This window comes from Coregonus clupeaformis, chromosome 16 (genome assembly GCF_020615455.1).
Source record: "Coregonus clupeaformis isolate EN_2021a chromosome 16, ASM2061545v1, whole genome shotgun sequence".
Lineage (NCBI taxonomy): Eukaryota > Metazoa > Chordata > Actinopteri > Salmoniformes > Salmonidae > Coregonus > Coregonus clupeaformis.
This window is the reverse complement of record NC_059207.1, coordinates 17,958,113-18,020,705: the sequence shown is the minus strand read 5'-3', so window position 1 is coordinate 18,020,705 and position 62,593 is coordinate 17,958,113. Positions and strand designations below refer to the sequence as shown.

Here is a 62,593-nt window from a genome sequence, read left to right as displayed (position 1 = left end):
AAATGATCACAAGAACGGTGAGCAAAAATCTCAGAACCACACGGGGGGACCTAGTGAATGACCTGCAGAAAGCTGGGACCAAAGTAACAAAGCCTACCATCAGTAACACACTACGCCGCCAGGGACTCAAATCCTGCAGTGCCAGACGTGTCCCCCTGCTTAAGCCAGTACATGTCCAGGCCCGTCTGAAGTTTGCTAGAGTGCATTTGGATGATCCAGAAGAGGATTGGGAGAATGTCATATGGTCAGATGAAACCAAAATATAACTTTTTGGTAAAAACTCAACTCGTCGTGTTTGGAGGACAAAGAATGCTGAGTTGCATCCAAAGAACACCATACCTACTGTGAAGCATGGGGGTGGAAACATCATGCTTTGGGGCTGTTTTTCTGCAAAGGGACCAGGACGACTGATCTGTGTAAAGGAAAGAATGAATGGGGCCATGTATCATGAGATTTTGAGTGAAAACCTCCTTCCATTAGCAAGGGCATTGAAGATGAAATGTGGCTGGGTCTTTCATCATGACAATGATCCCAAACACACCGCCCGGGCAACGAAGGAGTGGCTTCGTAAGAAGCATTTCAAGGTCCTGGAGTGGTCTAGCCAGTCTCCAGATCTCAACCCCATAGAAAATCTTTGGAGGGAGTTGAAAGTCTGTGTTGCCCAGCGACAGCCACAAAACATCACTGCTCTAGAGGAGATCTGCATGGAGGAATGGGCCAAAATACCAGAAACAGTGTGTGAAAACCTTGTGAAGACATACAGAAAACGTGTGACCTGTGTCATTGCCAACAAAGGGTATATAACAAAGTATTGAGAAACTTTTGTTATTGACCAAATACTTATTTTCCACCATAATCTGCAAATAAATTCATTAAAAATCCTACAATGTGATTTTCTGGATTTTTTTTTCTCATTTTGTCTGTCATAGTTGACGTGTACCTATGATGAAAATTACAGGCCTCTCTCATCTTTTTAAGTGGGAGAACTTGCACAATTGGTGGTTGACTAAATACTTTTTTTCCCCACTGTACATGGTCAGGTATGTGCTTGATTCACAAAATAACAAAAGATAGATAGTTCTCGAGTTCTTTCTTTAGTTCGTCACAGGCCTGTAATTATAAACATGCTCAACTGGAATAGTGAGATGTTGTCAAACACAAAGCTTATACCACAATGACGTCCCCTTTCATGGAAAGGTATTTACACTAGAGAAGAATGTTTTTTTGGTTTAATGTTAAAGATACTCAATAAGATAAATTGTTACTTGTCATAATCCTATTCTGTTTGTTTTCGAGACTGTTTAGTCTCGAAGGGGGGAATGTCGTATATAAAGATTATGACTATTCTAGAGGAACAAAGAGGACACTGCTCTCCGGGTGGTCATGACATCCGTCACTTATGCTGAAATCTTGTGATATGAATAAACTTATGATCAAAGGTTCAGTATGAGCGGACTCCTTTGTTTGACAGCAATGAGCACCAGCAGCGACACAATATACCACACCCACTACATCCATTCTATTGTTTTTTGATGAAGAGTCTCTCCCTTCTCACATGTATTTGGGTTATATGATATTCCCTGTGAGAGCCTTCATGCCCAAACACATGCAGTGTGATAAATGTAAATTTTTCAGTCAAGTGCAAGTGTTGGTTCAGGAAAGATTTTATTCGCTTTTTTTAATTAATTTTTTTAGAAGTCCTGCATTATGAGCTATGACGCTAATATTTGTGTAAACTCTTCACAGTTGCTTTCGCTGGCGACGGAAAAGATGGCGGAAGCGGACGCTGATCTGGATCTTCAATCTAATGGCGGTGGATTCAAGGAGATTCGTATCTTGCAGGAGTACGGTTTGTTAATGAGGAGCAGCTGATCGGATTGCCAATATTGAAGAATCCATTTGAGATATCCAAACTGGTGGAGAGAGTGCTGGGTAAAATGAAGGCTGTAAGGATCACGAGAGGCGGGCTTGTTTAATTTTTTGTACTTCTGAGGATCAGATGGAACGTGTGTTACGTCTCACCCGATTTGAGAAGTTTGACGTGTCGTCTGTGTCTCTTCGGAACAGGGCACCCCTCAAAGGGGTAATATCTGGCGTCTCGTGGGTAGTCGATGTTGCAGAGATGAAAAATATTCCTGGAGTTATTGATGCTCGTCTGATGAATCGTGTTGTGAATGAAGAAAAAGTGAAGAGTCTGTCTGTTCTTTAGTTTTTTGATATGGAGTTTCTCCCTACTCAAGTGCAGTTCTTGGTGGAGGAGTTGCATGGAGTATTGTCACAAGCCGTACCACCCTCTCAGGGCCTAGAGCCTGAGAAGGGAGATATGGAGATTTGAAAGAAGGAAGAATTGGAAGTTTTGTTTTTGTCAATGTACTATTTTTTATTTGGGTGGATGTTAGTTTTCCCTATCATGTATGGATATCCTTTTTACCTTGTTTTTTCAACCCCGTCCAGTTGTAGTCATAAAACCCACAGAAGAAGAAGCAGAAAAAGAGGAATAGGTGTTCTGGCTGAAAACAACATTTGCTAGCTATATCTGATTGATAAAGTTGATAAAAATGCCATTAAAGCTGCTGCAATATGTAACTTTAGGCGACCCGACCAAATAGATATGTCATTCTCATTGAAAGCAAGTCTAAGAAGCATTATATTCTATGTGCGCTACTTCTATGCTTCCCGTTCATAAATTTGTTTTTGCGTCTTTTACTTTTGGTTTTGTACACCAGTTTCAAACAGCTGAAAATACAATATTTTTGGTTATGGATTAGATATTTCACAGCGGTTTAGATGGTACAATGGTTCTCTACACTATATTTGCGCGTTTTGTCACAAACTGAAATTAGGCAAACTATTAGAATTTTAGCAAACAGGATTTTGGCGGAACGATTTGTACTAAACGCCACATTTTCCCAAAACGTTCTTGAACAGACTTTGTGAAACATTTGCTCCGTACGGTGGGTGTGCCGGGTGTGGCTTGAAGCAAGGAGGGAAGTATTTAAAGGGCAGTGGTGCATTTTGAACCCACCACCCAACCCTGCCCTGTTTTTCAACTGGTCGTTCAGCACCGTTTTCGTTCAATTAGGGCTGACCCATATTAGTCGACTGGTCGATTGTTTGGTCGTTAGGCTGTTGGTCGACCAAGATTGTTTTAGTCGAGCAGTAACAAATATATATATTTGTGCCCATCTCATTGAACTAATCCATTGCGGAGGCCTAGACTAAAAGCCAATTAATGCTTGATTCGAAAATGTGGTCGTTGGCTCCATTTGGAGGGTGTGACGCAATTGCACAAGCTTTGGGCTGGACCCAAGTTAATAGTTGATACTATGTTTCAAGTTCGTTGCAGACAGGCCTTGTGTAGCCAATGTGATTTATAGGATATTTATTTTTAAATCAGGATATTTTCTACCTGCAGGCTGCAATGTTTTTATTTGTTGGCTTTATGTAGGCGATTTTTACATAGTTGGCAATGGCAATAGAAGTTACTTTTTAAGTTTGTATCCTTTTCATTTAGATTTGGATAGAATTTTAAATAACCACATGACAATGATTTTGAGATATGAAGACGTTATTCTAAATTAAATGAAACTGTTTCACGAAATTGTGCATACGGAAACCATAACTGGCACGCAGATCGGTAGAAATGGTAAGATAAATTGCCATTCAACATTAGAAAGGTTGCCTACTCTTCATGTAGCCTATTACCGGCAACTTCAGGAGAGTAATGGCAGAATCTGCGAAAGCCAGCAGGAGCGGGAGGAAAATAGTTGGGTCAGGTTAAGTTTGTTTTATTCTTCTAGATCTCTGGCGCCCTCTTGAGGCATCAAACCGTAAGATTAAAGCATCAGACAAGCTCAATGCACATAGTTGATTTTATTGAAACACATAGGGTGTGTCTATATATGGAAAAAATAACTTTAAACATTCCGAGCAATCGATTGGTCGAAAGAACAGACGACTTTCGGTCAACCAAGATGACCTACACCATATGAGGCATTTATTTTGTGAAGCAATAGTGCTGTGTGTAACGGATAGGCTGTGTGTAAATAGATAGGCTGTGTCTAACGGATAGGCTGTGTCTAACGGATAGGCTGTGTGTAAATAGATAGGCTGTGTCTAACGGATAGGCTGTGTGTAAATAGATAGGCTGTGTCTAACGGATAGGCTGTATCTAACAGAGCAAAGTACAGAGAGATCCTTGATGGAAACCTGCTCCAGAGCGCTCCGGACCTCAGACAGGGGCGACGGTTCACCTTCCAACAGGACAACGACCCTAAGCACACAGCCAAAACAACGCAGGAGTGGCTTTGGGACAAATCTCTGAATGTCCTTGAGTGGCCCAGCCAGAGCCCGGACTTGAACCCGATATTGTCAAAAGCAACCCACTCGTAACACAGCCATCTGGTGTAGGCAGGCAGTCAATGGCTCAGTGTTCCAAAATTGTACACCTGTTTCTACGTCAAGCAAGGACAATGTTCCATTTGTTATTTTTGTATGTTTTTATGGTGCACCGCAGCATATAATAGATTTCATCTAATTTTTCCCCATAAAAAGGTGACATACAGTACCAGTCAAAAGTTTGGACACACCTACTCAAGGGTTTTTCTTTATTTTTACTATTTTCTACATTGTAGAATAATAGTGAAGACATCAAAACTATGAAATAACACATATGGAATCATGTAGTAACCAAAACAGTGTTAAACAAATCAACATATATTTTATATTTGAGATTCTTCAAATAGCCACCCTTTGCCTTGATGACAGCTTTGCACACTCTTGGCATTCTCTCAACTCATCTTAAAATGATAGACTTTGTCAGTGGGCAAACGTACAAAATCAGCAGGGGATCAAATACATTTTTCCCTCACTGTAGGTGTGTCCAAACTTTTGACTGGTAGTGTATATTAATACATATCTATATGCGCTACACATTATTGTTTGGGGTTGCTAATGTGAAACATGGCCTTTAAACTTTGAACACGTTCTGTCATACTGAACGCAGCCCAGGCAAATGCAATCGATCAACGCACCATGGCATTGATCAACCAATGGTGCGTTAGATACCACCCACATACGTTTGCTTGACACCCCCTCATTATCTTATTGGAGGAAGAAATACAGAAATAAATATATTAAGAAATAATAAAATCAAAAAGTGGGATTAATTATTTATGTGTGCATTCATCCATTTATTTATCTATATGTGTGCATGTATTTATTCATGTATTTATCTATTTATGTGTGCATTTATTTATATATTCATTTCATGTAATTACGTCAGGTTTGGTCCTCCATACAATTGGCATAGCCATATGATCTATGAGAATTCGATAAAAGCCCTGCCACTTGTTGCTATTGTAGTGTATGATGAATTATGACTTTGCTAATGTTTTCAAGTGGAACCTGAGAGGATGTTTATTCAGTTTCAGAGGGATCCGTTTTAGAGTGACACCCCATAGAACAGAGGGAGTCTGTTTGTTGGAGACAGGTGATTGGACAGTAGAGGGAGCCACCCATATTTTTGTAAAGATTATAAGTATGGGCTAGAGACAAAGAACATTAGAACAGACTTATTCTTTTGGGACTGTTCTCCGGATGCTATAGACATCTGTAAACTTATGCTGAAATCTTGTGATATGAATAAAACTTATGATCAAAGCTCAGTATAAGCGGACTCCTTTGTTACAGCATAATTAGCCACATTAGCTCGACACTACACTATATAAAACTGAGTGATGCATGGGGCTGGAGAAATTTAATAAAAAATAATTTGTTGGGTTCTTATATTTGTCCTATTTCAGACATGTACAATTGTAATTTGGAAATGTGTTTTATTGCATATCCCAACTCCCCCTGAGACATTTTCGAAAGTGGGGTCACGGCCAGGGTCACCATTGTCCAGTGCCGTCCAGTGCCGCCAGGGTTAAGTTCCTTGCTCAATGGCACATCAACAGATTTCCCCCCGACTCAGGGATTCGAACTAGCAACCTTTTGGTTACTGGACCAATGCTCTAACCGCTAGGCTATCTGCCGTATATTTGAGAATATAGGCCTATTATCAAATATACAGATGCGGTCAAACTATCGGCACCTGCACAATGGAGTGCAAAGGAGCAGAATGTTAAGTTTTCTATTTTCAAAACTGGTTGAATGGCTATTTCTACCCTGTAGTTACCTGAAACTTACCACAGGTGAGATAAATTACACTGTAAGCGAGAACTTGCCTCTCACAAAACATTTTATTTTTTATAATTTAGTCCAGGCCATTTTTTGACTTTGAAGTGAAAAATGTCCATTTCAGTTTTGATTTTTCTGCTTGGTCCTGTGAAGTTGTAAATTAAACAAAAACACGCGTGAACCCAAAGTTTAATCAATTTCTACTTATTTTAGAAGAAACATTGAATTGTGCAAGGTTGCCAATATACTGTATTTGACCGCAACTGTAGGTGTAGATGACCTAGGGATGTAAGGATTAACAGTTCATGACAACTGTGAAATAAAGTGCTGCCTGTCATTTTATTTGACACATTTCATAGTTGAACATGTTGTGAAATACTGTATATGCATAACTAGTTTAACAACTTTATACAGTGGGGAAAAAAAGTATTTAGTCAGCCACCAATTGTGCAAGTTCTCCCACTTAAAAAGATGAGAGAGGCCTGTAATTTTCATCATAGGTACACGTCAACTATGACAGACAAATTGAGCATTTTTTTCCAGAAAATCACATTGTAGGATTTTTTATGAATTTATTTGCAAATTATGGTGGAAAATAAGTATTTGGTCACCTACAAACAAGCAAGATTTCTGGCTCTCACAGACCTGTAACTTCTTCTTTAAGAGGCTCCTCTGTCCTCCACTCGTTACCTGTATTAATGGCACCTGTTTGAACTTGGTATCAGTATAAAAGACACCTGTCCACAACCTCAAACAGTCACACTCCAAACTCCACTATGGCCAAGACCAAAGAGCTGTCAAAGGACACCAGAAACAAAATTGTAGACCTGCACCAGGCTGGGAAGACTGAATCTGCAATAGGTAAGCAGCTTGGTTTGAAGAAATCAACTGTGGGAGCAATTATTAGGAAATGGAAGACATACAAGACCACTGATAATCTCCCTCGATCTGGGGCTCCACGCAAGATCTCACCCCGTGGGGTCAAAATGATCACAAGAACGGTGAGCAAAAATCCCAGAACCACACGGGGGGACCTAGTGAATGACCTGCAGAAAGCTGGGACCAAAGTAACAAAGCCTACCATCAGTAACACACTACGCCGCCAGGGGACTCAAATCCTGCAGTGCCAGACGTGTCCCCCCTGCTTAAGCCAGTACATGTCCAGGCCCGTCTGAAGTTTGCTAGAGTGCATTTGGATGATCCAGAAGAGGATTGGGAGAATGTCATATGGTCAGATGAAACCAAAATATAACTTTTTTGGTAAAAACTCAACTCGTCGTGTTTGGAGGACAAAGAATGCTGAGTTGCATCCAAAGAACACCATACCTACTGTGAAGCATGGGGGTGGAAACATCATGCTTTGGGGCTGTTTTTCTGCAAAGGGACCAGGACGACTGATCTGTGTAAAGGAAAGAATGAATGGGGCCATGTATCATGAGATTTTGAGTGAAAACCTCCTTCCATTAGCAAGGGCATTGAAGATGAAATGTGGCTGGGTCTTTCATCATGACAATGATCCCAAACACACCGCCCGGGCAACGAAGGAGTGGCTTCGTAAGAAGCATTTCAAGGTCCTGGAGTGGTCTAGCCAGTCTCCAGATCTCAACCCCATAGAAAATCTTTGGAGGGAGTTGAAAGTCTGTGTTGCCCAGCGACAGCCACAAAACATCACTGCTCTAGAGGAGATCTGCATGGAGGAATGGGCCAAAATACCAGAAACAGTGTGTGAAAACCTTGTGAAGACATACAGAAAACGTGTGACCTGTGTCATTGCCAACAAAGGGTATATAACAAAGTATTGAGAAACTTTTGTTATTGACCAAATACTTATTTTCCACCATAATCTGCAAATAAATTCATTAAAAATCCTACAATGTGATTTTCTGGATTTTTTTTTCTCATTTTGTCTGTCATAGTTGACGTGTACCTATGATGAAAATTACAGGCCTCTCTCATCTTTTTAAGTGGGAGAACTTGCACAATTGGTGGTTGACTAAATACTTTTTTTCCCCACTGTACATGGTCAGGTATGTGCTTGATTCACAAAATAACAAAAGATAGATAGTTCTCGAGTTCTTTCTTTAGTTCGTCACAGGCCTGTAATTATAAACATGCTCAACTGGAATAGTGAGATGTTGTCAAACACAAAGCTTATACCACAATGACGTCCCCCTTTCATGGAAAGGTATTTACACTAGAGAAGAATGTTTTTTGGTTTAATGTTAAAGATACTCAATAAGATAAATTGTTACTTGTCATAATCCTATTCTGTTTGTTTTCGAGACTGTTTAGTCTCGAAGGGGGAATGTCGTATATAAAGATTATTACTATTCTAGAGGAACAAAGAGGACACTGCTCTCCGGGTGGTCATGACATCCGTCACTTATGCTGAAATCTTGTGATATGAATAAACTTATGATCAAAGGTTCAGTATGAGCGGACTCCTTTGTTTGACAGCAATGAGCACCAGCAGCGACACAATATACCACACCCACTACATCCATTCTATTGTTTTTTGATGAAGAGTCTCTCCCTTCTCACATGTATTTGGGTTATATGATATTCCCTGTGAGAGCCTTCATGCCCAAACACATGCAGTGTGATAAATGTAAATTTTTCAGTCAAGTGCAAGTGTTGGTTCAGGAAAGATTTTATTCGCTTTTTTTTAATTAATTTTTTTAGAAGTCCTGCATTATGAGCTATGACGCTAATATTTGTGTAAACTCTTCACAGTTGCTTTCGCTGGCGACGGAAAAGATGGCGGAAGCGGACGCTGATCTGGATCTTCAATCTAATGGCGGTGGATTCAAGGAGATTCGTATCTTGCAGGAGTACGGTTTGTTAATGAGGAGCAGCTGATCGGATTGCCAATATTGAAGAATCCATTTGAGATATCCAAACTGGTGGAGAGAGTGCTGGGTAAAATGAAGGCTGTAAGGATCACGAGAGGCGGGCTTGTTTAATTTTTTGTACTTCTGAGGATCAGATGGAACGTGTGTTACGTCTCACCCGATTTGAGAAGTTTGACGTGTCGTCTGTGTCTCTTCGGAACAGGGCACCCCTCAAAGGGGTGCTTGATTCACAAAATAACAAAAGATAGATAGTTCTCGAGTTCTTTCTTTAGTTCGTCACAGGCCTGTAATTATAAACATGCTCAACTGGAATAGTGAGATGTTGTCAAACACAAAGCTTATACCACAATGACGTCCCAAGCTTGGAGGACTGATGTCGTTAGACACTCGCACTGAATAGAGACAGGGTGATTAAGTTAACTTCATTAGATATCCACCTGGAATAGTGATACTAAAAACTACCCGGTAGAAATCGTGTTATTTCATTGCCCCTTAGATGGCATTGAGGAGAGGCAGGAGACTCTCAAAGCTTCTGCTTAGTGTGACGTTGGTATTCATTGTGGGTTGGATGCTTATCAAACACGGTCCTGTTCAGGTGAGCCTGTACGACTATGGCTACAGCCGGCTGGAGTACTCGGACGCCAATCACATCCCGCAGGATGACAGTGACTGCAGTGCCATCCTGCAAGGAGACATGATGGCCATCGAGCACGCAAAGGTCCTGTCAATTACAAGCAGCTTCCTCAACAGCACGCGGATCCCGGACGAGCACTACCTGGAGCTGACCCGGGACTGTCAGAGGTTCAGGTCTACGCGCAAGTACCTGGAGTTCCACCTGAGTCGTGAGGAAGAGGACTTCCCCCTGGCCTTCTCGCTGGTCGTCCACCACAAGGTGCAGAACTTCGAGAGGCTGCTTAGGGCCATCTATGCCCCACAAAACTTTTACTGCATCCATGTGGATATGAAGGCCAAAGCATCCGTCCTTGCTGCCATCATAGCCATCACATCCTGCTTTGAAAATGTGTTCTTGGCCAGCCATCCGGTCAGTGTGGTGTACGCAAGCTGGAGCCGTGTCCAGGCTGATATCAACTGTATGAGTGATCTGTACAGGGCTAGTCCGCAATGGAAGTATTTCATCAACCTCTGTGGCCAGGACTTCCCCATCAAGACCAACCTGGAGATGGTGCGCAGCCTGCGGGCGCTGGCGGGGGGCAACAGCATGGAGTCGGAGGTCATGCCCAGCGGTAAGAAGTCGCGCTGGAAGAAAGTGCACCAGGTTGTTGATGGCAAACTTCAACGAACAGAGCAGGACAAAGCTCCTCCGCCCTTCGGTATACCCATCTTTTCAGGTGGGGCGTACATTGTGGTGAATAGGGGCTTTGTGCGTGCTGTGCTGGAGGACAGCAAGGTGCTGGCTCTCATTCAGTGGGCTAATGACACTTGGAGTCCCGATGAGTTCCTGTGGGCCACCATCCAGAGGCTTCCCGGCGTGCCCGGCTCCATGCGCCCCAGCCCCAAGTTTGACATGACGGACATGCACGCAATCTCCAGGCTGGTGAAGTGGCCGTGGCATGAGGGGGAAGAGGACTCCAGCTCTGCAGTGTATCCTCCGTGCCATGGTATCTATGTTAGATCAGTGTGTGTATACGGGGCCGGAGACCTGCAGTGGATGCTGCAGCAGCACCACCTCTTTGCCAACAAGTTTGACACAGACACAGACCCCATTGCTATCAGATGTCTGGAGGAGCACCTTAGACATAAGGCCCTGGAAGAAATACACTAACGCAAATTACTTTGTGTGCTCTGAACGTTTCGAACCTGTATTTGTTATCTCTGGGAGCCAACTCAAATGGAACTTTTATGGCGCCATCTCTGTTTTATCCATTTAAATGTCATCCTAGATAGAGGTGGTTTTGTTGGGATAAATAACTTTTAAATGTCCTGGTGATTTATGTCCTAATGATTATTTACATTAAAGGGAAATCTTGACTTACCTTCATATTCTGATTGTACTTTCACTTTCAATATTAAATTAACAATGTGATTTGTAAGTATGGAGGTGGTATTGATAGTATTTTGACTGATAATAATACATTCAAGTTTATATCCTCTGTCTCTGGTACAGAGACTGTTGTGAAAAATCCAGTCCATGTTTTATATTACCAATTGATGTTATAATTCCAGTATTCCATGTTTTACTAAATAAATAGTTGAGCTACAGAGCTAGTGAACAACAATGTACAGTCGCTAGTGAAAGTCTACACACCCCTTGCATGCCTTCACATGCTGCTGCCTTAAAATTCAATCTAAAAAGGGACTAAATTGGATTGTTTTCCTATCGATCTACATAACCTACTTCACATTTTGAGTGAAAGAAAAATTATAGAAAATGTTACAAGTTCTCCGAAATACAAAATGAGGACGTATTGATTGCATGTCTTCACACCTCAGAGTTAATACTTGGTGGAAGCACCTTTGGCAGTCATTACAGCTGTGAATAATTTTGAATAAGATTCTACCAACCTTGCACAACTCTTATTGCAACATACAGTATATCCATTGTTTTTGTCAAAATTGGTCAAACTCAGTCAATTTGGTTGGGAATCATTGATGTACAGCAATATTCAAACCTTGTCTCAGATTTTTTAAGCAGATTTAAGTCAGGACGGAGACTGGACAATTCAGGAACACTCAACACCTCTAGAACCATTCTGGTGTGTCTTTGGCATAAAAATGTGTTGAATTGTTCTGCGGGAAAATAAAACTCTATCCCAGGGTTAGGTTTTCAGAAGACTGAGGCGGGTTTCCCTAAAAATCTTTACCTGGGCTTTGCTCCTTTACTTTTTTATTTTGATCTCAACAAACTCAAGTCCCTGCCGGTGACAAGCATACTCATAACATGATGCTGCCACCACAAAACTTGTATCCCTGCAATGTTTTAAGTAATGTTTAACAAACGATATCAGACCATAAGATAACATAACATAAAGAGGGACATTACAATACACTTGACCAACACTCGCAGAGAAAGGGCACATTGTAGACAGTAGGGGCGAGGGTAACAGATATTTACTTTTACATATGTAAATGTAGAGTATGTGAATGCATAGTGGCCAACTTGACTCACACACACACGTGCACGGAAAAATGGACAGACATACCAAAATGAAAGTTTTAAACTTTTGAAGCTATACAGTGTTTGTTTACACAATTGCATTGTTTACAAACAATTAAGCAAACCAATCTTACATTTTGGGTTATGATGAGGCAAGACAGTTAAACTATAAGCTCATCAGGCATTTATAAGTTTTATTCTTCAAGAATCAATGGCTATATATCATTAATTTAAAAGTCCAAAAAGGGTTGTACCAATCCCGGGTTTTGCCCCTTTAAATGATAGACAACCAGAAATGCAACACAGGAGCTTGCCGTCACCCTGCGAGAGTGTCACATTAATGATGTATTGTTGCTACAGCAAAATAATTTAGAAGTACCTTTTTAATGCCCCACAACTGTATGTGGGGACAACCTTATGATTCTGGATAATAACATAGTAATTGACTGATTGACAGGTTTTAAACATGTTTGTTTAAATGAAATCGAATTTCTTTCAAAAACTCTCATAATCCCCATTACTTCCCAAAATATGTCCGTTCCCCTTTAAATACTTATGCGTTATCCGTTGTGTTGAACACTGCCTGGATTCTTGCTGTGCCTCTGTCTTGCGTTGACAGAGTAATAAGGTATCATACATGGTAGAATAGCCTTTCCTCTTCACCACAGGTGTGTGCAGGCAGGAAGAGTGTGGTCTACTCTTAACCACAGGGTCATATGGCCAAACAGGTAGCAGGCACCAACAGAGTTCACTCTTTTATCCACTTTGTGGGAAAGAGAGAGGCGGGGTTGAAAGACAGTATCTTCATTAAACTATAGTATGGGCATACTGTTTTGTGAAAGTGTGAGAATGTAGACCTACGATGAGAGATTTAGAAATGTCTAGAGGGATATGTCATTATTGGTTATAAGAGGGCACGTCAAAGGGACCTGTGTGAGTCAGAGATTGTCGTTTAAAGGAATTCCACACATGCAAATTATTTAGTTTCTTCCTTGTTCCCATTCAGCTCTAAATCTGCCTATAGTGTTAGATAACATTAACATTAGCGCTCTTGTTTTGTGAGCCAGACTCAAAGTACATCTGGCCGAGGGGATATTATATAAGTGCTCCAACCCGAGATGGAAAAGGGATTTGACCAGAACACGGCTCAAAGCAAAACATATTATATTTTACTAAAATCCGTGCCACTCCACTTAGTATGATATGTTACTTTACGTTACATATCAATGTAATAGCAGTTGTACAAAATACAGTACCAGTCAAAAGTTTGGACACACCTACTCATCCCAGGGTTTTTCATTATTTTTACTATTTTCTACATTGTAGAATAATAGTGAAAACACCATAACTATGAAATAACACATATGGAATCATGTAGTAACCAAAAGTGTTACTCCTTCAGTCTGCAGTCCAACTCATCCCAAACCATCTCAATTGGGTTGAGTCGGCTGATTGTGGAGGCCAGGTCATCTGATGCAGCACCCAATCACCATCCTTCTTGGTCAAATAGCCCTTACACAGCCTGGAGGTGTGTTGGGTCATTGTCCTGTTGAAAAACAAATGATAGTCCCACTTAGCGCAAAACAGATGGGATGGCGTATCGCTGCAGAATGCTGTGGTAGCCATGCTGGTTAAGTGTGCCTTGAATTCTAAATAAATCACAGACAGTGTCACCAACAAAGCACCCGCACACCATCACAGCTCCTCCTCCATGCTTCACGTGGGAACCACACATGCGGAGATCATCCGTTCACCTACTCTGCGTCTCACAAAGACACAGCGGTTGGAACCAAAAATCTCACATTTGGACTCATCAGACCAAAGGACAGATTTCCACCGGTCTAATGTCCATTGATTGTGTTTCTTGGCCCAAACAAGTCTCTTTAGTAGTGGTTTATTTGCTGCAATTTGACCATGAAGGCCTGATTCAGGCAGTCTCCTATGAACAGTTGATGTTGAGATGTGTCTGTGACTTGAACTCTGTGAAGCATTTATTTGGGCTGCAATCTGAGGTGCAGTTAACTCTAATGAACTTATCCTCTGCAGCAGAGGTAACTCTGGGTCTTCCTTTCCTGTGGCGGTCCTCATGAGAGCCAGTTTCATCATAGCGCTTGATGGTTTTTGCGACTGCACTTGAAGAAACTTTCAAAGTTCTTGAACATTTCCGGATTGACTGACCTTCATGTCTTAAAGTAATGATGGACTGTCATTTCTCTTTGCTTATTTGAGCTGTTCTTGCCATAATACGGACTTGGTCTTTTACCAAATAGGGCTATCTTCTGTATACCACCCCTACCTTGTCACAACCCAACTGATTGGCTACCACCCCTACCTTGTCACAACCCAACTGATGGGCTCAAACGCATTAAGAAGGAAATACATTTCCACTAATTAACTTTTAACAAGGCACACCTGTTAATTGAAATGCATTCCAGGTGACTACCTCATGAAGCTGGTTGAGAGAATGCCAAGAGTGTGCAAAGCTGTCATCAAGGCAAAGGGTGGCTACTTTGAAGAATCTCAAATATAAACTATATTTTGATTTGTTTAACACTTGTTTGGTTACTACATGATTCCATATGTGTTATTTCATTGTTTTGATGTCTTCACTATTATTCTACAATGTTAAAAAAATAAAAAATAAAGAAAAAACATTGAATGAGTAGGTGTCCAAACTTTTGACTGGTAGTGTATATATATACAGTGGGGAGAACAAGTATTGGATACACTGCTGATTTTGCTGGTTTTCCTACTTAAAAAGCATGTAGAGGTCTGTCATTTTTATCATAGGTACATTTAACTGCCATAAATGTTATTCATGTCATTATTAATGTTATTCATGTCATTATTAATAGGTTTTACATAATATCATTATTATTCGTACAACTTGTATTTTGAAAATTTATTTTGCTTGTATTTATGTGATAGGAACTATCTGTACATTCTATGTTGTGTTGGGACGCTTTTAGTGGTGACAAGTTCCAGACATCGCGGTAAAGTAGCGTGGTAAAGTTTAGTACTCTGAAAGATAAGTTAAATTAACGACGTGTTTATTTACAAGTATTCTTGTTTCTAAGTGGACCCATTTCCCTCTCAGTTGTGTGCAGCCAGCGAGGTATGTTCATTATGTTAATTATTTGTCGCGCATATTTACGTGCAAGGTTTCTGTAACGTGAACGCCAACTTGTTTTTTGTGCATGTGTTGAAATGTATTTAAACAGTTCGACGGTGGATTGATGACGGTGGAGAATTTAGTAGAATAATAAATCCATCAGTAACCAGAACAGCGGCGTCGTGTATTTCCTGGAGGGGAGTGATAGTACACTTCAACTGTGAGAGACGGAATCTAAAACAAAAATCCAGAAAATCACATTGTATGATTTTTTAAGTAATTAATTTGCATTTTATTGCATGACATAAGTATTTGATCACCTACCAACCAGTAAGAATTCCGGCTCTCACAGACCTGTTAGTTTTTCTTTAAGAAGCCCTCCTGTTCTCCACTCATTACCTGTATTAACTGCACCTGTTTGAACTCGTTACCTGTATAAAAGACACCTGTCCACACACTCAATCAAACAGACTCCAACCTCTCCACAATGGCCAAGACCAGAGAGCTGTGTAAGGACATCAGGGATAAAATTGTAGACCTACACAAGGCTGGGATGGGCTACAGGACAATAGGCAAGCAGCTTGGTGAGAAGGCAACAACTGTTGGCGCAATTATTAGAAAATGGAAGAAGTTCAAGATAACAGTGTGTAACAAGATATTAAGAGACATTAATGTAAGTGATTTAGCGATATTGATAATTCTTTATTTCATTGAATAAGTCATTGATTTACTTAAGAAGATGATTTATGTTTGTGCATTTAAGAAAGCTGTTATTTTGAGTGATTCTGCAACATTTCAAAATCTTTATAATGCCTGCCTTTATTCTGAAGGGTTAATTTCAAAGACAATAACTTAACTTGGCATATTCTATTCTCTTGAGTATTTCTTTTGTAAAATGTTTGTTGTAAACTCTACTGTTTATTTAAGACAACTGTCTTGTGTACAGGTTACTTTCAAATAAGTTAATATGTCACATAGAAGTAAAGAGAGTCAGTGTAAAGGATCACTCGTAGAGCCAGTAGAAGAGACAGAGCAGACAGATGAGTCTAGCGTTGTACAAGAAGCAGTACAGTCTGAAGAGCCTCGACGAAGTGGAAGAGCCCGTACATTAACGGAAAAGGGAAAAGAATTTCAGAAAGAAAAAACAAAAGAACTACTAATTCGCTTTGACAGCATTTATGAACGCTGGAAAGTTTTAACTAAGGTGGCTAAGAAATCAGTTACAAAACAAGATCCAAGTAACATCCTACACGAACACAGCAGCACTATTCAAAGAGAGTTATCTGAACTGAATAATGTTTATGAAGAATATCGCAGGATTGACAGCCCAGCTCACGAGATGCGCCGCAAGCTGGATAAATGTATATCAGTCACCAAGATTGTTGTACACAACGCGCAATCTCAAATTCAAGGAACAAAGGAGGAACTGATTTGGCCGGATGCAAGCTCCGTATTCGCATCTACGATTTCCAGTGTGTCATCTCCAGACATTAAGTCTTCTAAGGCCACTTCCATTCGCTCTAATGTATCCTCAGTTAAACGACAAGAAGCCGCTTGTCACGCTCTGGCTCCGGGACTGTGTATTTTGAGCCAGGGTGTGTTCATTTGGTTGTGTTGTATTTGGTTGTGTTTCATTGTTTGGTCGTGTGACTCCCAATCAGTGGTAACGAGTGTCAGCTGTCGGCTCGTTATCTCTGATTGGGAGCCATATTTAAACTGTCAGTGTTCACCTTAGTGTTGTGGGTTTTTGTTCCTTGTCAGTCATTGTAACGGAGGACTTCACGTTTCGTCATTGTTTGTTGTTTTCGTGTTTCGGCTTTAATTTAATAAAGTCATGTTCACCTTCAACGCTGCGCATTGGTCCTCCTCATTAGACGATCGTGACAGAAAAACCCACCAAGATGGGACCAAGCAGCGTGTCCAGGAGCCGTCGCCAGGGAGATCCCTCACAGATCTCCTTCGCCTCCTGGACTGGGTCAAGCCGAGTGAGGAGGAGAAGGGCTTGACACTATGGCAGAAGGGCGAGAGGCTGGCGAGCAATATGGAGACCTGGTCCACGGGTAGGAGAGACGCCCCGAAAATTTTTAGGGGGGGGCTCACGACGTCGGACCAGCAGGAGGCCGCGATAGAGCGGCCCAGTGGGTTGCCGGAGAAGGCCGCGGGTTACGGGGGCCACTGGTCGAAGAGGGGATGGAGGAAGTAGAGGCACGGCGAGAGGTACTGGCGTGTGTTGCCAGTCCGGTCCGGCCCGTTCCAGATCCCGGTGTAGGACCAGTGGTGTGTGTCCCCAGTACAGTCCGGCCCATCCAAGCTTCCCGCACCAAGCCAGTGGTGTGCGTCGTCAGCCCGGCTCTGCCCGTGCCTGCTCTCCGCATCAAGCCTGTGGTGCGTCTCGTCAGCCCGGCTCTGCCCGTTCCTGCTCTCCGCACCAGGTCTGTGGTGCACGTCGCCAGCCCAGGCCGGCCCATTCCTGCTACTCGCACCAAGCCAAGGGTGCGAGTCGTCAGCTGATTCAGCCCATTCCTGCTACTCGCACCGGGCCAAGGGTGCGAGTCGTCAGCAGATTCAGCCCATTCCTGCTACTCGCACTCAAGCCAAGGGTGCGAGTCGTCAGCCGGATTCAGCCCATTCCTGCTACTCGCACCCAAGCCAAGGGTGCGAGTCGTCAGCCGGATTCAGCCCATTCCTGCTACTCGCACCAAGCCAGGGATGCGAGTCTTCAGCCTGGTGAGGCCTGTTCCGGCTCCACGCACCATGCAAAGGGTGCGTATCGTCTGCCAGGTCCGGTCCATTCCTGCCTCACGCGCCAAGCCAGGGGTGCGCGTCGGCAGTCCTGATCCAGCCAACTGGGTCAGATCGGACTGGGGACACTGCGGGGGGTTTGTAGTAGGGTGGTGGTCAAGCCCGGAGCCGGAGCCGCCTCCGAGGAGCAATACCCACCCAGCCCTTCCCTATTTGGGGTGTAGGCACGGTCGGAGTCCGCGCCTTTAGGGGGGGGTACTGTCACGCTCTGGCTCCGGGACTGTGTATTTTGAGCCAGGGTGTGTTCATTTGGTTGTGTTGTATTTGGTTGTGTTTCATTGTTTGGTCGTGTGACTCCCAATCAGTGGTAACGAGTGTCAGCTGTCGGCTCGTTATCTCTGATTGGGAGCCATATTTAAACTGTCAGTGTTCACCTTAGTGTTGTGGGTTTTTGTTCCTTGTCAGTCATTGTAACGGAGGACTTCACGTTTCGTCATTGTTTGTTGTTTTCGTGTTTCGGCTTTAATTTAATAAAGTAATGTTCACCTTCAACGCTGCGCATTGGTCCTCCTCATTAGACGATCGTGACACCGCTGCTGAGTATGCAGCCACAAAGGCTGTGTTGAAGATTATGGCTGAGCAAGAGTGCCACCAAGAGAAACTCCAAAGACTTGAAGTTGAGGACAAGAAGATAGTTGCAGAGCAAGAAGTAGCTGCAGTAACTCGTCGTCTTCAAGGCGAAAGAGAAGAGACTGAACGTAAGATAGAAAAGGAGAGACAAGAAGCTTTGCTCTTAAAGAAACAGCAAGAAGAGAATGCTGCAAGGAAAAGATCTGTAGAAGACTTAAAAAGAGAGCTTGGACGTTTAGAGGAGATAAAAAGACTGAACGCGGCGAAAATGAGTTGTATCCAGACCAAAGGCTTACTCCACATAAGTCTGAGCCGCCTACATTTGAGCAACCAATTGATCAGGTGAATCCTGTGTATCAGCACCCACAACCACTAAGGGATGTGGCTCCAAGAAGTGTGCTTCAAAACGACACAAGAGAGCTTGTGAAAGTCCTGGCTGAGGCTATATCAGCAAATAGGCTTCCCATTCCAGAGCCTACAATTTTTAGTGGGGATCCACTCAAGTTTAACCATTGGAAGTCTTCCTTTCAGACACTGATTGAGAGAAAAAATATTCCAGCTGCAGAGAAAATCTTCTTCCTTCAGAAATATGTGGGAGGAGCAGCTAAAGAAGCAGTAGAAGGTTATTTTCTGATCGATTCAGAAGATTCATATCATGCAGCATGGGACCTGCTCAAGGAACGTTATGGTGAGCCGTTTGTGATTGCCAAGGCCTTCCGAGACAAATTACATGCTTGGCCAAAACTAGCTCCTAAGGAGAGTGCAGACTTAAGAAAATTTGTAGACTTTCTACGTAGTTGTGAATTCGCTATTGCTCACAATGAGAGTCTAAAGGTTCTTAATGATGATATTGAGAATCAAAAACTAGCTGCCAAACTACCCGACTGGTTAAGTAGCAGATGGAACCGAAGGGCCACACAATACCAACTGGAACACAGAAGGTTCCCAAGCTTTAACTATTTTGTGACATTCCTGTCGATGGAAGCTAGTTTTGCGTGCAACCCTATAACATCCTACAACGCATTACGACAAAGTGAACCTGATAAAGCAAAGATCAAGAACCAAACTGTAGGTGCCAAGATCTTCACAACTAACATCAGTGAGAGAAACATAGTCACATGTGTGTTATGTAAGAAATTAGGACACAGTTTACACAAGTGCTTCAAATTCATTGAAAGGACAGTCGCCGAACGAGTCAAGTTCATTCAGAATGAAAGACTGTGCTTCGGATGTTTAAGTCCTGGCCATCAATCCAAGAGCTGCAGTAGCCGGATGGTCTGTGACACCTGCTCAAAACGTCATCCCACATGCCTACACGAAGATCGCTCAAAACAAGAACCAAAAGGGGAAACATCTAAAGACATAAGTTATGGCAAGGAAAGAAAGCTACTGTCAACACAAGAGGTTATCAAGGAAACCACATCCAACAGAGTTGTGCAAGATGGCAATACTACACAGACTTCAGTGATAGTACCTGTCTATGTGTCAACGCAAAGTGATTCAAGTAAGGAAGTTCTTGTCTATGCTCTGCTAGATTCACAAAGTGATTCTTCCTTCATTCTTGAGGAAGTAGCAAACATTCTAGATACGAACGCGGAACAAGTGAAGCTGAAACTATCTACAATGTCGTCAAAAAGGACAATTGTACCCTGTAAAAGACTCAAATACCTACAAATAAGAGGTCTATTCTCCTCTAAGAAGATCACAGTGCCAACAACGTACACTCGTGAATTTATCCCTGCCAATCGGACACACATTCCAACTTCAGAGACCGCTAAAGCATGGCCTCATTTGGAGCATCTTGCAGAACACATTGCACCGCCAAAGGAATGTGAAATTGGTCTGCTAATCGGATACAATTGCCCACAAGCGCTAATGCCCAGAGAAGTCGTATGTGGAGAAGAAAACGAACCCTTTGCTCAGAGAACTGATCTAGGTTGGAGCATAGTGAGTTATGGTGACCCACAAGAGCACTACAGTGATGCAATTGGAGTAAGTCACCGCATCATTGTAAGGAAAGTGATACCTGAACCCAAACCAACAATCAAGCTCAAAGGTGAAGTTCACTATGTTTGCAAGACTCAGATCAAGGAAATGATCAGTCCAAATGATGTAATTAAGGTACTAGAATCTGATTTCAGTGAAAGAGTTGAAGAAGATGCAACCGTCTCTCAGGAAGATCTCCACTTCTTGACTAAGCTGAGAGATGAAATCAAACACAAACAAGATGGTCATTATGAAATGCCCTTACCTTTCAAACAAGACAGACCAAATCTACCCAATAATAAGTCATGTTCTGTTCAGCGTCTAAGAGGCTTGGAACGAAGGCTCAAGAGAGACCAGAAATACTGCTCAGACTACATGAACTTCATGAAAGATATCATTGCTCGTGGTGATGCTGAGAAGGTTCCCGAAAAGGAACTCAACAATCATCCAGCCTGGTATATTCCCCACCACGGGGTATACCACCCTCAAAAGCCTGGGAAGATACGCGTCGTCTTCGATTGCTCAGCAAGATTCCAAGACACGTCATTGAATGACCACCTTCTTACTGGGCCAGAGCTCACAAATACCTTGGTGGGAGTTCTCTGCAGGTTTCGTAAGGGCCCAATTGCTATTATGTGTGATGTGGAGCGAATGTTCCATCAGTTCCATGTAAGACCGGAAGACCAAGACTACCTGAGGTTCTTATGGTGGGAGAATGGTGACCTGATGTCTCCGCCATCAACTTTCCGGATGAAAGTCCATCTGTTTGGGGCAGCCTCCTCACCCGGCTGTGCCAATTTTGGTCTCAAACATCTAGCCGCTAAAGGTCAGGATCAATTTAACCAAAACGCTGTTAAATTCATCCAAAGCAATTTTTATGTTGACGATGGACTGGTGAGTGTAACGTCTGATGCTGAGGCAATTCAACTCATCAAGGAAGCAAGAGGTCTTTTGCAGCACAGGCAAGCTAAGACTACATAAGTTCGTCTCCAACAGCAAGCATGTATTGAAATCAATACCAAAGGAAGAGTGCGCTGAAAGTGTCAAAAACCTTGATATGGCTTTGGGAGAGCCACTCATGGAAAGAGCTCTCGGAGTGCAATGGTGCGTGTCCTCTGATGACTTTCAGCTCAGAGTTACAGTCAAGGAACACCCGTTGACCAGAAGAGGAGTGCTATCAACAGTAGCTTCCATCTACGACCCATTGGGGTTCGTAGCCCCATTCATTCTCCTAGGAAAGCAGATATTGCAACAACTGTGTCGAGACAAGGCCGGTTGGGATGAACCACTCTCAGAGGAGCTCAAGACACAGTGGGAATCTTGGCTACAAGATCTACAAAACTTGTCTAATGTAAGGATCAGAAGGTGCTATATTCCAGCAAACTTCATAGATGTCAAACAGTACGAGCTTCACCACTTCTCAGATGCCAGCGTCACAGGCTATGGGGAGTGTACTTATCTCAGAACAATCAACACCAATGGGGATGTCCATTGTTCGTTAGTCATGGGGAAAGCACGTGTTGCCCCCACCAAAGTGACCACAATACCACGCCTTGAGTTATCTGCAGCAGTGGTAGCAGCAAGGACAAGTGTTGTGCTCAGAAAGGAGCTCGAAATAGATGGTCTTCAATAACATTTTTGGACAGACTCAAAGGTTGTCCTTGGATATATAAACAATGATGCAAGACGATTCCACGTCTTTGTGGCTAACAGAATCCAAAGAATCAAGTCCACTACAGATTCAAATCAATGGAGATTAGCAAGAGTAGCACAGGTGTACCCTAGCACTGATGGAAGAGTCAGAAAGGGTAAAACTGTTAATTAGTGACTCAACCTTAGATAACCAGGGAAAACGCACTACAAAGCCAGTCTATCTTGACAGGCCTGTATACAAGACAGTTTTACTGCTTGAAGCAGAATGAATGTTATGGTTATTTTGTGAGGTGAAATCCCAAAGGATGTGATTTGGTGGGAGTTTAACTGCCATAAATGTTATTCATGTCATTATTAATGTTATTCATGTCATTATTAATAGGTTTTACATAATATCATTATTATTCGTACAACTTGTATTTTGAAAATTTATTTTGCTTGTATTTATGTGATAGGAACTATCTGTACATTCTATGTTGTGTTGGGACGCTTTTAGTGGTGACAAGTTCCAGACATCGCGGTAAAGTAGCGGCGGTAAAGTTTAGTACTCTGAAAGATAAGTTAAATTAACGACGTGTTTATTTACAAGTATTCTTGTTTCTAAGTGGACCCATTTCCCTCTCAGTTGTGTGCAGCCAGCGAGGTATGTTCATTATGTTAATTATTTGTCGCGCATATTTACGTGCAAGGTTTCTGTAACGTGAACGCCAACTTGTTTTTTGTGCATGTGTTGAAATGTATTTAAACAGTTCGACGGTGGATTGATGACGGTGGAGAATTTAGTAGAATAATAAATCCATCAGTAACCAGAACAGCGGCGTCGTGTATTTCCTGGAGGGAGTGATAGTACACTTCAACTGTGAGAGACGGAATCTAAAACAAAAATCCAGAAAATCACATTGTATGATTTTTAAGTAATTAATTTGCATTTTATTGCATGACATAAGTATTTGATCACCTACCAACCAGTAAGAATTCCGGCTCTCACAGACCTGTTAGTTTTTCTTTAAGAAGCCCTCCTGTTCTCCACTCATTACCTGTATTAACTGCACCTGTTTGAACTCGTTACCTGTATAAAAGACACCTGTCCACACACTCAATCAAACAGACTCCAACCTCTCCACAATGGCCAAGACCAGAGAGCTGTGTAAGGACATCAGGGATAAAATTGTAGACCTACACAAGGCTGGGATGGGCTACAGGACAATAGGCAAGCAGCTTGGTGAGAAGGCAACAACTGTTGGCGCAATTATTAGAAAATGGAAGAAGTTCAAGATGACGGTCAATCACCCTCGGTCTGGGGCTCCGTGCAAGATTTCACCTCGTGGGGCATCAATGATCATGAGGAAGGTGAGGGATCAGCCCAGAACTACACGGCAGGACCTGGTCAATGACCTGAAGAGAGCTGGGACCACAGTCTCAAAGAAAACCATTAGTAACACACTACGCCGTCATGGATTAAAATCCTGCAGCGCACACAAGGTCCCCCTGCTCAAGCCAGCGCATGTCCAGGCCCGTCTGAAGTTTGCAAATGACCATCTGGATGATCCAGAGGAGGAATGGGAGAAGGTCATGTGGTCTGATGAGACAAAAATATAGCTTTTTGGTCTAAACTCCACTCGCCGTGTTTGGAGGAAGAAGAAGGATGAGTACAACCCCAAGAACACCATCCCAACCGTGAAGCATGGAGGTGGAAACATCATTCTTTGGGGATGCTTTTCTGCAAAGGGGACAGGATGACTGCACCGTATTGAGGGGAGGATGGATGGGGCCATGTATCGCGAGATCTTGGCCAACAACCTCCTTCCCTCAGTAAGAGCATTGAAGATGGGTCGTGGCTGGGTCTTCCAGCATGACAACGACCCGAAACACACAGCCAGGGCAACTAAGGAGTGGCTCCGTAAGAAGCATTTCAAGGTCCTGGAGTGGCCTAGCCAGTCTCCAGACCTGAACCCAATAGAAAATCTTTGGAGGGAGCTGAAAGTCCGTATTGCCCAGCGACAGCCCCGAAACCTGAAGGATCTGGAGAAGGTCTGTATGGAGGAATGGGACAAAATCCCTGCTGCAGTGTGTGCAAACCTGGTCAAGACCTACAGGAAACGTATGATCTCTGTAATTGTAATTGTAATTACAAAGGTTTCTGTACCAAATATTAAGTTCTGCTTTTCTGATGTATCAAATACTTATGTCATGCAATAAAATGCTAATTAATTACTTAAAAATCATACAATGTGATTTTCTGGATTGAAGTGTACCTATGATAAAAAATTACAGACCTCTACATGCTTTGTAAGTAGGAAAACCTGCAAAATCGGCAGTGTATCAAATACTTGTTCTCCCCACTGTAGTTAAAAAACAAGATTGTCACAACAAACTTATTTGTCAAAAATACATCGAATCTATTTAGAAATTAGTATCCCCTCTTTCTCATGAACAGGACATCAAACAGAACTCAACCACAATTATTAATATACACAAATGCACACACACACACACACACCCTCAGGCCTGGAGGGAAGCAGAAGTAATTCCGCTACCCAAGAATAGCAAAGCACCATTTACTGGCTTAAACAGCCAACCAATCAGCCTGTTAACTACACTTAGTACATTTTTGGAAAAAGATTGTTTGACCAGATACAAATTAACAACAGATTTTCAGCACGTTTAGAGGGAAGGACATTCACCATGTACGGCACTTACACAAATGACTGATGGTTGGCTGAGAGTAATGTATCATAAAAAGATTGTGGGAGCTGTTTTATTACATTTCAGGCCAGCTTTTGACATTATCGATCATAATCTACTGCTGGAAAAACGTACAGTGCATTTGGAAAGTATTCAGACCCCTTAACCTGTTCCACATTTGTTACGTTACAGCCTTATTCTAAAATGGATTATATAAATACAAATCCTCATCAATCTACACAGAATACCCCATAATGACAAAGCGAAAACAGGTTTTTCTAAATAAAAATTTTTTTAAATAAAAAAACAGAAATACCTTATTTACATAAGTATTCAGACCCTTTGCTATGAGACTCGAAATTGAGCTCAGATGCATCCTGTTTACATTGATCATCCTTGAGATGCTTCTACAACTTGATTGGAGTCCACCTGTTGTAAATTCAATTGATTGGACATGATTTTGAAATGCACACACCTGTCTATATAAGGTCTCACAGTTGACAGTGCATGTCAGAGCAAAAACCAAGCCATGAGGTCAAAGGAATTGTCCGTAGAGCTCCGAGACAGGATTGTGTCGAGGCACAGATCTGAGGAAGGGAACGAAAAAAATGTCTGCAGCATTGAAGCTCCCCAAGTACACAGTGGCCTCCATCATTCTTAAATGGAAGATGTTTGGAACCACCAAGACTCTTCCTAGAGTTGGCCGCCCGCCAAACTGAGCAATCGGGGGAGAAGGGCTTTGGACAGAACCGAATATAATAGCATAGTATAACGTTACTGTAAGACAAAAAACACCACCTCATGATTTTGCGAATGGTCACATTTTTCTCTCAGGTGGCCAAAACTCAACAGCGTGCCCCATTAGGAAAAATATGTGCTTTGATTGAAACTAAACACAGCTGGGCTATGCTACAGTTAACATCATCTGCTAAAAAATGTGGTCACTGAACATAATTCAAAAACAACATTGTAGGCTACTTCGAAACTGTAGCCTATAACTTAAGAAGATCTAAATGCATATCCCCATGAAACTGATCACTGGTAAAATTTGAAGAATTGACAGTGAGAAACGTGAAGGGGGTGGTAACGGGACAGGTCGGTTACCTACGGATCTGCAGCCTGGCCTTAAATAAAAGGCTCTTGGGTACACTAGTCCCTCCCTGACAGGCAGACCGGAATTTCCAGTTGAGATAAGGTCAGTGGTTACTACTTTCCCTGCTTGGCCTCCGACCGCAAGGCACTACAGAGGGTAGTGCGTACGGCCCAGTACAACTTCCTGCCATCCAGGACCTCTATACCAGGCGGTGTCAGAGGAAGGCCCTCAAAATTGTCAAAGACTCCAGCCACCCTAGTCATAGACTGTTCTGCCTGCTACCGCACGGCAAGCGGTACCGGAGTGCCAAGTCTAGGTCCAAAAGACTTCTCAACAGCTTTTACCCCCAAGCCATAAGACTCCTGAACAGCTAATCATGGCTACCCGGACTATTTGCACTGCCCCCCCCACCCCATCCTTTTTACGCTGCTGCTACTCTGTTAATTATTTATGCATAGTCACTTTAACTCTACCCACATGTACATATTACTTCAACTATCTCAACTAGCCGGTGCCCCCGCACATTGACTCTGCACCGGTACCCCCCTGTATATATAGCCTCCCTACTGTTATTTTATTTGACTTCTGCTCTTTTTTTCTCAACACTTTTTTGTTAAAATAAATGCACTGTTGGTTAAGGGCTGTAAGTAAGCATTTCACTGTAATGTCTGCACCTGTTGTATTCGGCACATGTGACCAATCAAATTTGATTTGATTTGATTTGATCACATCTGATTTCAGGATTGAAGTTTAACACCCACACAGCAGTCAATACAAAGTGAAAATTCATAAATAAATATTTATAAATTGATAAAACATTCTAAATTGACCTTGTGATACATGTCGTGTAGGAACCTTGGCAGAACTTTGGCATATACACTACCAGTCAAACGTTTGGACACACCTACTCATTCAAGGGTTTTTCTTTATTTTTACATTGTATAATAATAGTGAAGACCTCAAAACTATGAAATAACACATATGGAATCATGTAGTAAACAAAAAAGTGTAAAACAAATCAAAATATATTTTATATTTGAGATTCTTCAAATAGCCACCTTGATGACAGCTTTGCACACTCTTGGCATTCTCTCAACCAGCTTCATGAGGTAGTCACCTGGAATGCATTTCAATTAACAGTTGTGCCTTCTTAAAAGTTAATTTGTGGAATTTCTTTCCTTCTTAATGCGCTTGAGCCAATCAGTTGTGTTGTGACAAGGTAGGGGTGGTATACAGAAGATAGCCCTATTTGGTAAAAGACCAAGTTCATATTATAGCAAGAACAGCTCAAATACGGAAAGAGAAACGACAGTCCATCATTACTTTAAGACATGAAGGTCAGTCAATCAGGAACATTTCACGAATTTTGAAAGTTTCTCCAAGTGCAGTCGCAAAAACCATCAAGCGCTATGATGAAACTGGCTCTCATGAGGACTGCCACAGGAATGGAAGACCCAGAGTTACCTCTGCTGCAGAGGAGAAGTTCATTAGAGTTACCAGCCTCAGAAATTGCTTCACAGAGTTCAAGTAACAGACACATCTCAACATCAACTGTTCAGAGGGGGCTGTGTGAATCAGGCCTCCATGGTCGAATTGCTGCAAAGAAACCACTACTAAAGGACACCAATAAGAAGAAGAGACCTGCTTGGGCCAAGAAACACGAGCAATGGACTTCAGACTGGTGGAAATGTGTCCTTTGGTCTGGAGTCCAAATTGGAGATTTTTGGTTCAAACCGCCTTGTCTTTGTGAGACGCGGTGTGGGTGAATGGATGATCTCCGCATGTGTAGTTCCCACCGTGCAGCATGGAGGAGGAGGTGTTATGGTGTGGGGGTGCTTTGCTAGTGACACTGTCTGTGATTTATTTAGAATTCAAGGCACACTTAACCAACATGGCTACCACAGCATTCTGCAGCGATACGCCATCCCATCTGTTTTGCGCTTAGTGGGACTATCATTTGTTTTTCAACAGGACAATGACCCAACACACCTCCAGGCTGTGTAAGGGCAATTTACCAAGCAGTAGAGTGATGTAGTGCTGCATCAGATGACCTGGCCTCCACAATCCCCTGACCTCAACCCAATTGAGATGGTTTGGGATGAGTCGGATGGCAGAGTGAAGGAAAAGCAGCCAACAAGTGCTCAGCATATGTGGGAACTCGTTCAAGACTGTTGGAAAAGCATTCCAGGTGAAGCTGGTTGAGAGAATGCCAAGAGTGTGCAAAACTGTCATCAACGCAAAGGGTGGCTATTTGAAGAATCTAAAATCTAAAATGATTCCATATGTGTTATTTCATAGTTTTGATGTCTTCACTATTATTATACAATGTAATAAAAAAAATAAAATAAAGACAACCCTTGAATGAGTAGGTGTGTCCAAACTTTTGACTGGTACTGTATATATATACACAGTTGAAATCGGAACTTTACATACACCTTAGCCAAATACATTTAAACTCAGTATGTAGGCATCAGTGAGCTGCTACTAACACACACACACACACACGTGCATGCCCACACACACACGGAGAGAGAGAGACATCATGCAATGGGATTCAAATAGATTTAACTGATCTATTACTGGTCCTGCATCATAAAAAAACAATAGAACACCAACATGTCAAACACAGTCTCACAAATACGTACTTGGTAACAGAGTTCCAAACATACACCTTGACTCGGGACAAACGGCCACCACCAGCAGCCACCACCACACACTATCAGTTATCCTGTAGGTTCAGTATGGATCTGTACTGCACTCCTGTGGTCATACACCATACTGCAGCTCAATGTCACATCAACTATCCTCCTTCCCTAGTCACCAGTCTATTCAATAAAGGTTTTAAAATAATAATCAGATACTGATCCACTAATGGAATTTGAAGAACCTGGTCCTAGATCTGTTCTTGCCAACTCCTATGGTCATTGTCATGCCAACCAAGACAGCACAAACAGATCTGGGACCGGGCTGGTAAATAACTTACCTGGAGAGTAGAAAGTGGGCATAGCCATCAGGAACATACTGGGTCTGCTCTTCAGTCTCATAATGGGCATGGTCTTCAAGAAGATACTGAGCGTTGCCTGTGGGATCGTATGGCAGTTCTGGAGTGTTCTTTACGTTCAGCCTCCCAGTGGGCCTGGCCGCTCTCATTATGGCTATAGTCATCAGACTGGTCTTGGACATTGCCTTCAGTATGGTAGTAGTAGGAAGTAGTAGTATGTCCTTCAGTTTCGTAGTGTTGGCTGAGGCCAGCATCTCTCATATCTGCAGCATGGTTGTGGGTTTGGTTGTAGGCATGGTCTTCAGTCTCATGGAGGTCATCAGATGGATGATCAGTGTGTGTGTGGTGGTCAGTGGTGTTGTCGGCTTGGTCCTGACTCACTGTCCACTGATGAGGAACACTCTCACTGGCTTGCTGGCTCCAAGACTGGGATGTAACATCTTCAAGTCTGGAGGTGGGGAAAATGACTACATGGGTGACAAATACATAGCAAACGTAATAATCACTGACTATCAGTCATTCTCAGTAATGTCCATTAAAGACTGCAAAATCACAGTTTAGAAATCACAGATTAATATTCACACACACGTTGTGTGAGAGAGAGGGGAGCTGGCTCCATTAACTGTGGTGGGGATACAGCTGTAATGAGACAGGTAATGCATATTTAAATGAGGCGTAAACAGATTTATAAACACACACACAGTGCTGAAATCAAAGCCTGGCGCAACACACACAAAGTGATCCCTTGTATCCTCTCCAAAAAGCTCTGTTCATGCTGGAGAGGGGTATGAGGCCACACGGGTCAATATCCACTCTCTACCCCGTTCATCCACCTCATTCTTCCCTCACATAGAACACACCATCTTACTCTCTTGATAGCTTTTAACTCTGCTTCCACAGTCCGTGCTACTTTACAAATACCCAGCAGCTGTTTAGAGGCCCATACACACTCCGAAACCCATAGAAAAGACAGGATGGTCTCAGGGCAAACACAAAGAAGCATAATATATATAAAGAAACATCATAACTCTCATTTATCTAAACAATTAAACAGTGTGCAGTATACTGTATGGTACTTTATAGATATTACTTACCCCAGATAGGATGAGTGCGTTTCTTCAAAATCATCTCCACGACCTCCCATTTTCTGATCGACTGACAGGTCTTCGAGGCCCTGTAAAGGTCTTGGAGGCTGGCTTCTCATTGGATGCTCAGCTGTATAGTCAAGCTGACCTTGCAAGAATCTGTCACTCATTGGCTGTGCTATCAGTCTATCACCCTCCTCAGAGAAATGACCTCCACGCGGATGCTCACTGTTCTCCAGTAGCTAATCGGTAGGCGCAGGGTTTGGTCCATGGGCGTGGCTGTGTATCACCCCACATACTCCTTTCTCCATCTCCTCACCTGTGTCCCAACTGGGAGGGTCCATGCCAAACTCTTCCTCCTCTTCCCCCTTGTCCATGAGGTCGCCAGAGAACGGCAGCCCCAACTCTCGCACAGGAGAGGGACCAACCGATTGGTTCTCGGGAGTGCCCATCAACGAGCTGTCACCGAATGGGGACGGTGAGTTGTCTATAAAGGGGAGGGGAGACTGGGGAGTGGGGTGGTGCTGCTGCTGGTCGTCCCGTTCCCTCAGCAGAGCGCCCCAGCCCTGGCTCCGTGAGGGGGGAGATGGCCTCGTCCGAGTCCTCCAGAGAGATCTGAGAGTGGACATAGACCTCCTCCCTGGCTTTGAGGAAATGTTGTTCTGCTGGGTATCTCAGGGAGGCGCTGCTACTCTTTACTACTTTGGCGTTCATCTGGCCATTTATAGCGGTCCTCATCCCAGTCTGATCTACCAAGGCCTGCCACTCTCACCTCTGATTGGTGGAGGCTTGGCCGATTGGTGTCTGATTGGCCGTGACTGCTTATCTCTGTGGTTACTTGGATTTCAGGGCTGACGAGATAAGAGGCGGCTGTTCCGGAGTACCGTTGGTTGGTTGTGTGTGAGCTTTGACAGGAGCCAATCGTATTTGTGTTTGGATTTCCACCTGCATCTGAGCAGTATGGGCTGTGGATATCTATGTTTGTTCCATCATGCCTATACAGATCATTGTTTTCTTGGGGATGTCTGTGAGAGGCTGCGGCAGATTGGAGTAGCCGCATAAGAGAGCATACTACATGTCTCTAAGGATCTAGACCCCTCCGTCCTGCCTCTATCACGGTGTCTGGTCACATCCCTCTCTCTATAATCATCCATCCTCTCTCTATCGTTCTCTCTGACCGTCCCTGACACAGTGATGTAATCCATCTCCAGGCCCGATGAGGAGTCTCCGTCTGAGTTGGACCTGACATCCTTGCGGCTCCCCAGAGGAAGGCTATCTGGGCTGGGCTTGAGCCTGTTTTTCCCCACCTGAGCTGGAGCTCAGTGACATAGCATCCATAATGCTACTATTTTCCGTATGATAAGGTCCTCCATCCGGATAGGTCACCTTAGTAGTCCATTGGAGGGACAATGCGCCATTTGGTGGTGATTCAGAATCACCTGATTTTACGACAGGGGTGGAGAGCAGGTCCCAACTGTCAAGCTTTGGGACTGCAGAGGGGTGAGTCTGGGTTGTTGTTGGGTCTCTCCATGTTTGGTCAAAGTTCAGCTCAGTGGCTGGCTCCTCCCCTTGACTCAGAGGCAAGATGTCACTCACTGTGGGGGAGGAGCCATGATCCACCAGCATGAATGGGGAATGGCTACTCAGGTCCTCCGCCCAGTCAGGGCCCTCCAATGCCACAGACCCCTCCCCTCTGTTGTCATACTCGCTTTCCACAGAAGGGCCCCCTGGAACTGGAAGCTGCCCATTTCTGGTCCCCTGACCCAGTCCAGAGGTTCCGTCGAATAGGAACACCTGTCTCCCAGCGGAACTCTGGACAGTCAACTGTTCAATGACTGTCATTGCTGACCCGCTACAATCACCGTTGCCTTTCACAATGGACGCCTGATGTTGAGTGGCGCTTCCACTTGACTCTGGCTTTCGCACTGCTATAAAATGGCTGGATTGACCTTGGATCAGCTCAGTAGTGTCTCTTCCAGGGCTGGTCTGGAGGTCAGGGCAGGAGGGCTGACTCCAGACGCCTCCTCCTCCTACGTTATCATACTTGGAGGTAGACGTCACCATGTTGGGGATGGGGACGAGCATAGCCCACTTGTCTGGGTCTTGATCCGGCGGAATTTGATCCTGTGTAATTTGATTCTCTCTCATCATGTGATCATCATGCCCTGATTGGGGCTATATTTGCCCCTCGTCTTCTTCGATGACTATCTGAACGCCCTGGGCCTGTCTCCATACTTCGTCTTGTAGTGGAGATGCTTCTTCTGAATATCTCCCCTCCCCATCCAGCTGCCTCAGGTCTGTCCCAGGCTCTGGCTCCCAGGACTTCATGCCAGCAAGCTCCTCCCTCCCAGTTCCAGCAACCTCTGGACTAGGTGCAGTGGAAGCGTTGTCTTCTTGTATGGTGGTGTTCCTCAGTTCCATCCCCTCGCTGGACACACCCAGTGGAATCTCCAAGGATGTTCCCCGCGCAGGGAGCCCGCAGGTAGGTCGGCCAATAGGTCGGCCAATTCTGGGGTGGTGAGCGTGGATTGGGTGTCCTCGTGGATGGTCATGTTCCATAGGTCCAAATAATCTGGGTAAGATGCGGTCGTGATGCTGGTGGCACTGGTCGCACTGTCCGATCTGTGCTGAGTAGGTCCAGAAGTCCAGCTCTGTGGAATTCCTGGCTAGACCATCCTCTTCCTCCTTCGAGGTCTCTGGTGTGAGAGGGGTCAGAGCCTCTCGCTTTTTTCCTACCACAGAGGACTGTGCACGTGGTGTAACTTTTATGAGCTTCCCTTCTCTGTTTTCTTCGTTCGGAGGAGTGAGCTGCAAATCGCCCAGTGTCACTGGCTGCCATGGTTCTGTGAAGCCCGAGTCGGAGTTCCAGGTGTCGTAGGGTTCTATGTACTCTTTCACAAGGGTGAGCTGTCTCTCTACGGGTTTGGAACAGACATCCTTCTCTTCTTGTGGCTTAACGTTCCTTCTCTTCCTCCTCCACTCTCCTCATCCTCTTTTAGTCCCTCTAGATCTATGTCAGGTCTAGGACAATCTGTGCAGACGTACCCCACCTCTATCAGGCTCCACGTGTTGGCGTCATCCGAGGTGGAGCCCTTGGTTTCCAAGCCAAAGTCATCCCAGTCCTCTGTCGAGGATACACTCTCTTTATGCTGCAGCCCGTTGATTCTCTCAGCGATATCCTCTGGAAAGAAGCAAACCTATGTGCCACTGTGAGTGCAGCTACCCACTAGGCTGTTGACAGGAGTGGGCGGCACCCTGTTCACGCTCTGGTCCATCAGAGCTCCTCCTCCAATCAGGTCGCTCCCCACCGAACCGACGTGCCCAGCTGACGAATCAGGGGTGTAGAAATCCACCAGGCTCAGCTTGTCAAACTCAGACAGGCTGGAGCTGCTGTGGCCTCCTGTACCTCGAGAGGGGCATAGCACTGCACCTTCTGCAGGTGGAGAGGCGTTACTGCAGTGCAATGGGTCGAGGCTGAAAAGCTCAAAGTTGTCGCCGCTCCTATTCCTGGTTGAGCGCCTCCTCTCAGGTGGAATGGGAGACAGGGACGGGAACCCGAGTGCCGGGTTCAGAAGGAAACCCCCAGCCGTCGCCTCGGCAACCAGGCTGTCGCTTAGGAACACGGAGCTCTCCTTGGAAGAGTGACTGCTGCGGACGGTTGTCAGGCCGCTGTCTGGGCTCACCAGGTCGGCACCCACGTCGTCGGGCATCGCAACGGCAATAGGGCCCTCTGGCCTATCCACGTCGGAGCCGTACATATCGGTGAAGCACGAGGAGCCCTGGGACAGCGGGGTGCTGCCAGCCACGCCCTCTGTGGATGAGGTCATGCTGCTGGGGGCGCTGGCTAACACGCGGCACCGGCGCTCCATGAACTCCTTAAGGACCTCCATGACCACGGGTCCCAGGCCTCCAGGTGTGTCTGCGAGGGCCTGGTGGTGGTAGAGCTGAAGGGAGCCCTGGGAGCCCTGGAGACAGTCCACAGGCTCCAGCCCCAGAGAGAAGCTCGCTGACTCCTCTAGCTCACAGCAGATCTGGAACAGAACAATGACAGCAAGGTGGAATGACAGCATGGTGTAAAAAATGCTTTGCCTTGGCCAAACTGATATATGTTCCATGTTGGTGTCATTTAAACAACATTTTACAATACAAGTGATTCACTTTTTCACATTCAAATGTCAATGTATTTATAGTATTTCCAAAATACACTGCAAATATGTTTGTATATATCTCTCTCTACTAGGTGATGTGTGTATACAGTGCATTTGGGAAAGTATTCAGACCCCTTGACTTTTTCCACATTTTGTTACGTTACAGCCTTATTCTAAAATGGATTTTTTTTTTTTTACAAATTTGTATTTTGTATTTTATGTTTTACAAATAAAAAACAGAAATACATTATTTACATAAGTATTCAGACCCTTTGCTATGAGACTCGAAATTGAGCTCAGGTGCATCCTGTTTCAATTGATCATCCTTGAGATGTTTCTACACCTTGATTAGAGTCCACCTGTAGTAAATTCAATTGATTGGACATGATTTGGAAAGGCACACACCTGTCTATATAAGGTCCCACAGTTGACAGTGCATGTCAGAGCAAAAACCAAGCCATGAGGTCAAATGAATTGTCCGTAGAGCTCCGAGACAGGATTGTGCCGAGGCACAGATCTGGGGAAGGGTACCAAAACATTTCTGCAGCATTCAAGGTCCCCAAGAACAAAGTGGCCTCCATCATTCTTAAATGGAAGAAGTTTGGAATCACTCTTCCTAGAGCTGGCCCTCTGGCCAAACTGAGCAATCGGGGGAGAAGGGCAGGGAGGTGACCAAGAACCCGATGGTCACTCTGACAGACCTCCAGAGTTCCTCCAGCCTCCACTCTTCTGGGAAGGCTTTTCACTAGATGTTGGAACATTGCTGCAGGGCCTTGCTTTCATTCAGCCACAAGAGTATTAGTGAGGTCGGGCACTGATGTTGGGCGATTAGGCCTGGCTCGCACTCGGCGGTCCAATTCATCCCAAAGCTGTTTGATGGGGTTGAGGTCAGGGCTCTCTGCAGGCCAGTCAAGTTCTTCCACGCCGATCTCGACAAACCATTTCTGTATGGACCTCGCTTTGTGCACGGGGGCATTGTCATGCTGAAACAGGAAAGGGCCTTCCCCAAACTGTTGTCACAAAGTTGGAAGCACAGAATTGTGTAGAATTTCATTGTATACTGTAACGTTAAGATTTCCCTTCACTGGAACTAAGGGACCTCGCCCGAATCATGAAAACAGACCCAGACCATTATTCCTCCTCCACCAAACTTTACAGTTGGCACTATGCATTCGGGCAGGTAGTGTTCTCCTGGCATCCGCCAATCCCAGATTTGTCCGTCGGACTGCCAGATGGTGAAGCGTGATTCATCACTCCAGAGAAAGCATTTCCACTGCTCCAGAGTCCAATGGTGGCGAGCTTTACACATCTCCAGCCAACGCTTGGCATTGCGCATGGTGATCTTAGGCTTGTGTGCGGCTGCTCGACCATGGAAACTCATTTCATAAACCTCAAGACGAACAGTTCTTGCGCTGATGTTGGTTCCAGAGGCAGTTTGGAACTCTGCAGTGAGTGTTGCAACCGAGGACAGATGATTTTTACGCGCTACGCGCTTCAGCACTCGACGGTCCCGTTCTGTGAGCTTGTGTGGCCTACCACTTCACGGCTGAGCCGTTGTTGCGCCTAGACGTTTCCACTTCACAATAACACAGGGGCAGCTCTAGCAGGGCAGAAAATTGACGAACTGACTTGTTGGAAAGGTGGCATCCTATGATGGTGCCACGTTGGAAGTCACTGAGCTCTTCAGTAAGACCATTCTACTGCCAATGTTCGTCTATGGAGATGCATGGCTGTGTGCTCAATTTTATACACCTGTCAGCAACGGGTGTGGCTGAAATAGCCAAATCAACACATTTGAAGGGGTGTCCACATACACTATATATACAAAAGTACAGTGGCTTGCGAAACTATCCCCCCCCCCAACTTACAGCTGCAAGTCTCTTGGGGTATGTCTCTATACGCTTGGCACATCTAGCCACTGGGGTTTTTGCCCATTCTTGAAGGCAAAACAGCTCCAGCTCCTTCAAGTTGGATGGGTTCCGCTGGTGTACAGCAATCTTTAAGTCATACCACATATTCTCAATTGGATTGAGGTCTGGGCTTTGACTAGGCCATTCCAAGACATTTAAATGTTTCCCCTTAAACCACTCAAGTGTTGCTTTAGCAGTATGCTTAGTGGTCATTGTCCTGTATTTCGCGCCATCCATCATTCCTTCAATTCTGACCAGTTTCCCAGTCCCTGCCGATGAAAAACATCCCCACAGCATAATGTTGCCACCACCATGCTTCACTGTGGGGATGGTGTTCTTGGGGTGATGAGAGGTGTTGGGTTTGCGCCAGACATAGCGTTTTCCTTGATGGCCAAAAAGCTAAATTTTAGTCTCATCTGACCAGAGTACCTTCTTCCATATGTTTGGGGAGTCTCCCGCATGCCTTTTGGCGAACACCAAACGTGTTTGCTTATTTTTTTCTTTAAGCAATGGCTTTTTTCTGGCACTCTTCCGTAAAGCCCAGCTCTGTGTAGTGTACGGCTTAAAGTGGTCTTATGGACAGATACTCCAATCTCCGCTGTGGAGCTTTGCAGCTCCTTCAGGGTTATCTTTGGTCTCTTTGTTGCCTCGCTGATTAATGCCCTCCTTGCCTGGTCCGTGAGTTTTGGTGGGTGGCCCTCTCTTGGCAGGATTGTTGTGGTGCCATATTCTTTCCATTTTTTAATAATGGATTTAAAGGTACTCCGTGGGATGTTCAAAGTTTCTGATATTTTTTTATAACCCAACCCTGATCTGTACTTCTCCACAACTTTGTCCCTGACCTGTTTGGAGAGCTCCTTGGTCTTCATGGTGCTGCTTGCTTGATGGTGCCCCTTGCTTAGTGGTGTTGCAGACTCTGGGGCCTTTCAGAACATGTGTATATATACTGAGATCATGTGACACTTAGATTGCACACAGGTGGACTTTATTTAACTAATTATGTGACTTCTGAAGGTAATTGGTTGCACAAGATCTTATTTAGGGTCTTCATAGGAAAGGGGGTGAATACATATGCACGCACCACTTTTCCGTTATTTATTTTTTATACTTTTTTGAAACAATTTATTTTTTTCATTTCACTTCACCAATTTGGACTATTTTGTGTATGTCCATTACATGAAATCTAAATAAAAATCAATTTAAATTACAGATTGTAATGCAACAAAATAGGAAAAAACGCCAAGGGGGATGAATACTTTTGCAAGGCACTGTATCTCCTAGGTGATGTGTGTATATCTCTCTACTAGGTGATGTATACACTACCGGTCAAAAGTTTTTCAACACCTACTCATTCAAGGGTTTGACTTTATTTTTACTATTTTCTACATTGTAGAATAATAGTGAAGACATCAACACTATAAAATAACACATATGGAATCATGTAGTAAACAAAAAAGTGTAAAACAAATCAAAATATATTTTCTATTTGAGATTCTTCAAATAGCCACCCTTTGCCTTGATGACAGCTTTGCACACTCTTGGCATAGTGTACAGTGGGGAGAACAAGTATTTGATACACTGCCGATTTTGCAGGTTTTCCTACTTACAAAGCATGTAGAGGTCTGTAATTTTTATCATAGGTTCATTTCAACTGTGAGAGACGGAATCTAAAACAAAAATCCAGAAAATCACATTGTATGATTTTTAAGTAATTAATTTGCATTTTATTGCATGACATAAGTATTTGATCACCTACCAACCAGTAAGAATTCTGGCTCTCACAGACCTGTTAGTTTTTCTTTAAGAAGCCCTCCTGTTCTCCACTCATTACCTGTATTAACTGCACCTGTTTGAACTCGTTACCTGTTGTGACGTCACGAGAGGCTACGCAGCTTTCAGCGGGATTGCTCAAGTAGGGCAAGGAGACCAGGTTCAATCAAAACAAGGATTTTATTAAAGGTCTTGGGAAACTAACGAAAGTATAACACAATACTGTTCTCTGGTGGCTCTTAAGGGTTAACAGTTCAGGGATGTCTCTTCCACATCCAAAATCATAACTCTCCCTCGCTCAAATAACTTTTCCCCAGTCTTACTGTCTTCCACGTTGCCGCTAGTGGCCAACCCAGCAAAACGTCCTTCCAAATGTCCCACACGTATTTCCACAGGTGCATATATCCAAAGGTGAGTATTTCCCAAAGGTAAGTATCTCCAAATCCTTATATTCCTCATGGAAGTGGACGTGCAGCACTCTTCTCCTCCAGAGAGCCCAGCTTGGAGACTGTGTGTCTTCCCTTCCCCAACCTTCAGCTCATCAGCTCCTCATTTGTTTCAGCTGCGTGGGAAGATTGGCCATAGAGGGGTGGAGTTCCCGACCATACCAGCAGATGGAGCCATAGCTGTCTGGGTTTGCAGCCACCTCAGGGGGATGTAACGTCCCTCCAGGACACAGCCTCTCGTGACATCACACTGTATAAAAGACACCTGTCCACACACTAAATCAAACAGACTCCAACCTCTCCACAATGGCCAAGACCAGAGAGCTGTGTAAGGACATCAGGGATAAAATTGTAGACCTGCACAAGGCTGGGATGGGCTACAGGACAATAGGCAAGCAGCTTGGTGAGAAGGCAACAACTGTTGGCGCAATTATTAGAAAATGGAAGAAGTTCAAGGTGACGGTCAATCACCCTCGGTCTGGAGTTCCATGCAAGATCTCACCTAGTGGGGCATCAATGATCATGAGGAAGGTGAGGGATCAGCCCAGAACTACACGGCAGGACCTGGTCAATGACCTGAAGAGAGCTGGGACCACAGTCTCAAAGAAAACCATTAGTAACACACTACGCCGTCATGGATTAAAATCCTGCAGCGCATGCAAGGTCCGTCTGAAGTTTGCCAATGACCATCTGGATGATCCAGAGGAGGAATGGGAGAAGGTCATGTGGTCTGATGAGACAAAAATATACCTTTTTGGTCTAAACTCCACTCGCCGTGTTTGGAGGAAGAAGAAGGATGAGTACAACCCCAAGAACACCATCCCAACCATGACGTATGGAGGTGGAAACATCATTCTTTGGGGATGCTTTTCTGCAAAGGGGACAGGACGACTGCACCGTATTGAGGGGAGGATGGATGGGGCCATGTATCGCGAGATCTTGGCCAACCAGCTCCTTCCCTCAGTAAGTGCATTGAAGATGGGTCGTGGCTGGGTCTTCCAGCATGACAACGACCTGAAACACACAGCCAGGGCAACTAAGGAGTGGCTCCGTAAGAAGCATCTCAAGGTCCTGGAGTGGTCTAGCCAGTCTCCAGACCTGAACCCAATAGAAAATCTTTGGAGGGAGCTGAAAGTCCGTATTGCCCAGCGACAGCCCCGAAACCTGAAGGATCTGGAAAAGGTCTGTATGGAGGAGTGGGCCAAAATCCCTGCTGCAGTGTGTGCAAACCTGGTCAAGACCTACAGGAAATGTATGATCTCTGTAATTGCAAACAAAGGTTTCTGTACCAAATATTAAGTTCTGCTTTTCTGATGTATCAAATACTTATGTCATGCAATAAAATGCAAATGAATTACTTTAAAATTATACAATGTGTGTACCTATGATAAAAATTACAGACCTCTACATGCTTTGTAAGTAGGAAAACCTGCAAAATTGGCAGTGTATCAAATACTTGTTCTCCCCACTGTATCTCTCTACTATGTGATGTGTGTGTATCTATGTGGGCCTGATGTAAAAGAACACATACCTGGTTGAGAATGTCAGAGTTGTCTGAGTACACTGCCACCTGCTGGCGTGGATGGCGAGGGTCACTCTGGTGAGATGAGACTACGACTAGACTGTCATAACCATGGTGGTGACAGAATGACTTGAACTCCCCATTCAGGCCATGATGAGCATTCCAGTCCTAGGTGGTCATATGAAAGTAGGAAAGATATGTGTTAGATTTAAAGACTCACTCCAGCCTCCAGCTTCCCTAGCGCAATACTTAGTATCTCAAATTGATTGTGTAGCTCAACAAAGTCACTTATAGATGATTTGGACATAATGCACAAAAAATGCTAATATAGGTACCATGACTTGCATGGGATTTGTGCCACAGATGCTAAAACGTTAGCATTTGGAAAACAGTGCCAGTGAAACTAAACCAAAGCATGGATTGTGATCATACCGTGTCCATAGACTGCTTACAGGGTAAGGCAAACAATTTGTAATTTGGGTGATCTATTCCTTTAATATTAATTAATTATTTATCTAAACCATTTTGTGCCACTTAAAAAACTCCACTTAAACTGATATAAAAACGTTTTGGTCCCGGGTCTACTTTTTTGCATCGAGTCAAAAGTGTTTATAAGAATGTGTTTGTCTATTTTGATGAGAGACTAAGCTGTCAGGGCACAGAGAGGGGTAATGAGACATTTTATGATTTATCATTTGCTCTTAACACATCAAACATTCCTAGATTATGGTAATTCTCTGACAGCTCCGGTGATTGATGGAGAGAAAGTTGCATTAATTAATGGGTTTGTTTGTCAAGGGAGCTTGTTTTTTCCATCTAGGTTTTTTTTCTCTTCAATGATTAACAATGATGCTGTGGCATCCCTAATTTGCAAGACAATGTTCATGAAAAAAGTGTGTTACATTTTAAAACAAATAGTGAAATGAATCACTATATTTGTTGCATGATGGTTGTTTGTTTTTTCAATGGCGCACAAGTTAACATACTTGTATGCTTTTAAATAACACCCTTCATTTTTTTAAAGAAACCTATGTCATTATAACTTATAATAATACAGGGAAATTGTCAACACATTAAAACACAACATTATATCAAATATAAGATAACATGAATTGAATAGATTTAGAAAATGAACACATATTGTTTAAATAAGTACTGTGTGTACAAGTACATTGTAATTGCATGAAAGATATGTGTAAAGAAACTTCTCAGTCTCCTTCCCTGGTGTTTCCAGATCAATTAAGGAAAATTCTGCCATTAAGACTGGTATAATGTGTCCTGGGACAGGAAGCAGTTTATGAACTATTGTAACGCAGTATAGGAAGTGAATACCTACTGCACATCTGCAGAGGCAACAGTGGATATCTATAAGAAGAGGTTGACATACTATGTCCAGGGCATTATCAATCACTCCTCTCTCTTTGCATCTCTGCAACCTTGTTACACACCATTCCAGGCTACATTCCCTGTGCTGTGTCTGTGTAGTTGCGTGCGACACGCCTGAGTATGTGTGTGTGTGTGCGATAGTGCATTGTGAGTTGTGCGATCCGTGCCTGTGCCTGTGCGTTGTGTGAAGGCCCAGTAGAAGTGATGGATGGATGCTGTAGAGCATGTTGTTGCCCAGGCTGAGTTAATATTGACCTATGTGGATGAGGGCCACACGGCTTCTCTCTTGGCTCTCCCCCTGCACAATATGGCTGCTGTCAGGGAGAGCCCCATCAATCTGATCACACACAACTGTCACCCCGGCGACACAGTCATTTTCCACCAGCGATATCCTGATGAGTGCAATGAGGCCTCTGCAGCCTTGTTAAAAACACACATATTCACTCACTCACACAGGCAAAAGCACACACCCACTCAAGGACACACCAACTCAAGGACATGCACACACATAAACACACGCTGTATATAATATGTCGACTCATGAACACAATTATACAAACAGTGATGTGCACATACCTTGCACCCACCCCACCCCACACAAGCTGGAAAACACAGAGAGAAAGTAAAGCACAAATCAGATGACACGCAGAGCCACAGTCTGTCTGCCATTTGTTTGTAACGCGAGTAAATTACAAGCCACATCCCCCCCATGCTCGCCCCCCAACATCCCCAAATCATCAGCTACAATTTCACTTACTAACCTCATGATACCAACCATGGCCTCTCTTTCACATTGCCTAAAAGCACAGAACCCATCTTCTAAACTTTAAACACCCTATCTACATCGGAGTTATTTCTAAAGAGATTTTCCTCCACGAAGATTCACTCCCCCCTCCCCCGTCATTCCACCCATTCAAACAGAGCCTCTCACGTTCCTCTCCTTACCCCACCCCATGGTTTTGTACCTCTCATGTAGAGGATCTACAGTGAGGGAAAAAAGTATTTGATCCCCTGCTGATTTTGTATGTTTGCCCACTGACAAAGAAATGATCAGTCAATTTTTAATGGTAGGTTTATTTGAACAGTGAGAGACAGAATAACAACAAAAAAATCCAGAAAAATGCATGTCAGAAATGTTATAAATTGATTTGCATTTTAATGAGGGAAATAAGTATTTGATCCCTCTGCAAAACATGACTTAGTACATGGTGGCAAAACCCTTGTTGGCAATCACAGAGGTCAGATGTTTCTTGTAGTTGGCCACCAGGTTTGCACACATCTCAGGAGGGATTTTGTCCCACTCATCTTTGCAGATCTTCTCCAAGTCATTAAGGTTTCGAGGCTGACGTTTGGCAACTCGAACCTTCAGCTCCCTCCACAGATTTTCTATGGGATTAAGGTCTGGAGACTGGCTAGGCCACTCCATTACCTTAATGTGCTTCTTCTTGAGCCACTCCTTTGTTGCCTTGGCCGTGTGTTTTGGGTCATTGTCATGCTGGAATACCCATCCACGACCCATTTTCAATGCCCTGGCTGAGGGAAGGAAGTTCTCACCCAAGATTTGACGGTACATGGCCCCGTCTATCGTCCCTTTGATGCGGTGAAGTTGTCCTGTCCCCTTAGCAGAAAAACACCCCCAAAGCATAATGTTTCCACCTCCATGTTTGACGGTGGGGATGGTGTTCTTGGGGTCATAGGCAGCAGTCCTCCTCCTCCAAACACGGCGAGTTGAGTTGATGCCAAAGAGCTCCATTTTGGTCTCACCTGACCACAACACTTTCACCCAGTTCTCCTCTGAATCATTCAGATGTTCATTGGCAAACTTCAGACGGGCATGTATATGTGCTTTCTTGAGGAGGGGGACCCTGCGGGCGCTGCAGGATTTCAGTCCTTCACAGCGTAGTGTGTTACCAATTGTTTTCTTGGTGACTATGGTCCCAGCTGCCTTGAGATCATTGACAAGATCCTCCCGTGTAGTTCTGGGCTGATTCCTCACCGTTCTCATGATCATTGCAACTCCACGAGGTGAGATCTTGCATGGAGCCCCAGGCCGAGGGAGATTGACAGTTATTTTGTGTTTCTTCCATTTGCGAATAATCGCACCAACTGTTGTCACCTTCTCACCAAGCTGCTTGGCGATGGTCTTGTAGCCCATTCCAGCCTTGTGTAGATCTACAATCTTGTCCCTGACATCCTTGGAGAGCTCTTTGGTCTTGGCCATGGTGGAGAGTTTGGAATCTGATTGATTGATTGCTTCTGTGGATGGGTGTCTTTTATACAGGTAACAAACTGAGATTAGGAGCACTCCCTTTAAGAGTGTGCTCCTAATCTCAGCTCGTTACCTGTATAAAAGACACCTGGGAGCCAGAAATCTTTCTGATTGAGAGGGGGTCAAATACTTATTTCCCTCATTAAAATGCAAATCAATTTATAACATTTTTGACATGTGTTTTTCTGGATTTTGTTTGTTGTTATTCTGTCTCTCACTGTTCAAATAAACCTACCATTAAAATTATAGACTGATCATTTCTTTGTCAGTGGGCAAACGTACAAAATTAGCAGGGGATCAAATACTTTTTTCCCTCACTGTAACAATGTAAGTATATACAAAAGCACTGGAATACTGTTCATAATATATCACTGTAAATAATATATATTTTGGTCAATGTAACTAGATTAATGAGATGAGCATGGGAGGTAAAGCCATACATAGCTGACACCTTTCTTTCTTTCTTTCTTTCTTTCTTTCTTTCTTTCTTTCTTTCTTTCTCTCTCGATACTTTGTTCCTTCATGTTTCACTCACTCCCTTCCTCTCTTCATCTCACTCTGCCTGTCTCTATGCTTCCCTTTATCTATTCTCTATTCTATCGATCCGTCTTATCTTTCTCGGCCCCCCTTCTGACTCTTCCTCTTTTCGATCTCCCTCCCCCTCTCTCATTCATCTCCCTCATCTCCCTCCCCCTCCTCTCTCTCCTTCCTCTCTCCCCCTCCTCTCGCTCCGTCCTCTCTTCCCCCCTCCCCTCCTCTCTCTCTCCCTCCTCTTCCTCTCTCTCCTTCCTCTCCCCCTCCCCTCTGTCTCTCTAGTTGTGTTTTCTCCACAGGTAGTGAGTCTTTAGTGGCTCCTCCAACCTGCCGTCATTATGCAGAATAATAGCCTTAGGTATAAACTGGTGCTCCATAACTCACACCCCGCGCGCAAATTCCCATGCAAACACAGTCAAAGCAAAAACACATTTCCTGCTGTCGACAATATCTCTGGCAAATAATTAATCAACCGTTCATCCATTTAGGCTCTTTGCATACCCTTTCTGTCAGAAGCACGATGCTCAGAGAGCTCCGGCGCTCTTCTGAGGCGATCGTTTCGTCGCCCTGATGAATCCATCAAGCTAGGTTTGATTTATACGTCTGTCTGTGATCACAGCAGTACAGCTACTGCAAATGGAGTGGCAAGGAGCGAGCTGACACCATCCGCTCCACGCACAACTCTGTGGAACTTTGGGAGACAGACTGGATGGGGGTAAGGGGGGAGGTAAGGGGGGGGGGTAAGGGGGGGTAAGGGGAGGAGGTGTAGGGGGTAAAAGTTTGTCACACGACATACGCACAAATGTCTATCGTATATTCTGCCTGTGATTCACCCAACAACAAGGGAAGAGATTTGGGGCTGGAATCTATCGATGCATAGTTTTTTTGCTTACTTGCCCACCGTAAGTACGTATTTTTGCCCAAAGCAACTCAAAGGGAGGGATATGTCCCAAACAACGGCAGGATGAGTCCAGTGAGCAAGCCATCACCACATACTTACGTACATCAAAACATGAAAACATCCACAAAAACTGAAAGTATAGCCATTGGCCATATCAAATATCTAAAGCAGGCATGGGATGCTTATGAAATTCACTACACTCCTTTTGTCTTTTCGAAGATTGATGTGACTGGTGTCCTGGTCAGGCTTCATGTAGTCTCTCGTGACAGACTTTCAAACAGTAGTTAGCTAGCACGAGAGTCGGTTATGGGTTCCGACATTAGGGGGGAGAGGCCCACTCTTTACTCTTTAATCTTAGTCCCTGGGAGGGCCGCCCTGCACCTGCTATCCCAGAGCCCGTCTCAACAGAAAAGCATTTGGAGCGCCGTGACTGCAGGCCCATAATTAGCGCAGATAATTATTTGCAAGGGGTGCTGGGTAAAACTGTCCTGGCATCAATAAACAGGAAGGCTCGGAGACCGATAACAAACAACATTAACATACCCTCTAACACAGCCAAACACAATGATGAGACACAAACACACTTGCATGCTCAGAAACACAAACATTGTAAACACTCTTTGCATCTAAAATGGCAAGTAAAACAACGTCAAAAGAAAAATAGGCATAAAAAACATCTCTAACTCTGGCACACACAGACATAGACACAGACCCCCTCCCCCCCAACTCACACACACTACTCACTCTCATGAATATGGTAACGTCTCTATGCACGTGGCTCCAGGCTCCTATCTCTCCTACAGTTCATCAACTCCCCAGCATGCCGACACCAACCAACGCTTCAACTGCCGTGGCTAATTACCAGGCTTGCCGTTAGCTTAGCAGAAAACACCAAGACCCTGCATCTCCTAATATTTGTCAGCATTCCATTTGTTCTGTTTGGGAATATTCTTTTACAATTTTAACCGAATGAAATATAAATACGTTATTGACAATGAAAAACTATGTGGCATGTATTAGCTTGTATTAAAATTCTAAGACAGACACATAACTACTCTTGGAGGTAAGAAAACCATTAGGAATGGGTTAAAATGTCAGAAAACAATCCCTTTAAGTATTATTGTAGGATGCTGGAAACTAGTTTTGTTTGGGGTATTTGTGTAAGGAAGGAAAGTTTAGGCACTTTCTACTGTACAAAACTTGGAACTTGGTTAAACTGGATTTGAGATATGAATGGGGTTTAAGGTAGGTTTCTAAACAGAAATGTAACTTGTACAAGTAACTTAATTACTACAGAGAGAAAGGGAAAAGAGAGACACAGAGAGAGAGAGAGAGAGAGAGAGACAGAGACAGAGACAGAGACAGAGAGGGAGGGAGAGAGAGAGAGAGAGAGAGAGAGAGAGAGAGAGAGAGAGAGAGAGAGACAGAGCGAGAGAGACAGAGAGAGAGAGACAGAGAGAGAGAGAGAGAGAGAGAGACAGAGAGAGCGAGAGAGAGAGACAGAGAGAGAGACAGAGAGAGACAGAGAGACAGAGAGAGAGAGGGTGAAAGAGAGAGAGAGAGAGAAAGAAAAGTGGGAACAAATGAAAGAGAGTGCTCCAGATGGCTCAATCACTGAAGAGTTGAAGAAATCGCTGTTTGTTTTACCAACAAAGTACATTAGCAACAAGTACATTTGCAAAATAATAAATAAATGCTCCCATTTTGGTAAATGTGTTTTTGTGAAAGTTAGAGGCACTTACGGCTGATTATCTCGCTTTGCTTAAACCGAGTCAGAGGAGCACAGACACTACATACACAGAGACAGACATCTAGTCACAGCAACACAGAGAAACACAGACACACACACTAACACTTTATTTGCATAGTCCCAATAGATGGTTTGTAGAAGTTCAGTAGATGTTCAACTAACTGTCAACAACATTTCCACAAACTTTTCCTTCATAATGTATTCATACCCCTTGACTTATTCCACATTTTGATGTGTTACAGCCTGAATTCAAATGTATTTTTTTACTCTTTTCAAAATTCTTCAAGCTCTGTCAAATGTCTGTTAATCATTACTAGACAACCATTTTCAGGTCTTGCCAAAGATTTTCAAGTAGATTTAAGTCGAAACTGTAACTCGGCCACTCAGGAACATTCACTGTCTTCTTGGTAAGCAACTCCAGTGTAGATTTGGCCTTGTGTTTTAGGTTATTGTCCTGCTGAAAGGTGTATTCATCTCCCAGTGTTTGTTGGATAACAGACTGAATGTGATGCGTGTGATAGAAGGAGTCAGGCGCAGGAGAGTAATACGCATCCAAAGAGTTTATTCCATCGATAAACAGTTGCGCAAGCATGCGACAACAACACTCAGGCACAGGGGAAAATTCTACCCTGGCAACAACAAGGTAAGGGTAGCTCAACCGAGCTACACACAGCTCACTACAAACAATCACCCACACAGACAAGGAAGCAGAGCGAACACTTACAGTGAGGGAAAAAGGTATTTGATCCCCTGCTGATTTTGTACGTTTTCCCACTGACAAAGACATGATCAGTCTATAATTTTAATGGTAGGTTTATTTGAACAGTGAGAGACAGAATAACAAAACAAAAATCCAGAAAAATGCATGTAAAAAATGTTATAAATTGATTTGCATTATAATGAGGGAAATAAGTATTTGACCCCTCTGCAAAACATGACTTAGTACTTGGTGGCAAAATCCTTGTTGGCAATCACAGAGGTCAGACGTTTCTTGAAGTTGGCCACCAGGATTGCACACATCTCAGGAGGGATTTTGTCCCACTCCTCTTTGCAGATCTTCTCCAAGTCATTAAGGTTTCGAGGCTGACGTTTGGCAACACAAACCTTCTGCTCCCTCAACAGATTTTCTATAGGATTAAGGTCTGGAGAGTGGCTAGGCCTCTCCAGGCCCTTAATGTGCTTCTTCTTGAGCCACTCCTTTGTTGCCTTGGCCGTTTGTTTTGGGTCATTGTCATGCTGGAATACCCATCCACGACCCATTTTCAATGCCATGGCTGAGGGAAGGAGGTTCTCACCCAAGATTTGACGGTACATGGCCCCGTCCATCGTCCCTTTGATGCGGTGAAGTTATCCTGTCCCCTTAGCAGAAAAACTCCCCCAAAGCACAATGTTTCCACCTCCATGTTTGACGGTGGGGATGGTGTTCTTGGGGTCATAGGCAGCATTCCTCTTCCTCCAAACACGGTGAGTTGAGTTGATGCCAGAGTTCCATTTTGGTCTCATTTGACCACAACACTTTCACCCAGTTCTCCTCTGAATCATTCAGATGTTCATTGGCAAACTTCAGACGGGCCTGTATATGTGCTTTCTTGAGCAGGGGGATTTCAGTCCTTCACGGCGTAGTGTGTTACCAATTGTTTTCTTGGTGACTATGGTCCCAGCTGCCTTGAGATCATTGACAAGATCCTCCCGTGTAGTTCTGGGCTGATTCCTCACCGTTCTCATGATCATTGCAACTCCACGAGGTGAGATCTTGCATGGAGCCCCAGGCCGAGGGAGATTGACAGTTATTTTGTGTTTCTTCCATTTGCGAATAATCGCATCAACTGTTGTCACCTTCTCACCAAGCTGCTTGCCGATGGTCTTGTAGCCCATTCCAGCCTTGTGTAGGTCTACAATCTTGTCCCTGACATCCTTGGAGAGCTCTTTGGTCTTGGCCATGGTGGAGAGTTTGGAATCTGATTGATTGATTGCTTCTGTGGACAGGTGTCTTTTATACAGGTAACAAGCTGAGATTAGGAGCACTCCCTTTAAGAGTGTGCTTCTAATATCAGATCGTTACCTGTATAAAAGGCACCTGGGAGCCAGAAATCTTTCTGATTGAGAGGGGGTCAAATACTTATTTCCCTCATTAAAATGCAAATCAATTTATAACATTTTTGACATGCGTTTTTCTGGATTTTGTTTGTTGTTATTCTGTCTCTCACTGTTCAAATACACCTACCATTAAAATTATAGACTGATCATTTCTTTGTCAGTGGGAAAACGTACAAAATCAGCAGGGGATCAAATACTTTTTTCCCTCACTGTATACAATGACTAATTGGGGATAAGGACCAGGTGTGTGTGATTAATTAGACAAGACAAGTGGAGTGATGATAAATGGATCGGCAGCAGCTAGTAAGCCGGTGACGACGAACGCCGAAACCTGCCCGAACAAGGAGGGGAGGCAGCCTCGGCGGAAGTCATGACAGTACCCCCCCCCTTGACGCGCAGCTCCAGCAGCGCGCCGACCCCGGCCTCGGGGACGGCCAGGAGGACGCGGAGCAGGGCGAGCCGGATGGCGACGGTGGAAATCCCGTAACATGGAGGGATCGAGGATATCCGGAACCCAGCACCGTTCCTCCGGACAGTACCCCTCCCACTCCACAAGGTACTGATGGCCCCCCACCCGACGCCTCGAATCCAGGATGGAACTGACAGAGTACGCTGGTGCCCCCTCGATGTCCAGAGGAGGTGGAGGGACCTCCCGCACCTCAGACTCCTGGAGCGGACCAGCTACCACCGGCCTGAGTAGAGACACATGAAACGAGGGGTTAATACGGTAATCAGGGGAACGTAATAACCTATAAGTGACCTCGTTGACTCTCCTCAGGACTTTGAACGGCCCCACAAACCGCGTGCTCAGCTTCCGGCAGGGCAGGCGGAGGGGCAGATTCCGGGTTGGCACGTTGGAGGTGAACGTGGGCAGCATCCCACGTCTCCTCCGCACGCCGAAACCAGTCATCCACCGCAGGAGCCTCGGTCTGGCTCTGGTGCCACGGTGCTAGAACCGGTTGGTAACCTAGAATACACTGGAAAGGCGTTAGGTTAGTGGAGGAGTGGCAGGGAGAGTTCTGGGCATACTCTGCCCATGGCAAGAACACCGACTACTCCCCCGGCCGGTCCTGGCAGTAGGACCGCAGGAACCTACCCACGTCCTGATTTACCCGTTCCACCTGCCCATTACTCTCGGGGTGGAACCCAGAGGTCAGGCTGACCGAGACCCCCAGACGTTCCATGAATGCCTTCCAGACCTTGGACGTGAACTGGGAACCTTGGTCAGACACTCTGGTACCCCGTAGTGCCGGAAGACGTGTGTAAACAGCGCCTCCGTACTTTGCAGAGCCGTGGGGAGACCGGGGAGAGGAAGGAGGCGGCAGGCTTTAGAAAAGCGGTCCACAACGACCAGGATGGTGGTGTTACCTTGGGAGAGGGGAAGATCAGTTAGAAAATCAACACTTAGGTGAGACCATGGTCGTTGTGGAACTGGTAAAAGTTGTAACTTACCAGCTGGGAGGTGCCTAGGTGCCTTACTCTGGGCGCACACTGAGCAGGAGGAGACATACACCCTCACGTCCTTAGCCAAGGTAGGCCACCAGTATTTTCCGGTCAGGCAGCGCACTGTACGGCCGATACCTAGGTGACCAGAGGAGGGTGACGTGTGTGCCTAGTAGATCAGACGATCACGGATAAGAGCAGGCACGTACTTTAGCCCATCTGGACACTGAGGTGGAGAGGGATCTGTGCGTAATGCCTGCTCTATATCCGCGTCCATCGCCCATACTACCGGCGCCACAATGCAGGAGGCCGGCAGTATGGGAGTGTTGTCTCTGGTCCTCTCCTCTTTGTCATACAGCCGGGACAGCGCGTCTGCCTTCACGTTCTTCGTACCCGGGATGTATGATAGAGTGAAATCAAACCGGGTGAAGAATAGGGCCCACCTGGCCTGGCGAGTATTCAGCCTCCTTGCTGCCCGAATGTACTCCAGGTTACGGTGGTCCGTCCAGATGAGGAAAGGGTGTTTTGCCCCCTCGAGCCAATGCCTCCACACAGTCAAGGCTCGGACAACAGCCAACAGCTCCCGATCACCAACACCGTAGTTCTGCTCCGCCGGGCTGAGCTTCTTGGAAAATAACGCACAGGGGCGGAGCTTGGGTGGCGTACCCGAGCTTTGAGACAGGACAGCTCCTATCCCAACCTCGGACGTATCCACCTCCACTATGAACGGTAGTGATGAATCGGGGTGGGCCAGTACTGGGGCTGAGGTGAACAGACCCCGCAGTTTGCTGAAGGGCAGGTCAGCCTCAGCAGACCAGCGGAGCCGGGACGGCCCAACCTTCAACAGGGAGGTAATGGGTGCTGTGACATTGCCAAAGCCCCGGATAAACCTCTGATAATAGTTGGCAAAGCCAAGGAAGCGTTGCACCTCCTTAACCGTGGTTGGAGTCGGCCAATTACGCACGGCTGAAATGCGATCTCCCCTTATCTCCACACCTGAGGTGGAAATGCAGTAACCAAGGAAGGAGACTGCTGGACAAATATACACTTCTCTGCCTTAGCATAAAGGTCATTTTCCAACAGTCGGGCCAGCACCTTGCGAACCAGGGACACATGCTCGGCGCGCGTAGCGGAATACACCAGGATGTCATCGATGTAGACCACTACACCGCGACCAAGCATGTCCCGAAACACCTCGTTCACAAAGGACTGGAAAACTGAGGGAGCATTCATCAAACCATAGGGCATCACCAGGTATTGATAATGCCCCGTGGTTGTGCTGAATGCTGTCTTCCACTCATCTCCCTCTCGGATACGCACCAGGTTGTACGCACTCCTGAGATCTAATTTGGTGAAGAAGCGCGCCCCATGCATTGATTCAATCACTGAAGGAATGAGGGGGAGAGGATAACTAAATCTTATCGTCACCCTGTTCAGTGGTCGATAATTAATGCACGGGCGCAGACCTCCGTCCTTCTTCTTCACAAAGAAAAAACTTGAGGAGGCGGGTGAAGTGAAGGGACGTATATACCCCTGGCGCAGGGACTCTGTGACATATGTTTCCATATCCACCGTTTCAGCCTGTGACAGGGGGTATATATGACTCCTGGGAGGTACAGCATCTACCCGGAGGTTTATCGCGCAATCCCCCGCCCGATGAGGTGGTAATTTAGTGGCCTGCATTTTAGAGAACGCTTGCACCAGATCTAGGTATTCAGGGGGAATGCGCACGGTGGAGGTACTGTCTGGACTTTCCACCGTGGTTGCACCAACGGAAACACATAGACACCTACCTTGACACTCTCGCGACCACCCCGTGAGAACCCTCTGTGGCCATGAGAAGGTGGGGTTGTGGAGTGCTAGCTAAGGGATACCTAATGCCACAGGGAAAGCAGGAGAATCAATAATGGAAAAAGTAACCTGCTCACAATGAGTCTCCTGGGTAATCATGGTGACTGGTGCAGTAACATCCTTAACCAACCCGGACCCTAATGGTCGACTATCAAGTGCTCTGATGGGGAGTGGAATGGATAGGGGAATCAATGGAATGCCTATATGGTATGTGAATGCCCTGTCCATAAAGTTCCTAGCTGCGCCTGAATCGACTAGCGCCTTACAATGGGGAACATCCATGTGCTCAGGAAAGGAGACATGTATTTTACAGTGCGCAGCAGAGGGCTCTGGACGAGTGTGGGTGTTCGATACCGCCTCCAGGCCCAAAAGAACGTTGACTACGACGTGTGTTGGATTGTCCCTTCGTGCCACCAGAGTGGCACTGTCGCTGTCCTCCTCCCCTCTCTCGGCCGGCGGCTCCACCCAGCTCCATCGGCTCGAGGTCCGAGTCTTCCGGGATGGAAATGGGAAGACCCCTACCAGGACGTCCTCTGGCTGCCAGCAGGTTGTCCAACCGAATGGCCATGTCCACCAGTTTATCGAAGGACAACATGGTGTCCCGGCAGGCTAGCTCCCGTCGGACGTCCTCCCGCATATGGCACCGGAAATGGTTGATCAGGGCCCGCTCGTTCCACCCAGACCCCGCTGCCAGCGACTGGAACTCCAACACGAAGTCCTGCGCGGTCCTCGTCCCCTGCCTCAGGTGGACCAGTCGCTCACCCACCCGCTCGACCACCCTTTTCGGGTGGTCGAAAACCGCCCGAAAGAGGCGAGCAAACTCCCTGTAGTCCTCCAACGCGGCTCCTCCTTCGTTCCACACCGCGTTGGCCCACTCCAGGGCTTTCCCACAGAGGCAAGAAACGAGGACAGACACCTTCTCCCGCTCCGATGGTGCCAGCCTGATGCTGGCAAAGTAAAGCTCCAATTGGAGGAGGAATCCCTGGCACAGCGCCGCTGTCCCCTCAAACGCCCGTGGTCGGGATATCTGGATCCCTCCAGGTGCTGGGGTGTAGGTGGCTAGATCCGGTTGGCCAGCTGGTCTCGACAGATAGGGTCTGCTCCTCTCCAGGCGTAGAACGACCTGAAGAACCCGATCCATCACTTCCCCCAAGCTAGCCAGCATCGTGGAGTGCTCCTGGACCCGTGCCATGACTCCAGGCATGCGCTCTTCTCCCTCTGACTCCATAGCGGGTGGGTGATTCTGTCATGCGTGTGATAGAAGGAGTCAGGCGCAGGAGAGTAATACGCATCCAAAGAGTTTATTGCAACAACAAAACCCAGGCACAGGGGAAATAACTACCCTGGCAACAATAAGGTAAGGGTAGCTCAACCGAGCTACACACAGCTCACTACAAACAATCCCCCACACAGACAAGGAAGCAGAGGGAACACTTATACAATTACTAATTGGGGATAAGGACCAGGTGTGTGTGATTAATTAGACAAGACAAGTGGAGTGATGATAAATGGATCGGCAGCAGCTAGTAAGCCGGTGACGACGAACGCCGAAACCTGCCCGAACAAGGAGGGGAGGCAGCCTCGGCGGAAGTCGTGACACTGAACCAGGTTTTCCTCTAGAATTTTGCCTGTCCTTAGCTCCATTCCGTTTATTTTTTATCCTGAAAATCTCCCTCTCCTTAACAATTAAAAGCATACCCATAAAATAATCTAGCCACCACTATGCTGGAAATATGGAGAGTGGTACTCAGTAATGTGTTGTATTGGATTTGCCCCAAATACACTGCTCAAAAAAATAAAGGGAACACTTAAACAACACAATGTAACTCCAAGTCAATCACACTTCTGTGAAATCAAACTGTCCACTTAGGAAGCAACACTGATTGACAATAAATTTCACATGCTGTTGTGCAAATGGAATAGACAACAGGTGGACATTTTAGGCAATTAGCAAGACACCCCCAATAAAGGAGTGGTTCTGCAGGTGGTGACCACAGACCACTTCTCAGTTCCTATGCTTCCTGGCTGATGTTTTGGTCACTTTTGAATGCTGGCGGTGCTTTCACTCTAGTGGTAGCATGAGACGGAGTCTACAACCCACACAAGTGGCTCAGGTAGTGCAGCTCATCCATCAATGCGAGCTGTGGCAAGAAGGTTTGCTGTGTCTGTCAGCGTAGTGTCCAGAGCATGGAGGCGCTACCAGGAGACAGGCCAGTACATCAGGAGACGTGGAGGAGGCCGTAGGAGGGCAACAACCCAGCAGCAGGACTGCTACCTCCACCTTTGTGCAAGGAGGAGCAGGAAGAGCACTGCCAGAGCCCTGAAAAATGACCTCCAGCAGGCCACAAATGTGCATGTGTCTGCTCAAACGGTCAGAAACAGACTCCATGAGGGTGGTATGAGGGCCCGACGTCCACAGGTGGGGGTTGTGCTTACAGCCCAACACCGTGCAGGACGTTTGGCATTTGCCAGAGAACACCAAGATTGGCAAATTCGCCACTGGCGCCCTGTGCTCTTCACAGATGAAAGCAGGTTCACACTGAGCACATGTGACAGACGTGACAGAGTCTGGAGACGCCCGTGGAGAACGTTCTGCTGCCTGCAACATCCTCCAGCATGACCGGTTTGGCGGTGGGTCAGTCATGGTGTGGGGTGGCATTTCTTTGGGGGCCGCACAGCCCTCCATGTGCTCGCCAGAGGTAGCCTGACTGCCATTAGGTACCGAGATGAGATCCTCAGACCCCTTGTGAGACCATATGCTGGTGCGGTTGGCCCTGGGTTCCTCCTAATGCAAGACAATGCTAGACCGCATGTGGCTGGAGTGTGTCAGCAGTTCCTGCAAGAGGAAGGCATTGATGCTATGGACTGGCCCGCCCGTTCCCCAGACCTGAATCCAATTGAGCACATCTGGGACATCATGTCTCGCTCCATCCACCAACGCCACGTTGCACCACAGACTGTCCAGGAGTTGGCGGATGCTTTAGTCCAGGTCTGGGAGGGATCCCTCAGGAGACCATCCGCCACCTCATCAGGAGCATGCCCAGGCGTTGTAGGGAGGTCATACAGGCACGTGGAGGCCACACACACTACTGAGCCTCATTTTGACTTGTTTTAAGGACATTACATCAAAGTTGGATCAGCCTGTAGTGTGGTTTTCCACGTTAATTTTGAGTGTGACTCCAAATCCAGACCTCCATGGGTTGATAAATTTGATTTCCATTGATAATTTTTGTGTGATTTTGTTGTCAGCACATTCAACTATGTAAAGAAAAAAGTATTTAATAAGATTATTTCATTCATTCAGATCTAGGATGTGTTATTTTAGTGTTCCCTTTATTTTTTTGGGCAGTGTATAACACATTCTTTGCTGTATTACTTTAGTGCCTTGTTGCAAAAAGGATGCATGTTTTGGAATATTTTTATTCTGTACAGGCTTCCTTCTTTTCACTCTGTCAATTAGGTTAGTATTGTGGAGTAACTACAATGTTGTTGATCCATCCTCAGTTTTCTCCCATCAAAGCCATTAAAATCTGTTACTGTTTTAAAGTCACCATTGGCCTCAAGGTGAAATCCCTTTTTTATATTTTATTTTTTTACCAATAGATGCCCTTCTTTGCAAGGCATTGGAAAACCTCCCTGGTTTTAGTGGTTGAATCTGGGTTTGAAATTCACTGCTCGACTGAGGGACCTCCAAGATAATTGTATGTGCGTGGTACAGAGATGAGGTAGTCATTCAAAAACCATGTTAAACACTATTATTGCACACAGAGCGAGTCCATGCAACTTCTTATGTGATTTGTTAAGCACATGTTTACTCCTGAACATATTGAGGCCATAATAAAGGGGTTGAATACTTATTGACTCAAGACATTTCAGCTTTTCATTTTTTATTAATTTGTAAACATTTCTATAAACATAATTCCACTTTGACATTATGGGGTATTGTGTGTAGGCCAGAGACAAAAACATCTCAATTTAATACATTTTAAATTCAGGCTGTAACACAACAAAATGTGGAAAAAGTTAAGGGGTGTGAATACTTTCTGAAGGCACTGTAACCCTATCCTACCCTAACTTCATCCTAGCCCTAATAAAGGTTAATTAAAATCAAATACAAAATAAACCAACCCTAACCCCTGTAACTCCAAAACTAACCCTAACCTAACCCCAGCAAGCTGTTGCATATCAACAGAGTTGCCGTTGATAGTTTGTTATAGTTTGAGCATCATAGGGAAATATCCTGATAAAGTGTGACCTACTGATCCACTGGTACAGTTCTACAGACAGAAACAGTGACAGGTGTCTGAATTATGTAAATAATTGATTAGTAATGTTGATCCACCAGACAGAGACATTGGATTATAACGGTCTTCCTTATGGATTGATATCCGCCTTTCTAACCCCTCCTCCTCCTCCTCCTCCTCCTCCTCCTCCTCCTCTTCCATACTGCATCAGTACAGAAAGACTGATGTATATTTCTCCATGTATCTATCCACATAAGTACTTATACCCAACACACTCAGGGGCTCATTCTTGTGCTAACAAGACAATCAGCACTACAAATCGCTTCTACAGCATTAGTAAAAATCTCCAATCCCTCTCGCTTTACCCACCCACCCACACACACACATAAAGACAAACACACACACACTAGAGAACACGCACACACACACACACACACACACACACACACACACAAACACACACTCTATTACGGGCTAATTCAATCTAATTTATTTAGTTTTTGAAAAGCATTTAAGGCAAACCTAAATGATATGCTTAGCGTTTTGTTCTTCTCAAACACACTTAAAAAATAATATATAAATATATACATACAGCATATAACGGATTCAGTTGGAGCCCTTGCAGGTCATTAGTAACCCACCATGATGCTGCCGAGTCGCACGGCCGCTAGCGACACCGACGCCCTTGGACATTTATTCTATATTAAGTCCCTAATAGGCCCTCTCCTTGGGCTGGTAAAATATGCACAGAAGTCCAGCGCACAAAGCCATTCAAATGAATAGTTATTTATTCGATAAACGAGGATCTGATGTTTAATGTTCCTTGGACGTAGGTAGTTCCGGGGGAGCCAGAACAACCCCTCCAGCTATAGACATCATTTAGTTTACACATACCCTAATATCGCACGCCGGGCAGCAGGGGAGAAAAATGACTTTGGAAAAAATATATATATAAATAAATAATAAATGATTTGGAGAGACACATTAGAAGTTGCGGCGCAGAAAGCAGGGAGGGATGCAAAAGCACAAGCACGGGGGTGTCTGGAAGCACCCTCTGTGAGAGTGTGTGTGTGTGTGTGTGTGTGTGTGTGTGTGTGTGTGTGGGTGGGTGGGTGTGTGTGTGTGTGTGTGTGTGTGTGTGTGTGTGTGTGTGTGTGTGTGTGTGTGTGTGTGTGTGTGTGTGTGTGTGTGTGTGTGTGTGTGTGTGTGTGTGTGTGTGTGTGGGTGTGGGTGTGTGTGTGTGTGTAAGTATCAAGCCTGGCTCAGTATCCACAGTGAGAATTGGAGTGGATAGGACAGGTAAGGGTTTATAATGCAGAGCCCAGGGTGGACAGGTAAGGATTTATAATGCAGAGCCCAGGGTGGACAGGTAAGGGTTTATAATGCAGAGCCCAGGGTGGACAGGTAAGGATTTATAATGAAGAGCCCAGGGTGGACAGGTAAGGGTTTATAATGCAGAGGCCAGGGTGGACAGGTAAGGGTTTATAATGCAGAGCCCAGGGTGGACAGGTAAGGGTTTAAAATGCAGAGCCCAGGGTGGACAGGTGAGGGTTTATAATGCAGAGCCCAGGGTGGACAGGTAAGGATTTATAATGCAGAGCCCAGGGTTGACAGGTAAGGGTTTATAATGAAGAGCCCAGGGTGGACAGGTAAGGGTTTATAATGAAGAGCCCAGGGTGGACAGGTAAGGGTTTATAATGCAGAGCCCAGGGTGGACAGGTAAGGGTTTATAATGAAGAGCCCAGGGTGGACAGGTAAGGGTTTATAATGAAGAGCCCAGGGTGGACAGGTAAGGGTTTATAATGCAGAGCCCAGGGTGGACAGGTAGGGGTTTATAATGAAGAGCCCAGGGTGGACAGGTAAGGGTTTATAATGAAGAGCCCAGGGTGGACAGGTAGGGGTTTATAATGAAGAGCCCAGGGTGGACAGGTAGGGGTTTATAATGAAGAGCCCAGGGTGGACAGGTAAGGGTTTATAATGCAGAGCCCAGGGTGGACAGGTAAGGATTTATAATGCAGAGCCCAGGGTGGACAGGTAAGGGTTTATAATGAAGAGCCCAGGGTGGACAGGTAAGGGTTTATAATGAAGAGCCCAGGGTGGACAGGTAAGGGTTTATATTGCAGAGCCCAGGGTGGACAGGTAGGGGTTTATAATGCAGAGCCCAGGGTGGTGCACCTGGCTGTGACATACGCTACACGACCAAAGTATATGGACATTTCATTCCAAAATCATGGGCAATAATATGGAGTTGGTCCCCCCTTTGCTGCTATAACAGCCTCCACTCTTCTGGGAAGGCTTTCCACTGGATGTTGAAACATTGCATCAGGGACTTGCTTCCATTCAGCCACAAGAGCATTTGTGAGGTCGGGCACTGATGTTGGATGGCCCTCACTACATATTCGTCGCCAAACCCACTGGCTAAATCACTTCTAGGCAAATCCCCGCCTTATCTTAGATCATTGGTCACCATAGCAACACCCACCCGTAGTATGCGTTCCAGCAGGTATATCTCACTGGTCATCCCCAAAGCCAACACCTCCTTTGGCCACCATTCCTTCCAGTTCTCTGCTGCAAATGACTGGAACGAACTGCAAAAATCTCTGAAGCTGGAGACACTTATCTCCCTCACTAACTTTAAGCATCAGTTGTCAGAACAGCTTACCGATCACTGCACCTGTACACAGCCCATCTGTAATTAGCCCACCCAACTACCTCATCCCCATATTGTTATTTACATTGTTATTTATTTAGCTCATTTGCACCACAGTATCTCTATTTGCACATCATCTTCTGCACATCTATCAATCCAGTGTTAATAGTAAATTGTAATTATTTGGCACTATGGCCTATTTATTGCCTTACCTCCATAACTTACTACATTTGCACACACTGTAAATAGATTTTTTATTGTGTTATTGACTGTACGTATTGTTTATTCCATATGTAACTCTGTGTTGTTGTTGTTTTTATCGCACTGCTTTGCTTTATCTTGGCCAGGTCGCAGTTGTAAATGAGAACTTGTTCTCAACTGGCTTACCTGGTTAAATAAAGGTTAAATAAAAAATACATAAATAAATGTTGGGCAATTAGGTCTGGCTCGCAGTCAGCGTTCCAATTCATCCAGATGGGGTGGAGGCCAGTCAAGTTGTTCCACACTGATCTCGAAAACCATTTCTGTATGGATCTCACTTTGTGCACGGGGACATTGTCATGCTGAAACAGGAAAGGGCCTTCCCCAAACGTTTTCCACAAAGTTGGAAGCACAGAATCGCCTAGAATGTCATTGTATGCTGTAGCGTTAAGATTTCCCTTCACTGGAACTAAGGGGCCTAGCCCGAATCATGAAAAACATCCCCAGACCATTATTCCTCCTCCACCAAACTGTACAGATGGCCCTATGCATTGGGGCAGGTAGCGTTCCCCTGGCATGCGCCAAACCCAGACTCGTCCGTCGGACTGCCAGATGGTGAAGCGTGATTCATTACTCCAGAGAACGGATTTCCACTGCTCCAGAGTCCAATGACGGCGAGCTTTACACAACTCCAGCCGATGCTTGGCATTGCGCATGGTGATCTTAGGCTTGTATGCGGCTGCTCTGCCTTGGAAACCCATTTCATGAAGCTCCCGACGAACAGCTCTTGTGCTGACATTGCTTCCAGAGGCAGTTTGGAACTCGGTACTGAGTGATGTAACCGAGGACAGACGATTTTTACGCGGTACGCGCTTCAGCACTCGGCGGTCCCGTTCTGTGAGCTTGTCTGGCCTACAACTTCGCGGCTGAGCCGTTGTTGCTCCTAGACATTTCCACATCACAATAACAGCACTTACAGTTGACCGGGGCAGCTCTAGCAGGACAGAAATTTGCTACTTGACACCGAATGAAAGTTTTGACTTCTTTGGTGTGTCATCAGTTCTGTTTTAAAGCATTATACAAATGTTTTCTTAGGATTCCTTCGATTTGCCAGTCAAGTTGGATAAGAGCATCGTTTGCATTAAATGTGCCTAGCTATCTAAGAATTTAGATGTTCATGTGTGTAAATGGTTGGTGAGATCATGGCCGTGTCCGAAAACCCATACTTGTGTCCTAAATATTAGGCCATTTGAAAGTTTTATAGTATATGAAATTTCGAACATGTTGTATTCTTTAAATGCCCGGATGTCATATTCATTTCTTTTTTTCATCTAGTAGAATTCGCTGCACACTATTATCAGTGGTCTTGTATGTCTTCCATTTCCTAATAATTGCTCCCACAGTTGATTTCTTCAAACCAAGCTGCTTACCTATTGCATATTCAGTCTTCCCAGCCTGGTGCAGGTCTACAATTTTGTTTCTGGTGTCCTTTGACAGCTCTTTGGTCTTGGCCATAGTGGAGTTTGGAGTGTGACTGTTTGAGGTTGTGGACAGGTGTCTTTTATACTGATAACAAGTTCAAACAGGTGCCATTAATACAGGTAACGAGTGGAGGACAGAGGAGCCTCTTAAAGAAGAAGTTACAGGTCTGTGAGAGCCAGAAATCTTGCTTGTTTGTAGGTGACCAAATACTTATTTTCCACCATAATTTGCAAATAAATTCATTAAAAATCCTACAATGTGATTTTCTGGATTTTTTTCTTCTCAATTTGTCTGTCATAGTTGACGTGTACCTATGATGAAAATTACAGGCCTCTCTCATCTTTTTAAGTGGGAGAACTTGCACAATTGGTGGCTGACTAAATACTTTTTTCCCCCACTGTATAGATATATATATATATATCTGACTAGAGCCTAAACTATGCTAAATAACTGACCCATCATCTTATACATGCTACCAAGAAAAACATCCATCAACTAAATTGTGACCATCATGACATCATCCCCACAAATACAAAGATCCATAACCATTACTAAGTTACATGTTTATTATAATATATTCAAATGAATATATCAAAATAAAATAACTTCATCCATCTTCATACAGATTAACCCCAAGCTTGTCACTGGTCACTTGGGGCGCTATCTGATCTACTGAGATAGTCTTCTTTCCACTTCTTCAATCCTGTAAACCTCAATCCACTTTATACATTTCCAACTTAACATTCCTCATTCCTCAATCAACATTATCAATGGACTCTAAACTGTAATAACATATAGATGAATAATTTATCCATTCTCTCCTTACATTTATACTGACTGATACATCTCTATTCATACTCCTAATACCTTCCTATATGTCTCTAATATTTCCCATAGCTTTATTTAAATTCCCAATACCTTCCTAATCTTAATGTCCAACATGTATCCCCCACATACATTCCCTCTTTATCTACTATAATAGCATCCAATGCTATGTCATTATCACTTACATAGTCTAATAGTAACATCTCAGACCCAATTGCTTAAAAATCCAAGACTGTTAATACAATGTTCAACTCCGACTTTGTTCTACTAATATACCTGAGATAGATACACATTCTATTTTCACTCCTTGTTAAATCATTACATCCCTAAACTATTCATGCCGGGTGTGATTCCCAATCAGAGGCAGCTGTCGCTCGTTGTCTCTGATTGTGGATCATACTTAAGTAGCCTGGTTGCCTACCTTAGTTGTGGGATCTTGACTCGTGTTTGGCTTGTTAGTGTGTAGCCATTGTTTGAGCTTCACGTTACATTGCTTTTGTTGTTTTGTCAAGTGTTTATCGTCATTAATAAATATGTGCGCATACCACGCTGCACCTTGGTCTGACCCGTCTCTCAACGATCGTGACAATGATTCACTTAAATCACTCATTCATGTTATAAATGATAACCAACCAAATTACTTAACTCAACCAAATTTTAAATGACAATTGTTATTGATTCACTTTATCCTTATCAATGAAAATTAAAACCCTCAACTTTATCACCCATTACAACTGTCAGAATGTACACTTATATTAACATACATTATAAACATCCATAATTCAATTATGACTTTCCTCATCCTGATAATAAATACAGATCATTATCTCAATGCATTCTTAATACTATTAATTTAGCAGTGTATATACCTACTACCCAAATTAGCAAATTTAGAAAAATCCAATGTTATTATCAACACATCTACGCAACCCCTCTTTCTCCCGGCACTTAAATCTTCTGGCGTCTCTTCATTATGTTCTTCAGACATCTTCACATTTCAAAATGACTTGCCCATGACAATGTCACAACT

At 44.6% G+C, this 62,593-nt stretch overlaps 1 protein-coding gene and 2 long non-coding RNA genes across 3 annotated transcripts; all 3 read left to right on the top strand.

Moving 5' to 3' along the window:
* Positions 1 to 9,458: 9,458 nt before the first annotated feature.
* On the top strand, positions 9,459 to 11,015 carry LOC121584073 (beta-1,3-galactosyl-O-glycosyl-glycoprotein beta-1,6-N-acetylglucosaminyltransferase-like). The gene has a single exon (XM_041899905.2). It carries the CDS (start codon positions 9,529 to 9,531, stop codon positions 10,813 to 10,815), a length of 1,287 nt encoding a protein of 428 aa, XP_041755839.2. The 5' UTR covers positions 9,459 to 9,528; the 3' UTR covers positions 10,816 to 11,015.
* Positions 11,016 to 15,152: 4,137 nt separating this feature from the next.
* Positions 15,153 to 15,431, top strand: LOC121570142. The gene is made up of 2 exons (XR_006661869.1): positions 15,153 to 15,262; positions 15,369 to 15,431. It is a non-coding gene; the product is annotated as an uncharacterized LOC121570142 (long non-coding RNA).
* Positions 15,432 to 22,707: 7,276 nt separating this feature from the next.
* LOC123492741 lies at positions 22,708 to 23,082 on the top strand. The gene is made up of 2 exons (XR_006661868.1): positions 22,708 to 22,913; positions 23,020 to 23,082. It is a non-coding gene; the product is annotated as an uncharacterized LOC123492741 (long non-coding RNA).
* Positions 23,083 to 62,593: the final 39,511 nt, after the last annotated feature.

Coding starts and splice junctions, on each gene's coding strand:
- LOC121584073 (XM_041899905.2), top strand. CDS start 9,529: ATGGCATTGAGGAGAGGCAGGAGACTCTCAAAGCTTCTGCTTAGTGTG.